Genomic DNA, 72,089 nt, shown 5'->3' with positions numbered 1-72,089 from the left:
TTTGACAATAGGATTTCTTTATTTTATTTAAAGGGATACGTTGGGGAAAGTAACATGGGAGAAGTAGATAAAGATAGACACAGAGAGACAGTGACACAAAGATTGAAATAGAAAGAGTGAAAAAGAGAAAGAGACAATCAGATGTAATGAGAAATGAAAGACTGTATCTATTTTGTCTCAGGATGTGTGTGTGTGTGTGTGTGTGTGAGAGAGAGAGAGAGAGAGAGAGCAAGCGAGCAAGAGAGAGATACTCATGTGAAACAAGGGATTTAACTTTTAATATACAGTGCCTCCCAAAATATACCTTTGCCTGAAAGGCTCCTGCAGGTTCATTTCAGCACTTGGAAAGCCTAGCCTGATTCACATGGTCTCTCAGAGGCTTCCTGTGGTCCTTATCCACGAGTCCCCTTGTAGATGACTGCCTCCAGCCAGAGAGCTGCTTCTGGGCACCAGGAGGGGACAGGAGGCATCCAACCATTGAGCTGATGATTCCAGAATAAGTCAGCAAACAGTAAAATAGAATTCAAAGTGAAGGAGCAAAAGTCACAGATAAAACATAGAAGAAAGTATTTACATTTTAGGGGTAACTAGGAAAGCCTTTGGGATCCTAGAAAACAATGACTAATTGCTAATGAGGAATTAGAATCTTTCCGACAACAAGGGAGACCAGAAGGCTTGAGAGTTGTTCTTTGGCAGAATGTCTTCCTAAGGTCCTTCATGGAAGAAGTCTTAACTGCCAGACTCTTCAGATTTCAAGACACATGCTACTAAAAAGCACCCCAAAGAAGAAAATGACTTCAGATGCTGCCTCTGAGCTCATGGGTTGCTTTCAGAAGAGCAGCTGAGCATCATACATTAGGAAGTGCTGATGGTCCATCCTCTCGGGAAACACTTGAAAAGTGTGGCAGTGGTTTTGGAGCAGAGAGAGAAAGCAAGCTCTTCTGTAATGCTGTCATCCGTTATTCACAGATGGATATATTTGTCTTGGTTCTATATAGGGTTAGGAGCTAAAGGTCCCCACATACAGTAGGAAGACAGGTGAGCTTGGAAATTGCCCTATATTATTCCCCCAACTTCCTGACTATTCTCATAGGGATAGATGATGCCAAGTAAATGATACAACTTTTGCTTGTTGCAGTTTAACGAAGTTAACGGAATTTGGCTGAAATGTAGTAGGCTCAGGGCTTCTAAAAATGAGGTCTCGCAAGACTATGTGCTTGTCATCACAGGTTTGATCCCAACTTTTTAATCACCTTTGAGATTTCCTGGCTTTAGGGTGTGCTTTCTGTTCCTTGTTCAGCAGGTGGAGCTCTACAACTATTCAGGGAATGACATGTCTAAGCCTGGAGAGTTTTCTTCTTTGATTCAATACAGATCAGACTTTTTGGAGAGGGTAGAACCCCATGGACTCTGGTGACTGATTTGCTCTTGTGGGGTTTCCTTAAAAAAAAGTGTGTCTTGACATGTTGCTTCTGAGAGTGTGCAACATAGAGAGAGTCCATGATAAGCATTTTCCCTGTTACTATGACTGGTATTCTTTGCAATTATTCCAGGTCAATTAAGTTTGGTTTGGGGGATTGGATTTATTAGTGTTATTAGCGTACTTGGCATTGATAATGATTACAATTTGCCAACTGAGCAATGGGAGGTTTACCGTCTAACTTTGAACCATATGATCATTTCTCTCCATTTGCTCATTAGGCCTTGAAGTCCTAGCTCTACTAAATTCTCAAGACTTTTACCTATTTATTAAGGTTTGCTTTCCCAAAGCAATGTAAAAAAAAATATTTTTCTTTCTTCAAAAAAACTTATCCCCAAATGTGGAATGTTCAGTCCTCAGTTGTGACTGACTCTTTGTGGCCCGTGGACTGCAGCACATCGGGCTCCTCTGTCCTCCCCTGTTTCCTGGAGTTTGCTCAGACTTATATCCATTGAGTTGGTGATGCTCATAAACACTGATAAAAGTGCTTATGATGAGATAAAAATACCCATAATAAACATGTTAAGGAGAAATTATACATCCATATTGTCTTTTTCTTTTATCCTACTTCTAATGCTGATGACTCTATAAGAAATACTACAAACATATGATATCACTCATGTGGAAGCTAATTTTAAAAAGATACAAATGAATTTATTTACAAAGTAGAAACAGACTTACAGATATGAAAAACAAACTTACAGTTGCCATAGGGCAAATCTGGGGGAAGGAGGAATAAATCTGGAGATGAATATACACACACTACTATATGTTAATATAAGATACATAACCAACAAGGACCTACTTACAGCACAGGGAATTCTACCCAATATACTGTGGTAACCTATTTGAGAAAAGAATCCAAAAAATAATGAATATGTGTTTATGTATAACTGAATCACTTTTCTGTACACATGAAACTAACACCATTGTAAACCAACTATACTCCAATAAAATTAAAATATTAAAAAAAGAAAGACTGAGATGCATTAAGACTTTAGTGACTTGACACCATTTTTTGATAGAGTTTAAGCTTAACTGACATTAATTGGTGAATGAATGGGTGGATAGATGGATGTATGGAAAGCGGGACAGACAGAAGACTTGAAGTTTGGATGATCCTTGCCGAAATTTGTCCACAATATTAATGCTTCAGAGAAATATACAATATTTATTTTTATGAAGCTTACTAAGAAAAGTTAGTCTAAATAAATGTTTCATTCCCATCCCATAACTTTTAACAGGCTGTCACATATTTTTGTCTAAAGTTTTCAGACTTCTGAAATTATCAGAAATAAAAAAGAGTACAGTTTAGCTCAGTTCAGCTGCTCAGTCGTGTCCGACTCTTTGGGACCCCATGAACCGCGGCACGCCAGGCCTCCCTGTCCATCACCAACTCCCGGAGTCCACCCACATCCATGTCCATTGAGTCAGTGATGCCATCCAACCATCTCATCCTCTGTTGTCCCCTTCTCTTCCTGCCCTCAATCTTTTGCAGCATCAGGGTCTTTTCAAATGAGTCAGCTCTGCACATCAGGTGGCCAAAGTATTGGAGTTTCAGCTTCAATTAGTCCTACCAATGAACACCCAGGACTGATCTCCTTTAGAATGGACTGGTTGGATCTCCTTGCAGGCCAAGGGACTCTCAACAGTCTTCTCCAGCACCACAGTTCAAAAGCATCAATTCTTCTGTGCTCAGCTTTCTTTATAGTCCAACTCTCACATCCATATATGACCACTGGAAAAACCATAGCCTTGACTAGACGGACCTTTGTTGACAAAGTAATGTCTCTGTTCTTTAATATGCTGTCTAGGTTGGTCATAACTTTCCTTCCAAGGAGTAAGCGTCTTTTAATTTCATGGCTGCAATCACCACCTGCAGTGATTTTGGAGCCCCAAAGAATAAAGTCAGCCACTGTTTCCACTGTTTCCTCATCTATTTGCCATGAAGTGATGGGACCGGATGCCATGATCTTCGTTTTCTGAATGTTGAGCTTTAAGCCAACTTTTTCACTCTCTCACTTTCCTCAAGAGGCTCTTTAGTTCTTTTTCACCTTCTGCCATAAGGGTGGTGTCATCTGCATATCTGAGGTTATTGATATTTTTCGAGGCAATCTTGATTCCAGCTTGTGCTTCCTCCAGCCCAGTATTTCTCATGATTTCTCATGAAAGAGTACAGTAGCACTTTTATTTTCTCTAGCATAGCAGAAACAAGGACAATTTTTAGAACTGGTACAAAGTGGTTTTTATGACTTCGAGACTCACTTGCATAGTATTTGCCAAGAGTTGTGTAAGACTAGAATGATTAAATGCAGTATATATTCCAACAAATATTACTTGAGAACCTCCTGTGTGCCAGTAAGTGTACCAGGCCCTGGGGGATCAAGAGTGAATATATCTGTTTATGTCTCTGTAGATCATACAACCTCATGGAGAAGGTGCCATAGGAACAGATGATATTGAGACATTACTATGAAATTACCACCATCTCGATATTCTTGAAAGCAAGCACTACTTGATTCAGTTTTATTTCTTAGTATCTAGAGAATGTCTCGGAGAAGGCAATGGCAACCCACTCCAGTACTCTTGCCTGGAAAATCCCATGGACGGAGGAACCTGGTAGGCTGCAGTCCATGGGGTCTCTAGGAGTCGGACACGACTGAGCGACTTCACTTTCACTTTTCACTTTCATGCATTGGAGAAGGAAATGGCAACCCACTCCAGTGTTCTTGCCTGGAGAATCCCAGGGACGGTGGAGCCTGGTGGGCTGCCGTCTATGAGGTCACACAGAGTCGGACACGACTGAAGTGACTTAGCAGCAGCAGCAGCAGCAGAGAATGTCTAGAAGATTTGTAGGGTTTAAAAACTGTATACTGAATGAATGAATGAAACATGAAGACTGAGCAGGAATTTCTGGAAGGAGATAATGTCTAGAACATCAGTAGCTATAAGGATACTAATAATGATGGCTAATATTCAGAGAGTTTATTATGTACATTGTTTAAAATCCTCATTTGTGTCACCTTCCCCCCAAACTCTCTGAGATTAATACTACGATTATCTTTATTGTACTGAGTATGAAGCTAACACACAAAAATAGATTAAAAATTTTCCAAAGATCACCTACCAATAAATGTTAGAACCAAGACTGAAACCCAGCACTACCCCCAGAAATATGGAGAGGCATTCCAGGCACAAGGAACAGTGAGAGCAAAGGTAGAGCAGTGAAAATCAATACGTGCAGAGATCCACTAAGAAGGTCGAATTTTCTGCTGCAGGAGATCAGAAATCACTGAATTGTTCAATCAAATAAATGACATGGTTAGATTTATGTTTTAGCTAAGGCATTCCAGTTGCTGGGTGGAGGTTAGTTGTAAACCTTGGGCTAAGACTGAAGGGGTATTGAAGGGTAAAGAAGAGTTCACCATGTGGAAGATGTGAGAAAACAGAAGAGTTTGGGGCATTGGGCCCAGCGTGTGGAAAGGCTGCATGGTCAAAGAGTACGGCATTTGCTGGGAACCTAAAGCACCGTCCTCTGGTTGTAGTGTAAATCGCAAGGGTAATAAGACACGAGGGCAATGAAAGTGGAGGTTAAAAATGGTAAACAGGGACAATACTGAGATTGAACTTGTTTCTTTAAAAATAAAGTTCAAGACCACTGAAGAGTTTTGCTCAAATGTATATTTCAGAAAGATCCCTCTGTTAGGTAGAAAATGGACTGGAAACTGTAAAACTGAGAGCAAGAGATAAAGGCAACAAAAACGGGGTCAGTGGAGTCTGAGAGATCTTTAGGAGATGGAACTGACAAGACTTGATGATTGATTGATGGGTCATCAAGTGGTGAGAGAAATAAGCAGGAGAGTCACCACGGATCCTGGTTGCGTCAGAGTAGTTACTTATTAGCGTCTCCTTTCACTCTCAAGAGCACAGCGCTTCACGTGATAAATGTTACAGTTACTCCTGTTAGAAGTGAAAGATGTCTCGTGGGGTCTTGGTTTGAGCCACAGAATGGATGCCATTCACCGAAACAGAGAATGAAGGAGAAAGAGCGGGGTAAGGATGAAGACGTACTGGACATTCCGGACACATTGAGTTTAGTGACTGAGGTTAGAGGACAATGGGAATCTTGAAGATCTCGGGACGTGTCGGGGCCAGAGATGTAGCTTTAAGGATCATTTGCATAAAAGAAATGGTATCAGATCCAATCAATACCTTAGAGCTGCTATCACATACGAGGCAAGGCTCTGAGACATTTTGTCTTCAGGACCAGTTGGTTGGGAAATTTTGGAGAAAAACAACGAATCGAATATTTTCTTTGTACCTTCAGTTGAGTGGATGGATGCTTCCAGTACAGGGCTGGTTAGTGGGATTTTCTGAGTAGGGCCATCAAGTAATCATTGTAACTGGGACTGCTACCGGTGCCCTGCAGTGCAGGGTCATGCTCCTGATCGAAGAACATGAGAGTTGGTTCTTGTCATGAAGGACCTTATGGTCAAGTTAGGTAGATAACAGCGGACTATACAACCAACTATTGTCTAGTTAGTGACACACAAGAAACAATTAAAATGATGAATTTATTTTTAAAATGAAGCATTTATATATTCTAAATTGGCAGTACAAACTAAGAGCGTTTTAGAATTTCTGAGCGGAGAAAGAACACCTTGAGCTGGAATAGTGACAGCCACTTGCTAACTTGGCGTTGCATTTTCCTGAGACGATTTTGGGAGCAGGAATAGAAGGACCCCCATGAACGGTTCTTTCATATGAGTTTATGCCAGTCCTTACACTGCTGAGCACTGTCTTGCCTGATCGCTGGAAATCTCAGATGTATCAGCATTCATGTCATTTCTCCCATGAACTAGAGTTGGAGAGATCATGTGGAAAGCTTCAGGGAGGTGCTGGGCCTTGGCATAAAGGAGCTGGCATCCAGAGTGTGGCACATACTACAGGTAACAACCTGAAAGACTGGGCCAAAAGTGAGTCTGGCATCGTTGAGAACCATTAAGGAAACTGTGAAGGTTCATGGTGAACAATAATGGAGGAAAGGTTTAGAGAAAACTTATTCTCTTAGCTGGAGCTCTCTTCTGCAGACCTAGCAAGCTCCTGCTTATGTTGAAGAAATTGAAAGTCACTCAATCATGTCCAGCTCTTTGTGACCCCATGGACTCCTTTGGCTGCCAAGCTCCTTTGTTCATGGAATTCTCCACACAAGAATACTGGAGTGGGTATTCATTCCCTTCTCCAGGGGATCTTTCCAACTCAGGGATCGAACCCAGGTCTCCCGCATTGCAGGCAGATTCTTTGTCGTCTGAGCCACCAGACCCCATCCAAATGTTATCACCTCCATGGAGGTTTCTGTGATCCTCCAGACAATCAGGCCATTCTCTCTGTGAGCTTCCACGGCACTTGTTGATACCTCTTACCACAGCATCCATCACAATCACTCTGAACTGGTTTACCAGGCTGATTCCTCCACTGGACTCTGAGTTATTTGAGGACAAACTGTCTTTTTTTCCTGACTCCCCAGGATTCTAGTATAGTACTCAACTTATAGAAGAACTCGATTAATTTTAGCAGATTAAAGATTTAAATGACAGATAAGATGGGACTTACTTCTCCTGCCAAATAGGTTTACTAACTGTCCTCAGACAAACTTCGCCCTGCTCTGTCTCTGCCTTCTGTCCCTCAGCATTCCCTCCAGTGCAGCACTCTCCTCCTCTCTAACATCTAATTCTCGTGTTTTCTTCTAGTAGTGTTAGTGTTAGTCACTCAGTCATGTCTGACTCTTTGCGATCCCATGGACTGTAGCCCACCAGGCTCTTCTGTCCATGGGATACTCCAGGCAAGAATACTGGAGTGAGTTGCCATTCCCTTCTCCAGAGGATCTTCCTGACCCAGAGACTGAATCTGGGTCTCCTGCATTGCAGGCAGATTCTTTACCATCTGAGCTACAGGAAAGTCCCCTAGTTTTCTCCTAGGTACTGCTCAAAAGTCTAGAGCTCCCACGCAGCCTCCCCTGGGATGTGCCTTATCCCTTTGTCAACAATCTTTGGTTCGTCTGATCACAAAGACTCTTACCCTCCTGGACTGGAATTCCCCTATTTTATAGAGAGGAGATGGAAAAGCACCAGTGTGGGATTGGCTTCATCCTAAAGTTGGGCAACAAACATTGTATAGAGTGGGAGCACAGTTCAGTGAAGCCCCTTCCGCTTGGCGAGGCAAAGAGGGACACAGACGAACAATCCAAGGAAACCAACAGGAGTCTTCTCTGTGTGATGGCAGCCCTCTTTCCCCCAGGCTCTGGTTGTGTTTCTCCATGTTTATGTGTCGGAAGTCTTCCAGCTCAGCCCTGAAAGCTGCCTTTGCTACTTTGTGATTACAGTTGGCAAACCTCTGTTTAAGGGAGATAGATACACATCTTTCTAGATCTTGCTGATCCCCTTGCTTAGATTTCTAAGCACAGCCAACCATTCATAATATTGCTTTTTCATTAGCAAGTTCTTAGCAGAGCACTCGAAGAAGGCAATGGCACCCTACTCCAGTACTCTTGCCTGGAAAATCCCATGTGGGGCTGCAGTCCATGGGATTGCTAAGAGTCGGACACGACTGAAGTGACTTAGCACTGTCTCGGGTAAACCCAAATGAAAGTGCCAGGACAAACCCTTCAGTGTCTCTGAGTGGCTGTCCTACCTGTATAGTGTATAGTGAAGTGGCTCAGTCGTGTCCGACTCTTTGCAACCCCATGGACTGTAGCCTACCAGGCTTCTCCATCCATGGGATTCTCCAGGCAAGAATACTGGAGTGAGTTACCATTTCCTTCTCCAGGGGATCTTCCTGACCCAGGGATTGAACCCCGGTCTCCCGCATTGGAGGCAGACGCTTTAACCTCTGAGCCACCAGGGAAGCCCTGTCCTACCTGTAGTTAAACTAAAAGAAGTGATTGTTGCTTTTGTCCCCTGGAGAGCTTTCTCCAGTTTCAAAGTGGGCCAATAACTCCCTGAACAGAAGAGGAAGCAAACTATATTTAAAGCAGTGCCTTCTTGTTTCTGTTTTAGCCATTTTGGCAAACCACTTGAAAAATGAAATCTTTTGGCCTAAACTCAGTTAAATCTCAGATGCAGTTAACTGTGCCAAGATAATTTCAATTTAGCAGCACCTTACATTATTTAAAGCTGTGGCTGAGGAAGCATCCACGGGGGCTATCAAACAGAACTGGCTTGAAGTTTTGGATCTTGTTTGTTTTTTGCTTTTGCTTTCAAAGAGGGGGTGAATATCAAAACGTATGGCAAACGGGGGTGGGAGTTGAAGGTAATTCACTGGTTTATCCACTCAACAAGTATCTTTTTAAGCAGTCTGTGACAGACACTACACTAGGTGCTAGAAATAAAGTGATAAATAAGACCCAGGCTCTGCTCTTGAGAGGTTCATGGGGATTCAAATATTTATAACCCAAACCAGAAGTCCAGAAATGTAAAGTGCTAAACGCTGTATGTGGGGGCATGGAGAATGCTGCACCTACATTTTTAGAGGATTCATTTGAGCTGGAACTTGAAAAACAAGTGAAGTTTGCTTGAGAAGAAGGGCATTCTAGGCAGAGGAAAGAGCTTGTGAGAAGTCAGGCGTGAAAAGGCAGGGAATGTTCTAGAAGCAAGAAGTAACTGTTGGAAATAGAGTGAAAGAGATGTAAAGGACCATACATTGAAGGCAGATTCAAAAGGGTCTGGTAAGCCATGGTAAAGACTTGAAATTTATTCTGTAAGCATAAGGAGTTATTAGTGATATTTAACAGGCAAGAGAGTCAATAACATCTGGGAAGGAAATGTCAGCAGACGCCCTCATAGATGGAGATTTGCTCACCATGATCCCATTTTTTCTTTTAGGAAGAGCACGCTGGCTGCAGTATGGAAGATGTTAATACTTGGCCTGTGGAGACCATGAGCAAGTTTAGGAGGCTGTTGTGACTGTCAGATGGGAGATGATGCGCTGAACTACAACAGTTAACAGTGGTAATGAGAGGCCAAATCAAAAGATATTTTGATGATAAAATGATCAGGATTGAGTCTGGTTAAATTTCTTCAAGGCCGTGTAGGCAGCATAAAGCAGGACTTAGAGAGCCATGAACTGCCAATGCTGGAAAAGGACGCAGGAGGAGCAGCCAGTTTGGTTAGGTGCAGGGAAAGGCAGGGTGAGTGAGGGGAGGATGTGGCATGGCTTTGAACACAAGTCTGATGTGACAGAGATCTTGGTCAATGGTTCACCACCTGCGATGCCCAGCCTGCCCCAGACCTGAGGATTTACAATGTCTGGCAAACAAGGGTGTCCTTAACTCCTGCGGTGATTTTGAGAAGATCCTCCCACCTCCTCCTGGTTGAAAACCACTTTGGGTGGCTTCCAGCCACCTTCAGAATGAAATCCACATGCCTCTCCATGGTCTAGAAAGCCCGTGGTTCCTGGCCCCTACCTCCCTCTCTAACCTCATCTTGATCCCCTCTTCACTGGTTCACACAAGCCCCACTGGCCTTGTTCCTGTTCCTGAAACTCCCAAGAGGTCTTAAGGGGCTTAAAACCTTTTCATATTCTGTCCCCGCTGACCTTCCAGATCTTTTCGTTTATGACTCTTTTGTGTCATCAAGGTCTCAGCTTAAAATTCTCCCTTCAACAACCACTTACTTGTCTGTCTCTCCAACTTCAGTAAACCACCTCCCTCCTTTTTGTTTTCATCACTGAACTTTCATTATCAAAAAGCATGTTGTTCTCACAGACAGAGAACACAAACTTATGGCTCCCAAAGCAGGAAAGAGGTGGGGAGGGAAAAATAAGGAGCTTGGGATGAACAGATACACATTATTATATATATAACAGATAAACAACAAGGATCTACTGTATAGCAGAGGGAACTATATTCAATATTTTGCAATAACCTATAATGGAAAAGAATCTGAAAAAAAAGTGTGTGTGTGTGTGTGTGTGTGTGTGTGTATATATATATATATATATATATATATATATATAAAACTGAATCACTTTGCTGGACACCTGACATGAACACAATATTTTTTTTTGAACACAATATTTTAAATAAAATAAAACAAAAACCAAAACCCCAAAGAATGATAAATTGGAGTGGTTTCTGGAAGCTGTATCCCCATGTACCCTCCATGAAAACAGGTGCTGCTTTTATAGTTCTGGTGCTTAAGAATAACAGAACACAGTAGGTGCTCAGTAAAGATTTGCTAAAGGATCTACTAAGGGAGGTAAGGAGGGAGGGAGGCAGGGAGGGAGAGGGCACTGCAGGAGCCCAGAGCACTGGATCTAACTCAGGACACAGGAACAAGGGATCTTCTGAAAAAAGTGAAATTGGGCTGAGTCTTGCGAAACGAAGAGGTTCCCACTAGGCTGAGAGAGTCCCACTAGGCCGAGCTGGAGTGGTCAGAGATGAGGCTGAGGGATGTCCTGGGATGTCCTAGCGCAGAGACTGGGCCCTCCTGTGGGAGACCACAGAGCATCCCTTAGCGGCTAAAATGTGAAGTTCTAGGACTTTATTCTGGCAAATCTGCTGACTGGTTCCTGGCTTCTGTGACCTTTGCAGAGTCGATCTGATATGTTGCTTTGTCACCTCTGACATTTCTTGGGCTTTTTTTTTCCCTATTAAATTCCTATAAACTGTAAGTATGCAATTAGAAGAGGTAGTTTGAAAATGGGGAGTGGGGGAAGGAACTTGAAAAATATCCTGTTTTTTGAGTCAACCCATCCAAGAGCCTTGTCTCTGCCATGAGAACCAGTTTCTGAGTGCTCTGTACTGTCTGTGAGGATAAGCCACTGCCTCGTGCTGTTTGTGCAAGATGTTGGCAAGAAGAATGGCCAGTGATTGCTGTTTCTCTGGGGCCCTCTGGAAATGAGATGCTTGTCTCCCCAGGACACTCGAGAGAGAGCCAGATTCTAAGTGAAATAGAGCTGCATCTTCATGAAGACTGTTTTGTGCACTGAATTCAAAGAATTTGTTTCTGCTGGTTTTCTTTATCTGATATTTAGAACTTGCATATAAGGCTTTTCCTGTGGTTGTTGTGCTCAATCATGTTGGATTTTTTGTGGCCCTGTGGACTGTAGCCTGCCAGGCTCCTCTGTCCATGGAATTTTCCAGGCAAGAATACTTGTGTGGGTTGCCATTTGCTACGCCAGGGGATCTTCCCGACCCAGGGATCAAACTCAGGTCTCCTGCGTCTCCTGCAGTGGCAGGTGGATTCTTTTTACCACTGTGCCACCTGGAAAGCCCAAGGCTTTCCCTACTTGCTTCCTTTTCCTCCGATCATCCCCCTTTTCTATCCTTTTTCCTTAAACTCCACATCAGAAATAAAAGCTTCACAAATTTGGAATCATTTAGTTTGGACATCAAGATTAAACAGGCACAGATTTGAGATAATAAGAGTCAGACTTGTTCTTACTCAGCATTTGCCAAGACTTCAGTTAGTCACCTCTCACCCTGGTGACTCTTTCCATAGGCACACAATGTCGGTATGATCTCTGTTTTTCTTTGAAGAGATTTCCTTTTGAATTTTTTACCCATCTTGAGCATTATAAAATCATGAGTAAGATGCTATATTTATAAATTTTCCAAGGGCATGTTAAAATAATCAACTATTAAAAGTAAAAATATCTGTCCTCAATAAAGCTAGAAAAAAAAACAATCTGTCCTTTTCCAGCTAAATTCATCTTACGGAGGTTCCGGAACTTGGGAGACACTGGCCCAAGACCAAGACCTGACCAGTTTACATCTGCACTGGCTGATCTCATTCCTCCTGAGGATTCTAACCCAACCAGGGGATTTTCTGTGACTTCCCTGGTGGCTCAGACGGTAAAGCGTCTGCCTACAATGTGGGAGACCCGGGTTCAATCCCTGGGTTGGGAAGATCCTCTGGAGAAGGAAATGGCAACCCACTCCAGTACTCTTGCCTGGAAAATCCTATGGATGGAGGAGCCTGGTAGGCTACCGTCCACAGGGTTGCAAAGAGTCAGACACAACTGAGCGACTTCACTTTCACTTTCTCCAGGCATGTCTGCTCTTCTTTAGTTGGGATCCAGTATTAATTAATTAATTGGGGTCCAGTATCACCAATGCAATGAACTTGGGCAAGGTCGAGGAGATGGTGAGGGACATAGAGGCCTGGTGTGCTGCAGTCCACGGGGTCACAAAGAGTTTGACACCACTGGGTGACTGAAAAACAACAACAAATTACTGAATTCTAAAGACTGTTTTGCAGGTTGATCAATTAGTTGATATTCACAATCATGCTTTGCAAATCAAGAGAGTCAAACGCATGCTAAATATCATGATTTTGAAAACACTTTATAAGCAGTAGTTACTCTTTACATCTGAAAGAAGAAAGATCTCTTTCAGGCATCTAGAACTCCGGCCCTCCCTGCCCTTCTCCTGCTAAATGTTTTATAGTCTCCTCAGCTTTGTGGCTTTTATCCATGTTTTTTCTAGCTTCTCCTTTGGGGTTTAATGGTGCAGATCACATCAGCAGAGTTTGTCATCTTGTGTTTGCTCTGAAGGTATTGCTGTATGTTTTGTAACCCTTGTATCTATCCATTTATATAGTTTTAGAAGGCAATGAAGTGTTCCATACCAATGAGTCTTTAGATAATTAAAGCTTATCCTCTGTAAGCTCCCAAATATTTAAAAAAATCTCAACCGTTTTGATAGAAATCTTTTCAAATATATTACACACTTGATTGCCTTCTTATATAAACGTAATATAATTTCACCCTGGGAGATAGCAATATGTGTACAGTAGAAGGAGAATCTCCAATCAGCTTGTATTTGTTTATATTTGTGGTTTTCTCTTTGACCCAAGAGTGACACCATCATAAGCTAATTAGATTGATTTTTTTGTTGTTGTTGTTCTGACTCCCAGGCTCTGTCTTCAAGGAGCTTGGAGCTCACAATTTTTGGGGGGAAGTAGGTATGTGAATATATCAAAGATATAATTAATGATAAATATTGTGACAGGCTAAGAAGATAGACAGTCTAGGACAAGTTAGGGTTGTGCTGGGACAGAAAGGGTGAATGAGATAAATAAAAATAAGATGCCTAAATTTTAAATGATAAAAAAGTCCATCTGGACCAGAAAGGTAAATGAATTCTAAGAGGGGGCATAGAAAACAAAACACAGAATCTTGACTAAATGATATGTCTGCTGATAAAATCTTCAGAGCCCAGAATGTAAAGATGGCTTTGTCTGCCAAGCTAGTTTTCAGTTTTACTTTGTGACGAGGAGCCCTGAAGATTTGTAAAAAGCAAAGTGGCATGATCATATCTAAGTTTTAGGAATCTCACTCTGGAGCATTTTTGCATTCAACAAAATTAAGCATCAACTTTGTACAGAAATAGATCTATTCATGCATGATAGTCAAGCAACCAAAGTGGGTGAATTCCTTGCACTCATGGAAGTAGAGTTGAAAGTGAAATAGGAGCTAAGCCCATTAGGAAATACATTGAATTCATCCAAGAGACAAGCTTTGAGAGATTTTTGCACATAGATCTGATAGGAATTTATAGAGATGTAGAAGATCACTCTAGGAAAACTCCCAGGAGTCAGGCTTGGGTGGAGAATGGTAGTGGTGAGGATTAAGGGAGACAGAGCTGTAGCTCATGTAAGAAAGAGACTATCTCATCTATCTTTGGGAGCATTCCTGGGCACGGCTGACCTAATCTTTCTCCTACTCTGATCCAGATAATCATCTTCTCTTCCACGCTACCTCTTAATCTTATACATCGTCTAGGTTTGCTTCTGCTGTTAAACTATAACATATGTTTACTTTTCTTTCTTTCCTACTGTTCTTGGAGATCTCATTTATCTCTGCAAGCTCAGGACCAGACACTTAGATACTTGGTACTTCAGTAAACCTTAGTTGAATTATCAGTAGTGAGTGAAAGAAGCTTAGTGGGAGAGCAAGGGTTTTTGATAGGGGGTTAGGGGTGGGTAAAGGAGTAATAGAGAAAAGATGATTAGCTGAACTTTGAACATATTGAATTGGGAGACCTTGTGGAATATGAACGTAATGAGAAATAACAGAGTTTTAGATACATATATATTTGGTTTTTCTGTTGTCTATTGTATTTTTTTTTAAGATATACATTTTGGATTCATCAGCATGTATTAAGATCTGGGTATAGATGACAGTCTTTGGGCAGAGGCTTCCCAAACATTTTCCTCTCAGAGTAAAAAGGAGAGGGCTCAGAATTTTAAAAGGGGGGGTTGGCTATTGGAAGACCATGGGATGATTCCCAAATAAAAGGAGAAATCAAGGGAAGAGAATTTAAAACAAGAAGAGCATAGTGTCCCTGAAGTCATAGAATAGAGTTTCAAGGAGAGCAGCTCATAAATACCACTGAGAGAGTCACCTATGATAAGAGTAGATGTGCCATCTTATTTGGCAGTCACCTTGGCTAGGAAGGTTTGAGTTTAATGTCAGGGCCAAGAGCCTGATTGGGACAAAAATGAAGTCTGTTCTTCCAAGAAGCCTCAAGAAGAGGAGGAGAATAAAAGGGTCATTATCAAGGCTGATGGGAGCTGCCCCAGAAGCCAGGGTGAGATTTCCTCAACTGAGAAGGATTGAATATATTTTATACAGAAGGGACATGAAGGAGGAGATAGCTGATGGAGCACGGTCCCTGAGAAGACGAGGAGTTACAGAGATCAGGAGGGAGAGCTGACTTTGAACACGAGGAAGACTTCCATTCTTTCAGGTGAGGAGAGACAGACAATGGGTCCTTGTAGGAAAGGGGGCAGGAGCTCGAATGAATGTGTAGTGGATGGCCTAAACTTTCTCAGAGCAATGCAGTACAAAGATGCACCAAACCAAGAAAGAAGAAAACTGAAGGAGGAGGCCTGGGGCTTCAGGGAAAGTCTCAAAGGCTTAGAACCACACGTTGTGAAATGGAAGAAAGAATTGGCCTTGGGCATGTAGGCTAATACTCGAGAAGCAATTGCCCCACACGTCTGCCCAGCCTGACTTCCATGGTTTATTCTAAGTCCCTGCATCTCCTACTCTATTGATTTCAGCAAACCCTCTGATCTCTCCTTGCAACCTGCTAAGAGGAGCGATTTATCTTTCCCCTGAGCTTCTGAGTGGGAAGGAATAGCTTCCAGCAGAGTGCAGCTAAAAACACTGCCCCTTGGAAACAAAAGACGCTTTCTTTTCTGCCCCTGCCCACTGTTCCCTTTGCAGCATCTGGCCAATGAGGATTTAAGTGTTACTTTCATGCACATCAAAATTGTCCTGAGACTTGATTTTTAAAATGTCCTCTCCCTTTCCCCTCCATCACCAGCTGTGTGTGTGGGCTCCATCGGGTTATTTACTCTGTGGTAAAAGGTCCTGAGAAGCTGTGCTTTTATTGTCCTCGGGTCTTTCTTTGTAGTTATTCTGTTTCTCACTCCTTTTGTCACTTATCGGCAGACTCTCTGCCTACGACCCGTTGGAGGCTACATATTCATTTCCTAGGGCTGTCATAACAAAGCACCACAAATTGCATGATTTAAAACAAAGATTTATTCTCTTACATCATATTCTGGAGGCTAGAAATGCAAAATCTAGGTGTCAGCAGGGCTGCACTCTCTCTAAAGGCTGGGGAAGAATTCTTTCTAGCCTCTTTCTAGCTTCTGGTGGTTGCTGGCAAGTTTCAGCATTCCTTGGCTTGTAGCTGCATCACTTGACTCTCTGCTTCTGTTTATCTTCATATGGTCATCTTTCCTCTGTGTGTGTGTGTGTGTGTGTGTGTGTGTGTGTGTTTGTCTGTCTGTATTTGTGTCTTATACGGACACTAGTCATTGGACTTAGGGCCTATCCTAATCGAGTATGATCTCAGCTTAACTAGTCACATTTGTAACAACCTTATTTCCAAGTAAAGTCACACTCTGAGATTTCAGAATGATGGATAATGCATTTGGGGGGCTCTCTATGTAACCTTGTACAGCCCTGTTCTAATTTCCTGTTGTTCATACATTCGATTTGCCAAAAAGTTCGCTCTGGTTTTTCTGTAAGATATTATGGAAAAACCTGAAGGAGAATTTTGACTAGCTCAATACTACAAGCTGGGACATTAATACTCTAGCCAAGCATAGCCTCTTCTTCCCCAGAAGTCAGCCTGGAGTTAGCCCACAACCCTCAGTCATCAAGCTGGCTCTAGCCCCCAGATTTCTGAGTGAGGAAATGTTACCACCTCTACTGTAAAAGTGTAAGAGGAAAGTCTAGCCATTTATCTCTCTTCTCAGTGTCACTCACACAAAGATGGAACAGGCTGGGGATTCCCAACCCATAGCCAGCTCCCAACAGGGTCTCTAGAATGAGCATACAGGGGCCTACCTGTAAGTAGAAATTCCTAGTGCCTGGAATTTTTTCTGGACTCTTGTACCAAATGAAAGCTATCCAACAAACTGAGACTCTCAAAATCTGTTAAAATGAAATATTAAAACTCATGCTATTTCAGATTTCAGAGTGTGTGTGCTTGCTGATAAATGTATTTGATTTCCACAGATCAGATGATTCTTTTTCTTATTTTTTTCCCTTTTCACCATGCTAAGCTGGAGTTATTTGCTGATAATGTAGCCACGAGGTACAATTTTTGCCCCTTTCTGATTTTTCACTTTTAATTTGCAGACTTCCACTTGACCTACTTATTAGAGAGTTAAGGCTTAAAAGCCGTAGGCCTCCAGTGTCTTTCTCACCCTATGCAAAGCCACACAGAGAGATGTATGCCTTCTTCCCATTGAATTCAGGGACTGTCCTAAGGGGACAGCAGGGCAGAGATGCCCAGTGACTGTGTTCCCCATCGCATCGTGTTGATCTAAACATCCATTGCCGACACCTTCACTTATTTGGTGTGTACCTCAGAAGTTTTTCACTCGCCTCTTGTTTTGATGTTGAGGGAAGCATTCTTAACAGGCAGGGTAGCCATTGCCTAAATCTTTAGTATTTTCCCCGAGGTGGGTCCCCCTCATCACCCTATCTTCAGATAAAACACCTCCTTAACTTTAATAAAGAACATATGGGAGTAAACACAACCTGAATCACGATGGATGTGGACGGAAGTGGATGCCAGACAGAAAAGTGCAAATAGGAGTATTTATAGGATGACAGAGCTTCTCTGGTAGCTCAGCTGGTAAAGAATCCACCTGCAATGCAGGAGACCTTGGTTTGATTCCTGAGTTGGGAAGATCCCCTGGCAAAGGGATAGGCTACCCACTCCAGTACTCTTGGGCTTCCCTGGTGGCTAAGATGGTAAAGAAACCACCTGCAGTGCGGGAGACCTGGGTTCAATCCCTCGGTTGGGAAGATCCCCTGGAAGAAGGCATGGCAACCCACTCTAGCATTCTTGACTGGAGAATCCCCATGGACAGAGGAGCCTGGCAGGCTACAGTCCATGGGGTCGCAAAGAGTTGAACACGACTGAGCGACTCAGCACAGCACATAGGATGACAGAAAGGGAGCTGGGAAGAAAATGCATATGGGCTTAAACAGAGGTGTTTGTTCAGCCAAAGAAAGAACTCTCCACAATTTACTTTCATTCAATCATCACCTTTTAGCAAACCCTTGATGTCTTACCCTTCTACAGATTCTTCTTATACAAGCATTTCTATTTCTCTTGCCATTGATTTCAATCCACCTTGGCTTTCTTTTTCCCCTCACCCTGTTGGAATATTTATGGCTGGGCAGCTTGTAGCGATTTCGGCCGTGCATTCATTTCCCTCTGCACACTATTTCCTTCGTGGCTTTCTCTTCAACAGCTTTATCCTGTTTCATTTCCCTCAGCACTTTCCCCCTTCTTCCAAAATTAGCTCTACTAAAATTTAATGTCTTTAGTTTCCCCTTCTGCTGTGGCTTCAATTCTCTCTGGTATAAACACAACTATTATTAGCCAATCTCTTTGCTGGTGGGCAAGTCTGTTGCTGCAGTATCCACTCTCTTGCTGTGCCCTTGGTCTTGAATCCACACAAACACGGCTGCGCTTGCTTCACCCCTTGCCTGTGCTTGGCATGAAGCTCTGGCCTGTGCAAATGACGTGCCTCTTCTGTAAGTTTTCTCTGCTCTCAGGGCGCCCTAGTATGTCACAGAGTATAGGGTATCTGGCTAACTGCTCCCCCTCTGATGCTGTCAACACCGCCTAAACTGCTATGACAGTCCATCCTATGGTTAAAGACGTGAATTCCCCTTGGACTGACTGTTAAAAGGGAACACGCTGAAGAGAACCACAGCCTGATTTTTTTTTTTTTCTAACGTGCTTCATTCTCTGACACTGCCGAAGCCATTCACGTGGAATATGCATGCTTTCTCTCTCAGCTTACCAGTTTCAAGATGTTCAGTCTGGGCTTGCTCTGTGCTGTGTTTAGGGTATTTTATTCAGCATTCAACTTGAAAGCTTCATTTGATGGACACGACTGAAAGATTGAGGCAAAAAAAAAAAAAGAAAAATTGTTGCTGTTTATGCTCCCAGCCTTCTGGAAGAGTGGAAAAATACTCACCTCTCCTGAACATTTGCTCCACTGCAGTTGCCAAATTATCTCACAGCCAGTCACTCTCCAACTTGACAGCATGGTATTTATTTTTAAAAAATTATGCATTGTGGTGTCTGTTTCTGTCTATGACACGTTCCTTATAATAATAATGGTAGTACTTTGGCCTTTCCATCTTGCCTTTTAATTCAAGAATCTTCCAGGGCTTTGGACCCCTCATCACCTCTGTGGCATTTCATAGACAAAGAGGCAAAGGCGGGGATTAAGTTACAAGAAGGGCAGAGCTGTAGGGTGGGTTCTCAGCAAGCCTGGTCTCAGCCAACTGGAATGTCTTCTATCTCCATCTTAGTGACCTTCCTTCTCTCTTCCCACTCCCTCCTGCTTTTTTTTTTTTCATTTAATTTTTATTTTATATTAGAGTACAGTTGACTTACAATGTTGTGTTAGTTTTCAGGTGTATAGCAAAGTGGTTCAGTTATCCTGAACCACTTTGCTGGTTCATAAACATATACCTGTTCTTTTTCAGATTCTTTTCCCATTTAGGTTATCACAGAATATTGAGTAGAGTTCCTTGTGCTATACAGGAGGTCCTTGTTGACTATCTATTATATATATATAGTAGTGCTGCTGCTGCTGCTAAGTCGCTTCAGTCGTGTCCGACTCTGTGAGACCTCACAGACGGCAGCCCACCAGGTAGTGAGTACATGTTAACTCCCAACTCCTAATTTACCCCCACCTTCCCCCTTTAGCTATGGTTTTTCCTGTGGTCATGTATGGATGTGAGAGTTGGGCTGTGAAGAAGGCTGAGCGCCGAAGAATTGATGCTTTTGAACTGTGGTGTTGGAGAAGACTCTTGAGAGTCCCTTGGACTGCAAGGAGATCCAACCAGTCCATTCTGAAGGAGATCAGCCCTGGGTGTTCTTTGGAAGGAATGATGTTAAAGCTGAAACTCCAGTACTTTGGCCACCTCATGTGAAGAGTTGACTTCTTGGAAAAGACTCTGATGCTGGGAGGGATTGGGGGCAGGAGGAGAAGGGGACGACAGAGGATGAGATGGCTGGATGGCATCACTGACTTGATGGACGTGAGCCCGAGTGAACTCCGGGAGTTGGTGAGGAACAGGGAGGCCTGGCCTGCTGCGATTCATGGGGTCGCAAAGAGTCGGACACGACTGAGTGACTGATCTGATCCCCCTTTAGCAACCATAAGTTTGTTTTAAAAAACTGTGAGTCTGTTTGTTTTGTAAATAAGTTCATTGTATTAAGTTTTTAGAGTCCACATGTAAGTGAGACCATATTTGTTTTTCTCTTTCTGATTTACTTCACTTAGTTATGCTTATCCCTAGGTTTTTTCAGATTGCTACAAATGACATTATTTCATTCTTTTTTTATCCTGCTTTCTTATTAGTGGTAAACTGCTTCCCAAATCCCTCTCTTTCTCTTTGCATTTTCCCACTATTCACAGACTCTTTATTTATTTTCATTGGAGTATAATTTCTTTACAACGTTGTGTTAGTTTCTGCTATACAACAAAGCGAATCTGCTATATGTATATTTATATATATATACATGTATGTATATATATATATATGTATGTATATATATATATATATATATATATATCCCCTCCCTCTTGGACCTCCCTCCAAGGTTTTAGACCTTAATAGTATGCCTCACTATTTCAGAAAAGAGAATTATTTGGAGTATACTAGAACCTGAACAATAGTTTTGAATCCCTTGGCATGATAGGGGTATGTTAAATACCTTAACAGCATATTCATCCATTGGATTTTTAATGGCTGAACTGAGTTTTGAAGAACAAATAAGAGTTAACCAGGCAAGAGGGGAGAAAGATCATTCAACGTAGAGGAAGCAGCATATGCAAAGTCCCTGTGGTTGGCAGGTGCACAATAGCTTGTATAAAAAGAAAAAGGGTTGGTGGGGCTGGAGCAGGCTCAGGGGTCAGAGAGAATATAGAACCTGAAGGGGTGGGGACAGGGCTGGAGCAGTCCATTTGGAGCTCCATTGACCTCATCAAGAATCTTTGTCAAAGCAATGGTGAGCCTTCAAATACTTTGGGGGATAGAGTGATTAAAAAAAAATCTGAGTTTTTAAAAGATCACTCAGACCATGAATTGGAACAAAAACTGAATCGAGTGGCATGGCTCTACAATTGACATGGTGGGGGTGGGGAGAAAGCCAATAACCCCAGGGGATGGCAGACATGTTTTAGAACTTCCTTGGGAGCTCTAGGTGTTTTCAGCTATCTGGTTGCCTGGAAGAAAATGGGTCAAGATGAGGAGGTCATAGAGGGTAGGGGCCTAAGCTCCAGAGGCAATGAATTTGGAGCTAACCTGGTGCCCAAAGGAACATCAGGTTGTAGGTGAGGCAAAACCACTGCAGATTCTGGAAAGACTCAGAATAGCTCCATCAACCAAGCAGGAGGAGAAATCCCCAAAGACTGGATAATTACCTCGAGAAGATGTCTTTAAGCTAGAAGAGATGACAAGCTCACGTGTTGTGTGCCACCAGCAAAAATGGAGGCTAAAGAGCAAGATGAAGTTAGTAATGGAAAGTAAAGTGTATGGTATGTAAATCCAAAACCGTTAGAAACTGATTGAGTCAACAGTGCAAAATGACTCATGTACGGTGCCTTCAAAATTGACTAATCTTATACAATTTGATATCCTTGTCGATGTCAGCTTCCCTTGATTTGGGGAGCAGCATATTTGGAAACAAGTGCTGATCTTGATAATGACTATTACCTATGGCTCTGAAGGAAGTGAGCTTAGGTGTGTGTGTGCACCTGTGCATGCTCAGTCATGACTGACTCTTGCGACCCCATGGACTATAGCCCACCAGGCTCCTCTGTCCATGGAGTTTTCCAGGCAGTAACATTGGAGTGGGTTGCCATTTCCCTCTCCAGGGGAATCTTCCCAACCTAGGGATCAAACCCACATCTCCTGCATTGGCAGGCGGATTCTTTACCACTGCCCCATTAGGGAATCCCCCCAGTGAGCTTATAAGATGTAATTTTTGACTCAGCTTGATAAACAGAGAATTGCACCTAAAATATTCGAATAGATCCATAACATGCAAATGTATTGATGGATGATAGAAAATGTAACTCTGGCTAGGTCAGAAATTGCACTGGCCTGAGCAATGTCTTCTCCCTTAAAGCAAGCTCTCTAGAAAGTGAAATCACCACAGGGGGCTTGGTGAGTATGGCATCAGAATTGGATTGGAATGTTTAATGGCATAGAGTCTGATAGTCCCCTCGCTAAGATGGGAACATAACTTTCACCCTCTCCCCTCAGAAGTGCTTGGACAGGCATGGCCAAGCTTCTCTCTCCCACTTTTCTTTCTCTTTGCACCATAGTCTTTTCATTTTCAGCCATTGATTTCTCAGATATTTGCCCACACAGATGAAGACCCACTGGTCAGAATTTGCTCTTTTTTTTTTAATATCAAGAGCTTCCTACTGAGCTTGAAAGAAGTGCAAATTCTGATGCCTTTTATAGTATGAAAACCAAACTCAAGTACCCTTCAGCCTTCATTACAGCAAGTCTTGTTATTTAGAAGTTAACCAATTGGAAATTCATTGCATTGCAGCCTCTGATGAATGAACATAGTCATTCCATTTAGCCCATCACAAATGTGTCCTTCTCCAAAGGTGAGTAATTCCAATTTTCATGCCTCGGCTGCTGAATCTGCAGGACTGGCTTCTCATCATCACAAACTCTGCAGAGTAAACATAGAGGAAATGTCCAGAAAGTGGGGAAATCAAGAGGGTTGCTGGCCATCCTTTAGTTCTCACCTTTCTTTCTTTCTTCTTGTATTTTCCTTCTACCCCTCCAAACCCAGCTTCTGTTCTTCTCTTACCCCAGTACATAGGCATAAAGTCCCATGGAGGGAGAAAAGCAAAACCTGGGGAACAGGGTCAGACTATAGATGGGGTTGATGAAAAAGCTTTGATGTGATTTCACCTCCCAAGACATTCATGCTTCACGCACAACTGGTACCTCTCATGGCCATTGTTCCAAAGCATCTCCTTGTTGCCTCATCTGTATCCTTGGCTATCCTTAGTTCACTCATCATCTAACTTAAGACTTCCACTGTCACTTTGGTTATCCTTCCCTGTTGTCTTCCCCATGTGGAAATGAAGGGGTGTGTGTGTGTGCGTGTGTGCACATATGCACGCACGTGCTGATAAATTAAATTGGATTAGAATGGATTAGAATGAATTGAAAGCCAGGGAGAAAGCTATCCACCCACTACTGCACAAACAGCTCCCTAGAAGGGAGATAGGATTGATGAGAACCCCACACTCCAATCCTCTGGACCTTATTTACTTTTTCCAACTGCACTTTTCATTCTCTGTGATTTTACCTGGTAAAAAAGGAAGTAAGGATGAGATGCCATCAGTGTTTGCCCAAGCACTCTGCTTCGACTTCCTCTAGTACCAAAGAGACAGAGGCTCTGCTCTGGGCCACGGCAGGTGCTAAAGTATTACATTAAATCAGCTAATCCCAGGCTCTTCCTTCTGCTTGTTTGTTGAAACAGCTGATGGCATCAGGACGTAGGCCCTCCCCAGACAATGAGGACCCTTTGAATGAATTACATTGGTTTCAGATAATGTTAATGACCCATCATTTCCATTTGAACAAGTCAATAGGTGGCCACTTAATAAACAAAGGTAGCCAATGATGATAAGCTAGACACTAGACTAGATGATAAGCTAGACACTAGCTAGATACCAACTCTGGGAGTTGGTGATGGATAGGGAGGCCTGGTGTGCTGCAGTCCATGGGGTCACAAAGAGTTGGACATGACTGAGCAACTGAACAGAACTGAGACACTAGACGTGTGATAAATAAAGATGGTCCATCATGATAAAGCAGTTCCCATATGGCACTAGTAGTAAAGAACCCGCCTGCCAATGCAGGATATATGAAATGGGGTTCAATCCCTGGGTCGGGAAGATTCCCTGGAGGAGGGCAAGACAACTCACTCCAGGATTCTTGCCTGGAGAATCCCATGGACTGAGGAGCCTGGCAGGCTACAGTCCTTAGGGTCACAAAGAGTTGGACACAGCTGAAGTGACTTATGCATGCACAAATCACGGTAAAGTTGCTTTGAGGTAATTTTTTTAAATTTAATTATTTTTTCTTCCAGTTTTATTAAGATATAATTGCCGCACTATACCCTGTGAGTTTCAGGGGTGCAGCAGGATGATTTGACTAAGGCAGTTTTCTGCCATGCCTCTCGTTATGCTGAAGATCCTCAAGTATTCTTTGTGGTCGTCGACTGGCTTCCCTCCCAGGATGTCTCACAGAAATGTGATGGTGGCACCTTAGTGCTCAGATATAATTGCCAACTAAAAATAGGAAAGAAGAAAAAGAATCTAGCTTTAGAAAAATGACAGATTGGCAGGCTGAAGGTGGGTTAACAGGAACAGGAATTATCTGCTTGAATGATACTCATTCCACGGTCCTGGTCCCATTAACACTGCAGGCAGGACTGAGATGCTGGTTCCATTAACACACCCATCCGAGTTCTCTCTGTTTCCCCTGTTCTCCAGTACTGATCAGTTCCTTTAAAAAGTGTCCTCAGGCTGAAATTTTCCCTGTTTGACATCAATCCAAAGGTAAATTGCCTGCAAAGTTTGAGACAAATTGTAATTGTGTTCATGTCTGCTTCACAACGTGTACAAGCCTTCTTTTCCAGTCAATTTTCATTTTTGAGGGTTTTTCTCTACAGCTCGCTTTGCGTCACTGACAATGATTTGATAACAGACTTTTGCCTGCTGCATTGTCTAAGGAGGAGCTATTTTTACTTTTGCGCATTTAAAAAGAAGAGAGAGTAAACATCATGGCATTATTGTGCCAGGGTGGTGCGATGGTAATGAGCCTGCCTGCCAATGCAGGAGACGCAAAAGATGTGAGTTTGATCCCTGGGTCGGGAAGATTCCCCCAGAGTTGGAAACAGCAACCCACTACAGTATTCTAGCCTGGAAAATTCCATGGACAGAGGAGCCTGGTGGGCTACAGTTCATGGGGCCACAAAGAGTCAGACACGACTGAGCAACTGAGCACATATATACAAGTCGCATAAATAAAATACAGTAAGTGTTAACAAGATATATTACCTGGAATTATATTCATATCATGACAGCTAAACAAAAAGAGATAGAGATAGTTAGGCAGATAGATAGATATACATATGGACATAGTTGTGTTGGTAACACATAAACATAGTTTATGTTTATACATATCTAGACAGATCCATTCATCTCTTTATCAGTGATGAATCTAATTTTGACATAGAGATCAAGATTTTGCTGATGGACCTTTATATGTTCTTTCTTGTCCCTGTAGATTAAATGGCTTGTATTCTTTGGAGGAACATGGACTCTACCTTAAGACTATAGGAAATGCCTGCTGGTTTATGCCCAGCCTTCCTGGTTGAAGAATGTTTCAAGCCACGTTGCTTGGGCTGTAACCAAGGATGTCTGTAACTCAGCAGTCCTGTTACCTGAAATATGTTTTTGAAGGTCATCTCAACATCAATTCCATCATGTCTCAGGGTGGCAGGATCCCAGTGGGTTAGAAAAGTGAAAGTGAGAGTATTAGTTGCTCAGTCATGCCTGACTCTTTGTGACTCCATGGACTGTAGCCCACCAGGCTCCTCTGTCCATGGGATTTTCAGGAAAGCAATACTGGAGTGGGCAGCCATTCCTTTCTCCAGGGGATCTTCCCAGTGCAGGGATTAAGTCCAGGTCTCCTGCACCACAAGCAGATTCTTTACCATCTGAGCCACCAGGGAAGACGTGGACTAGAGAGCCAGTGTGTAAAGCCAGACCGAGGATGGTAGCAAAGCTGACCAGAATGTTGGAGCTAGTGAACAGGTTCAGGGTGTCTGAGTTTTTATGTGGGGTTTCACCAAAGCTTCCCAATTGCCAGAGATGTTCCTTTGAATGATTCCAGACCTTAACTGCACTAACCATTCATGGGGCCACTTTGCCAGGATGGAAATGTTATATTGTTATGACTTCTTCATTTTCCTTTTGTAAAGAACAGAAGGCACTTTTGACTAGATCTTGTAGGTAGAGGGCCCTTTTCCTTCTTTACAAGTCAACATGTAACTGAAATTTGTAAGAAAGAAATAAACAAGCCACTTAGTCTCCATGACTTGCCCTATTCTAATTTCTGCATTTTCTTCTTCATTTTATTGGTTATAGAAAGAGAAGGAATGAGATTAGACTGGATTTTTGAAAGGTATGTCTGTTTTCATCGAATCTGATAAATGTAATTGTACCCAGTTTTAGAAATGCGTTAAGAGGAAATATTTGTTTACACCTTAAACTGCATAAAAAGCAATATTGCTTCAGTCTTGTTAAATCAATTACTCTCTGGGCTTTCAGAAGTTGGCAAGCAATTCTGCATGCCCTCAAAAAGAGCTGAGGTTGCAGAATTATTATTTAAAATCTATATGATTCACCTCCTCCAAAAAATCAAACATAATCCCTTCTGAAATTCAGATTGGACAATTTCAATCACAAAAACATACATTTATTATTTCTGGCACTCCCTAGGTGTGAGGGACTTCTTGGGCCATTCAATCTGGCCCAGCTCTCATAATGAAATCTATCCCTTAGATAAAAGAAAATAAACAGACTTGGTAGCTTAAGCTAACATGATTTTCTGAGTTTTGGAGGGCAGCAGATTGTTTATTTTTTTTTTCAACCTGATAAGTTTCCAAGGCAAAATGATTTATCTCTGTCCGGTTCTTCTTGGGATATTCACTGGGCAGAAAGTGGATTAAGGAAGAAGTATAGAATGGGCTGAAATAGAAAGGCAAGGAACTCTACGGGCAATGCTGAATGGGCAACGGCCTAACCCGATTACTGTGTATCCTCCAAAGAGAGCAAAAATCAAATTAAATTGGAGAAAAAGAAAGTAGAAAGAGAAGGAAATTGCAATATTTTGGTCTAAGGGAGATTGCATTGTAGGGTTAATAGAATTTAGATGGCAACATCATTTTTAAAACTAGATTGGCTTATGCCTATAATTCCTCAATGTACTGTTCACAGGCAAGGTTTGTGTGTGTCTTTCTCTGACATGACACGAGAAAAAAAAATGTTCACAAATGATAATTGCCTAGTGCCAGCAGTCACATAGTTCCCTTTCAAAAGAGAACAGGGAAAAGAGCTGTTGCCAAGGCGAGCTCAAGGCTGTAAGACCCAAGAGTTCTCCAGTATCTGAGTCCCACCCACAGCTGTCATTTCTCTCCAAGGCATCTGCTTGGCACCTGGAGAAGCTCCGTTCCCCAGGCTGACTTAGAGGAACTGCCCAGCTGGGATCTGCTTAATCCAACAAGAACTCTCCAGTAACAGTAACCCCATGGGCTTGGGAGGCTCAGCGCTCTCTGAAGGGGGTGCCCTGCAGTGTCACAAATAGATCTTATGCTCTAGAGACAAGACACACATAGACTTGTGAGCAACCCAGTATGAGTCCAAGTTGAATGTGAAGATATGCCTTATTGGTGTACAGACCAGCTGTTCTCAAGGTTGTCATGATCATGGGGAGAGAAAAAAGTGGAGTTAGGGCCACCATTGCTGTAGGGGGGCTTGCTAGGTGGTGCTAGTGGTAAAGAACCTGCCTGCCAATATAGGAGACATAAAAGATGCCAGTTCAATCCCTGCATTGGAAAGATCTGCTGGAGAAGGGCATGGCGACCCACTCCAGTTATTCTCGCTTGGAGAATCCCAGGTTCCTTTAGGAACCTGGCGGGCTACAGTCCATGGGGTCGCCAAGAGTCAGACATGGCTGAAACGACTTAGCACGCACGTACCCATTGCTACAGCACCAGATTCCACGACCTGTCTTACCACAATCACAGGCAGCATTCAGACAGCGCCAGGTGTGCTGGGGGCAGGGGTGGGGAGTGAAGCGCTTTAGGGCCTCAATGCAATGCTGTGTGTGGTCAAGAGCAGAAAATGAAGAATAGCTACCTCTCAGGAGAGGTTGTCCATACGATGCCTTCAGTTAACTCCTGGTGTTAACGTGAGCTTTGAATTGCATTGTCTTCCCCAAATGAAGGATTAGGAAACTAAAGCTGAGTGTGGTAAGTAGTAGGTAGTTGTTGGGAAAACCTGAATTCAAACAGTGGTCTGAGTTCCAAGGCCATTCCCTTAACTTTGAGGTCTTACTGCTCTCTGCTGAGTGGGCATGGGGGTAGAGCCCATGATCTCTGTCAGTAACTGTGAAACACACCTCCAATACATGCCTCAGTGACAGCTGTAGGAGGAAGTTTTAAGAGAAGGTTCTGGGGAGGAAGAAAGGTTTTCAAAAATTGTTAGGGTTGAGTAGGCAAAGGGAAAGGATGTTTAGATGGTGGAGACAGACTGGGAGACGTGGGCAGGGCAGTCCCAGTTAACCATCTGGGAAAAAGGACATTAAGAAAATTAAACTTACACCTCAGTCTTGCTCTCCACGTGCTGCCAGGCATGTACCACAAACCTTCTCCTCAGACACACAATTCCCAATGACGTTTTCTTCCTGTCTTTTCATAAAGCTATCATGTTCAGTCATTCACAAAACCCCAGGGTATCACAGGACCTTGATCCAGATCAGACAAACACTTCCAGGGACGGGGAGCTCACTACCCCTCAAGGGAGCACAGTTCTTTGATGGACAGCTTTCGTTCCTAGAAAGCACTTCCTTTTGTTACCTCTGCTTCTTAAAGCCCCTCCGATATTTAAAGACCACTATCCACTATTCACTATACTGAATTTCTTCCTCTCCAGGCCAAACAAATACAGTTTCCCCATTTTTAAAACTGCCCCCATGCCTTTGCTTTGATGCAACTACTTCCAGTTTCTAACTTCCTGAACACAGCACAGCTTTGGGAAGCAGGGAGTGAGTTCACATTAGCAGATCTACGTACAAAGAGTACCACTTAAGAGAGGCATAAAGGCTCCGAGAGGAGATGAAAATCATATCACCTGTACATATGTGCTAGTAGCTAAAGTGCAACAACATTGCCTGCCATATGAGGGATCCCTCAAGTCTTACTGCAGCTTTAAGAACTTCAGAAGTATATCTGCTAAAATCTTACACTATCACACCACTGGGAAGTTAAATCGTGTACATTTCTATTGTATTTATTACGTCTTATAAACTTTTAATAAAACATTTTTATGAGAATATTTGTTTCTGGCAACCTTGGTCATCTTCAGAACGCCAGGGCTCCCCTTAGAGATGTGTGACTCCCCTTCCTGACCTGCACATAATGGGAATTTTCCATGGTTAGGTGGCCGAATGTAGACCCTCCATATCAGGAGTTGGTGACTATTAGGAACCCGAAGGCCACATTTCAGACACACAAATCTATGCTCAACGTCTCTCTTTCTTAGCATCCTCAAAGTGTCTTTGGGCTCCAAGATGGCTACTTGAGTGCCTGCCATCACATCTCTGTTCCATTAAAACAGTGGGAAGAAGCAAAACAGCAGAAATGGACACTTCTCCATTCTTTTAAGGAAGCTTCCCAGAGTTCCTACACAGTACTTTCACTTATATCTTATTGACTAAAATTAAATCATAGCTAGACTTTGGCAACATAGCTGTGAGGAAGGCTTAAAAATCTTGTCTTTATTCCAAGCAACAGCACAGTCAGTTTAAAAAGTAATGGATTCTATGACTAAGCAAAATGGGACGAATGCATGTTGGAAGATGATTAGAGTTTCTGTTCTCTTCAACCAGCATTGTATGAGAGCACATACTCCCCCATATTCTCACCACCACTGAGTATTACTGTTTCTTAACATCTTTGCCAATTGACATGCTCTAAATGGCATCATGTTATTTTATTTATGTTTCTCTCATTACTGAAAAGAGTGAGCATGCATACATATTTATTAACTACTGGTAGTCTTTTCTGATAAGTTGCTCTTTATACCCATAGCCTACTTTTCTTTTTCATCTTTTTCTTACTGATTATTAACAGCCTTTTATTTATTAGAAATATAAACCATATACCAGGCAAACTTTTCCCCTGTTTTTAAAATTTTACCATTAAAAAAATATTTTATGTCCCTTAGCCATCAGTATGGATACTATCCAAAAAAAGCCAGAAGGTATGACAATTGTTGGCAAGGATATGGAGAATTTGGGATCCTTGTGCACAGTTGATGGGAATGTAAAATGATGAAGTGCTATGGAAAACATTATAGCAATTCTTCAAGATATTAAAAATAGAATGACCAGGGGATTCAGTCATTCCACTTGATATAGACCCCAAAGAACTGACAGCAAGGTCTTAAAGAGATATTTGTACATTCACATTCATGGCAGCCTTATTCACAATAGCCAAAATGTGGGACTAACCCAAATGCCCATCAGCAGATGAACAGATAAAATACAGCATGTAGTACAATGGAATATTAATCAGCCTTAAGAAGGAAGGAAAACCTAACATTTGCCACAGCATGGATAAACCTTGAGGATACTATGCTAAAGGGAATCAGCCAGTCACAAAAGGACAAATATTATATGATTCTACTTATACGGGGATACCTAGAGGGGTCAAGTTCATAGAGGTAGAATGCAGAATGGTAGTTGCCAGGGGAGGAGAGAAGGGAGCAACAGGGAGTTTTTTAATGGGTTACAGAGTTTTAGTTTTGTCAGATGAAAAGAGCTCTGGAGATTGGTTGTGAAGCAATGAGAAAGTACTTAACACTACCCAACTGCACACTTAAAAATAGTTAAGATAATAAATTTTATGTTGTGTATATTTACCATAATTCAAATATATTTTCTTTCACTAGATTGAAAATCCTTCTCTTTTATAGTTTTTGCCTTTTGTATCATGCTTAGGAAGTCTTTTTTTACCTCCACGTGAAAAATGTTTTTACCTGTGTTTTTTTTTTTTTTCTGTGGTTGAGTGTGGGATACTCAGGTCCTATTGATTCATTTCCTAAGATATTATCAGTGGTTGATAATAATCAGTCCTTAGGCATCTCTCTTATTTACTTTTTTCCTGTAATCCCCACTTCCTATTCCATTCCTCTGCTTCATAAAACCATTCTAAGGTACTGAATATGTATCTTTTTCATTTGCATATGTTTTTGCTAAATATGTATTGTATGAGATTCACACATTTTAACTGACATAAACGATATTGTGTTATATTCCTCATTATGCTTCTTACTTGTTTCACTCAGCATTGCATTTTTAAGATGTTCTGTGTGCACTTGGTCCATCGCTTCTAATTTCTGCTCAGCCTTCCTTGGTGTGCCTCTTAACATTTTACCAATCTGCTGTCCCAGCACTGAACATTCCAACTGCCTCCAGCTTCCCATCACAAACAACACTGCATCCACTTATGGATTGTGTGAGATGGATTTCATTTTATCGGAATGAAGGACTTCTGTTCACCAAAGACTAACATTTATAAAACTGGTATTTTTAAAATGACAAAGAGAAAAATGGTATTCACAATGTGCAAATTAACAAGGGATTAATATCTACAACACACAAAGAACCTTCTCAAATCAAGAAGAAAAATACAGAAAGCCCAGTAGAGAATGGGCAAAGGAGGTAAACAGGTATTATAAAAATGAAAGTACAAAAAGCTAAAAAGTATTTGAAGAAATGTTTAAATTAATAATCTGAGATGTGCATTTTTAAACAAACTTGTGCTATTAGAATGACAAAACCCAGAAACTAGATAATATCACATATTTGTGTGGGGGGACACAAAATATTCTGCTCACACGGAACCCTTGCACTGCCAGTGGGAGTGTAAACTGCGGTCAAATTAAGTGCATACACACTCCTGACCCCAAATTCCACTCTTCCACCAGCACTTTTATAGTTTTGGGGGTTTATTTTTAGCACATAAATATTTACTCCTTCTGGGATTTATTTTGTTGTAGAGTATAAGTATTGAGCAATATTTATTTTCCCCAAATGTTTGGCCATTTGACTTAACACTTTTGGATAACACTACCTTTTCCTCCACTGTCACTCTATCATTTACTGACTTCCTATAGATTCCTGGGTCTGTTTCCAGGTTTTAGGTTTCTAAACAGTGTATCTTGGGGCTGCCAAGCAGTGACCCACTTGGAGAATGTTTAATCCCTCCTGTGCTTTGTGCTTTGATGTCAAGAGCCATGTACTAACTACAGATCCAAAGGAAAAACAGTCACAGAAACCAAGGGCTGTTTTTTCCTGATACTTATAAATTCCTGTTGGATGGAACTTTGGTTTCTGGCTTTTATTCTTAAATGAGCGAGCCGCTTCCACATTCCTCCTTCCTGGTCTCCCAAACGTCTTGTAGCATCTTCTTCCATTTCTTTGATTCAAGAAGTTAGATTTTTATTATTATTCTAAATATTTATTTATTTATTTGGCTGGGCTGGGTCTTAGCTGCGGCACTCAGGATCTGCGATCTTCGCTGGGGAATACCGGATCTTAAGCTACAGCATGGAGAAGGCAATGGCACCCCACTCCAGTACTCTTACCTGGAAAATCTCATGGACGAAGGAGCGTGGTAGGCTGCAGTCCATGGGGTCGCGAAGAGTCGGACACGACTGAGCGACTTCACTTTCACTTTTCACTTTTATGCATTGGAGAAGGAAATTGCAACCCACTCCAGTGTTCTTGCCTGGAGAATCCCAGGGATGGGGGAGCCTGGTGGGCTGCTGTCTCTGGGGTCGCATACAGTCGGATATGACTGAAGCGACTTAGCAGCAGCAGCAAGCTACAGCATGTGGCTGGAACCCAGGCCGCCTGCAATGGGAGCTCGGAGTTTTAGCCACTGGAACATCAGGAAGTCCCGAGAAGTCAGATTTTAAATCTCTCTTGTCTCCCCGTCTCATTCAGTGCCCAATTAATCCTGTTTCAAAAACAAAGTTTGAAGTCTTGAACAGAGCTTGGAAACCAGAAAACCTCTCTGGAGATTGGCAATTTAGCAACTTGAAGATTTCACACAGCCCAAAAAAAAAAAAACAAACCCCCCAAAACTCCACCTTCAGAACTGTAGCGCCTCTCGGTTCTTAACAGTGAGCCTGGGGGCACTCCCGCGAGATCACGCGTTCTTCCCGCGCATGCTCAGTCCAAGAAGCAAGATGTCTGACCACAGAGGGTTAACACCGTGAGAAGCTCAGACACCTGAAAACTATCTTCACATCAGGAGAATCAAGTCACATTGCCAGACTGCAGGAAAGTGTGTTCTTCTTGAAGAGTGTCAGTCCCTTTCGTCTTAAAAGATGCAGACAAGCACTTAAAGGCTGTCAATCATTTCCCTTGAGGGGAGACAAGAAACTTTTAACATGAATTGCCAATATTTTTCCACAGTAAGGTAAGTAGAAAATTGCTTTTAATGTTAAAAAAAAAAAAATTGCCATACCAAAAGACCAGGTTTTTTCCATGAGAATATTTCCATGAGAATATTCACTGCCTGTCAGATTAAATAATATTGGGTTGGTCAAAAAGTTTGTTAGAGTTTTTCTGGAAGATGTAAGGGAGAAACTTGAAAAAACTTTTTTTTTTTTAACTTTTCCAACCCAATAATGATAATAATAGATTTATTAAAGCATAAAGAAAAAGATCTCGTCTGACTTCCCTTGAAGGTGATGTTCCATAAGCAGCCTGGAGACAGATAATATGCCAGAATAGCATGTTTTCTGCCGAAGAAAGTTGACAACCAAATTGTGTTGTCGAACATAGCAGCCACCAGACACATGGAGCTATTTAAATTTAGTTAAAATTTGATAAAACTAGTTTTAGTCATACTAGCCACATTCCAAGTGCTTAACAGCCCCATGTGGCTAAATGGCTGCTATATTGAATAGCACAGGAATAGAACATTTGTATTATCACAGGAAGTTCTACTGGACACCACTGATTAGATCTTTTCTACTTAAAGTATAATCACTGGCCTCTCCTGGGAGCAGGGGTGGCTTCATGGGCATGTGGCCTGTAGAAAGGCAGAAGACCTCAAGGACTCTGCTCGTGGTTTAATACTTTGTTGTCACTATTTTGAAATTGTTAATTTTTTAATAAGAAATCCTGAAATTTCCTTCCCTCCTGAGCCCCACAAATGATGCAACCACTTCTGCCTGGGTGCTTCTTACAAATGCAGAACCTCAGTTACACTTGCTGAATCAGAACCTGAATTTTAACAAGACTCCCAGATGACTTAGGGCTTCCCCCGTGGCTCAGCAGTAAAGAACCCGCCTGCAATGCAGGAGACACAGGATTGATCTCTGGGTCAGGAAGATCCTCGGGAGAGGACATGGCAACTCACTCCAGTATTCTTGCCAGGAAAATTCCATGGACAGAGGAGTTCATGGGGTTGCAAAGTGCTGGACTTGACTGAGCACAGATGACTTATGGACATTAAGCTTTGAGAACCAGGATTTTGAAGAGTAATTCTCAAACATTTTAAATCTACAGACTCTTTCTTTAAACTGATTAAAATTTGCACAGATCCAAAGATATAAAATAGATGAAAATAATTATGCCCATTAGGCAATTATATAATAATTGATCAGCTTAAATAATATCAGGTTATTTGTAGATCCCTAGGATTTTATGGAAGAGCTTGAACACCTTTAGTCTAGAATTCTTTGGTTGGAGACAGTTTGCAATGTCAAGATAATTCCAATCCTATACCCTAGAACCAACAGACCCCAGGGAAGACAAGTTTCTTGGAATACACATATGAGAACCATGGTAACCATGGTGTTGTGCAATCTTTGTGTGTGATATTAGCCAACCCACATTAGGGCATATAGGGTCTTCCCATTTTGCACTGGGCACTTCACCACATCACCTCATTTACACTTCACAGGGCTGTATAGGAGAGCTGGCATGAATGGCATCTTACACACAAGTCAGTCAGTCAGTCAGTTCAGTTGCTCAGCTGACTCTTTGCGACCCCATTGACTGCAGCACTCAAGGCTTCTCTGTCCATCACCAGCTCCCGGAGCTTGCTCAAACTCATGTCCATCAAGTTGCTGATGCCATCCAACCATCTCATCCTCTGTTGTCCCCTTCTCCTCCTGCCTTCAATCTTTCCCAGCATCAGGGTCTTCTCTAATGAGTCAGTTCTTTGCATCAGGTGGCCAAAGTATTGGAGTTTCAGCTTCAGCATCAGTCTTTCCAATGAATATTTAGGACTGATTTCCTTTAGAATGGACTGGTTGGATCTCCTTGTAGTCCAAGGAACTCTCAAGAGTCTTCTCCAACACTACAGTTGTTACACACAAGTAAGTGAGGTTAGATTGGTTAAGTAACCTACCCAAACAGAAGCAGAATTTAAACTCAGGTTCAGAATTCAGATTAGGATGGAATGAATGAAATGCTCTCCAGTGCAAGCTGTAAGAGGGAGGGGGCACAAAAAACTCAGTAATCAAGGTAAATAATATTTAAACTCAATAATTTTAAAGATTCTGAATACAAAAGTATCCATGATGAACAAATTACCATAATTTGAAATAAAGACAGACTGTTGGTTGCGACCCTACACTATTGTGCAACAGGGACAATTGCTTTCAGGCAGCTCATTGCTCCCAGCACTGTAGGCCCTTCAGTCTCCACTGCCTTGATGCCCAGTGTTGACCATAGTTCATGAACAGATTGGACAACACAGACGTTATATGCAGTCTTGCTTTCTGATTGTAGAGATTTTATAAACGTTTCTCATTTTGTCTGAACTAGAGGAGGATGTTTTGATAAGCGTATAGTAGAGGTCGGGGCTTCCCTCTACAGAGGGAAGAATCTCTCTGCATTGTGGGAAGCCTGGATTCAATCCCTGGGTTGGGAAGATCCCCTGGAGGAGGGAAAGGCTACCCACTCCAGTATTCTGGCCTGGAGAATTCCACGAACTGTATAGTCCATGGGGTCGCAAACAGTGGGAGATGACTGAGCAACTTTCATTTACTCACTTAGAGGTCAGACTTTTTTTCTTTTGCCTCAGGCTGCAAATGTGGCTTGCCACTGCCCAGGTTTGTTCAATTCTAGATCCTGGGTTAGAAAGTCTACTTCTGCCTACGTCTGTGGCTCTGAATCCTGACTGCACATTCAAATAACCTGAGGAACCATCAAAACATCCCCATGCCCAGGACCCATCCTCAGAGTCCTTTTAGTTTACCCAGGTGGTTCTGAATGCGGCTTGGCTTTGGGTTTGTTGCAAAACTCACCAGTTCATTCTAATGTGTGCCCAAGGTTAATGATTTTGCACTCTGCACTGCCTCCCTTCAAGGACGACAGAAATCCAACACACAAAATGAACTTTCTGTAATGTGAAGTTGGCTGGAAAGCATATCCTTTTTCAGACTGGAACAAGAATCATAGAATTTTAGATCTAGATGGTGCCTTAGGAATCATAGATTGTAGAGCTAAAAGGACCACTAATTAGATTGCCAATCTTACTAATGAGAAACAGAGGCTCAAATATCATATGATCTCATTTATATGTAGAATCTAAAAGATAAAACCAAAGTCCCCAGATACAGAAAACAGACTAGAAGTGGGGGTGGGCAAAATGGATGAAAGTGGTCAAAATGTACAAACTTCCAGTTACAAAATAAATCAGCCATGGCAATGTACAGCATGGTAATTATAGTTAATGATACACCACTGTATATATGAAAGTTGCTAGGAGAGTAAATCTTAAAAGTTCTCATCATAAGAAAAAAATTGTAACTATGTGTGGTAAGGAATGTTAACTGGACCAATTGTGGTGATTTTGCAATATAAACAAATACCAAATCATTATGCTGTACACCTGAAACTAATATGTATAATATTATATGTCAGTTATACCTATGTCAGTTATGTTCTGCATACTTTCTCTGCATAACAAACCAACCCTAAAGTTAATAGTGTGAAAGGAAAACATTTTACTATGTCCACGATTCTGTGGGTCAAGGTTTTTGACAGGGCACTATATATGAGTGTGTGCATGCTAAGTCACTTCAGTTGTGTCCGACTCTTTGTGATCTTATGAATTGTAGCCTGTCAGGCTCTTCTGTCCATGGGATTCTCCAGGCAAGAATACTGGAGTGGCTTGTCATGCCTTCCTCCAGGGGATCTTCCTGACCCAGGGATTAAACCCAAGTCTATGTCTTCTGTAATGGCAGGCTGGTTCTTTAACAGTAGCACCACCTGGGAAGCCCCATGTCAATTATACACCTATTAAAACAAAGAAAACAGTGGGTTAGAAAGGTAACCAGACTTGCAAATGAGGGGCAGAGAGAGAGGAGCAAAGGGCTTCAGGAACTCAGCCCAAGCTCTTTTCAAGGCCCTCATGAGAGAATAATCAGTCCCCTCTCTCACCAAAGAGAAATTTAAGCAGCTCCCAAAGTCGGTAATTTCCCCTAAATCATAAGAATTATAGTAAAACTTGTCTGTTAATTCAGCATCTTACAACATTTTTTTAGAACAAATGTGATCAATCTGAATCCCAATTCATAAAGGATCAGCCTGCAAGCCAAACTGTTTATTTGGTCTGTACAATGCTTTCTACTCAATACTTTGTGATAACTTACATGGGAAAAGAATCTGAAAAAGAATGGAGATATATATATATATATATATATACACACACACATATATGAAACTGAATATTCACACCTGACATGCTATACACCTGACACTAACACAACATTGTAAATCAATTATACTCCAATATAAAATAAAAATTAAATTAATAAAATAAAAAGTTGACCCAAAGTTTAAACATGGAGAGACCTCACCTACAGTTTTAATATAATGTACTTCCTGTGCAGGCTTGGAATACTTGGCACTGGGTCCTGCATTCCTGAGCATAACAACTAGCCAGGCCTGAGTCACCACTGCCCATTGGAGGAAGCCTCCACCCCTTCCTGCTGCAATTCAGGACTCTAGGCTGGCTAAAAACGAAATCGGACATCTCCCAAGTGCCAGAACCCTCCACCCATCTGTTTCAGGCATTTGCATTGACTCTTTGGCCCGGGTTGTATTTGAGTTTGCAGCCCCTGGTCATGTTGTCACATGCCCATTGTTCCCCAGGCATTGGGGGCAGAAAGAGCAATTCCTGGGCTCCCTTCTGACTGGAAGAGCAGGAAAGGCTGGGTGGTGAGGTGGGTCCTCTATGGAGAACCCTCAGGGGGCTGGATCTTCTATTCTTGGGTTTTGCTGTCAATCATCCTAACACTGTGGACTAACAGATCCTGTCATTGGAAATCTCTGCCCCGCATCGTCAAGGTTCCTCTTCCTGCTGGCTTGCTTTCCGCCCCTTCCAGGATGCCCTCCCTCTTTTCATGTAAAGTCCACTCGTCCTTCCAGGTTCAGCTTCCTGGATTACTCTGATCCGTGGTGTCCTCTCCCTTCTCAGAAACTCCTCCCATGACATCATGTCAATACAGAAACCATATGCTCTTTTGATTTCCCCAGGCCGGAGGATAAGCTCCTTAAGTTTGCCTAGTTGTAATTCCTTTGAATCCTCCCTAACACCCTGGACGGTGCTGGACAAACAGAATCTTTACAATAGACCCTGTGCTTTTTAAACTCAGGATTCCCCTCAAACTCCCTCTGCCTTGGGAGCAGGCGATGCAGCTCCCAGTGTCAGGCACTAGAGGTCGCTCGGCCACACACATCTCGCCCTGCCCAGGTTTCCATGCCGCACACGGAGTACTAGCGCCTCTGGAAGTAGGGCAGGCTCATTTATTTCCTCTCCAACACAGCCTCGGGCCATCAGAGCGTCTGATGTCAGGGTCCCTGCCGCGCAAGCTGCAGAATGAAAACACTGCAAATAAGAAAGGTCACTGCCTCCGCTCTGCACATTTACTTCTCACCTGAAATCTCTGCTTCACTAGCAACATCCCGGCTCAAGCTCTGAATGTTTTTCCTGACTCAGTGTTCCAGCAGGAGGGAGAAGAAATCTGTGACTAGTGCGCACACGTGTGTGTCCTTACAGATTATTGCATCAGGTCCATGGGCCAGTGTTGTGTCAAGATAGGCTTCCATCTGCTCTCCTCTCCACCAACTCCCAGGAAGGTTCTGACCAGGGCACTGATGCCCCAAATCTGTTTTGCTTTGGCTACTGTTGTTTTCAATGAATAACAAGAATGACCTTTTAAAACAAGCCTTATCAAGTTGTTCAGCCTTGAAGTAAAGGCAGCAGTCAGGTTTTATTTGAGAGACTTGCTGAGCCCAACGCAACAATATGAGGGGAGCACAATAGGTCTGAAAATGGGACAGGTGCCATGGCAGATGGGAGGGGCAGAAGAGGGAAGACCTAAGGGAAAGCTGATCACGCACACCCAAGGGCCCAGCATGGTGTCATGTTGGCATTGCATGACCCTGACACTGGTTGAATCAGAGTGATTATAGAGCTTAGCAAGTAATGTGTCCATCACGGTGATTCAAATGAATGTCCAGACACTGGGAAGAAAGCTTGGAGTAGAGAAGACCTGGACCCTAAAGCTCGAAGAACAAACTTTCTGGGCTGGAATAACATATTTCAAGGCCATCTCATTGGTAACTTCTAAATAGCACTCTGCTGCTGCTGCTGCTAAGTCGCGTCAGTCATGTCTGACTCTGTGCGACCCCAGAGATGGCAGCCCACCAGGCTCCCCTGTCCCTGGGATTCTCCAGGCAAGAACACTGGAGTGGGTTGCCATTTCCTTCTCCAATGCATGAAAGTGAAAAGTGAAAGTGAAGTCGCTCAGTCGTGTCCGACTCTTCGCGACCCCATGGACTGCAGCCCACCAGGCTCCTTCATCCGTGGGATTTCCCAGGCAAGAGTACTGGAGTGGGGTGCCATCGCACTCAGACCTCTTTAAAAGAAAGGCCAATTTGTGTGTATGTCATCCATCAAAAGGATGCACTTAGTAGTAGTATAGCAACTCTGAAGCTGGCCTCCCTAAGTGGAAATCACAATTCTGACATTTACTAGGCATGACCTAAACGCTCTCTCTCAGTCTATTCATCTGGAAAATGGGACTAATAATAACACTTATTTCATTAGGTTAAACAAGTTCATATATGTGAAGTGCTTAGAATAGCATGTGGTACATAGTAAGTGCATATGTAAATATAAGCTAAAAAATTATCTGCTTTGCACAAAGATCACAATAAAGCCCCTCTTTTCCATGCTTGGCTGTGTCTGGAATAAAGAATGAAAAAAAACCTTTCCAATTTTATACCTAAGTGGTGACAATACCATTTTCAGTTCAACAATTCTTTCCTTTCTTACACAGTCAAGTTTATAATTATCTTTAAAGTGTTTATTTTCTTTTCATCCCACCTCTCTTTAAATAAAAATTCTGAAAAAGTGGGTAAGGGAACAAAATCAAGAATTGGTTCTTTGAAAAGATAAGTAAAATTGGCAAATCTTTCCCTGTATTAAGAAAAAAAGAGTGAGTGAGAGTGCTTAAATAACTAAAATCAGAAATGAAAGAGAAGTCATGACTACCAATTTTACAGAAGCAAAAAGGATTGTCAGAGAGCACTGTGACCAATCGTAGGCCGAGAAATTGAATAACCTGGATGAAAGGGACAAATTCCTAGAAACCCAACCTATCAAGACTCAACTGTGAAGAAATAGAACATCTGAACAGAACTATAACTAGTAAGGAAATTTAATCAGTAATAAAAAGCTTCCCAATAGAGAAAAGCCCAAGACCAGATGGCTTCTTTGGCAAACTCTACCAAACATTTAAAGAAGAATGACATCAAGCCTCCTCAAATTCTTCCAAAACTTGAAGAGGAGGGAACACTCCCAAGCTCATTTTAGGAGGGCAACATCTCCCTAATACTAGAGCCAGACAAAGACACTACAAGAAAAGACAACTACAGACCCTGATGAATATTGATGAAAAATTCTTAACAAGATTGTAGGAAACAGAATTTAACAGCAGACTTAATACTATTAAAAAATCAGTACCACCCAAAATGGTCTACAGCTTCAGTGCAATGCCTATCAAAATCCTGATCTTTTTTTTTGCAGAAATAGAAAAATCCATTCTAAAATACACATGAAATCTCAAGGAACCCTGAATAACCAAAGCAGTCTTGAAGCAGGGCAGTGTTGGAGATCTCACACTTCGTGATTCCAAAATTACTACAAAGTCACAGTAATCAAAACAGTGTAGTACTTGCATAAATACAGATATATAGACCAATGAAGAGTCCCTTGGACAGCAAAGAAATCAAAGCAGTCAATTCTAAAGGAATCAACCCTGAATATTCATTGGAAGGACTGATGCTGAATCTGAAGCTCCAATACTTTGGCAACCCGATTGAAGAACTGACTCCTTGGAAAAGACCCTGTTGCTGGGAGAGATTGAAGGCAAAAGGAGAAGGGGGCGGCAAAGGATGAAGTGGTTAGATAGCATAACCGACTCGATGGACTTGAATTTGAGCAAATTCCAGGAGATAGTGAAGGACAGAGGAGCTTGACATGCTGCAGACCACAGGGTCACAAAGAGTCGGACATGACTGAACAAACAACAACAAGACCAATGAACTAGAATGGAAAACCCAGAATAAATCTCATATACATGGACAAATATTTTTTGTAATGTCAAGATCATTCATTGGGCAAAGGACAGTCTTTTCCAAAAAATGGTTTTGGGAAAACTGGATATCCATAAGCTAAAGAATGAAGTTGGACCCTTATCTTACATTATATGGCAAAATTAATTTAAAATTGATCAAAGATCTGAGCATAAGAGGTAAAACTATAAAGTTCTTAGAAGATAATGTAGGAGGAAAGCTTCATGACATTGGATTTAGCAATGATTTCTTGGATATGACACTGAAAGCTCAGGCAAAGAAAGAAAAAAAAAATAGATAAACTGGACTACACCAAAATTTAAATCTCTGTTCATCAAAGGATACAATCCCTTGAATGAAAAGGAAATCCACAGGAGAGAAAATATTTGCAAATTGTATATCGTGTAACAGTTTAGCATCCAGAATATATAAAGAACCCCCACAACTCAGTAACAACAACAAACTTGATTTTAAAATATGCAAAATATCTTCTAAAGAAGATATACAAGTGGCCAAAAAGTACTTGAGAAGGCATTCAACATAGCTAATCATTAGGGAAATGTAAATCAGAGCTGTAATGAGATTACCTCACATCCATTCGGGTGGCTACTATAAGAAAATAAAACAAAACAAAATAACAAACATTGACAAGAATGTAGAGAAACTGAAAACTTTGTGCACTGTTAGTGGGAATGTAAAAAGATGCAGCTGCTATGGAAAACAGTATGGCAGTTCCTCAAAATATTAACAGTAGAATTATCGGAAATTCTGTTTCTGGATATGTATATACCCAAAAGAATTGAAAGCCAGACTTCAAAGAGGTATCTGCACACACATGTTCATAGCATTATTCATTATAGCCAAAAGGTGGAAGCATCCCAAGTATACATAGAAGGATGAATTGGTAAACAAAATGCGGTCTATACATGCATTGGACTATTATTCAACCTTTAAAAAGGAGGAAATTCTGACACATGTTACAACATGGATGAATTTTGTTAACACTGTGCTAAATGAACTAAACCAGTCACCAAAGGGCGAATACTGTAGGATTCTAGTTGTATAAGGTTCCGAGAGTAGTCAAATTCATAGCGAAAGAAAGTAGAATGGCGGTCCCCAAGGTCTGGAGGGAGGGAAGAACAGGAAGTTATTGTTTCTGGGGTGCGGAATTTTCATTTTGCAAAATGAAAAGAGATCTGGAGATGGATGGTGGTGATGCCTGCACAACCATGTGACTGTACTGAATGCCACCAAAGAGAGCGCTGGAAATGGTTCAGGTGGTAAATTTCATGTATTATGTATGTTGCCAGAATGAAATAACCTGGATAAGAACATATTCAACCACTCATTCCTTCAATAACTGTCAATATTTCCTGAGGGCCTGTAATGTGCCAAGCTCCTTTTCAGGTGCTGAGACGCAGTGGTGAGACAAATACATGGTCCTGCACTAATGAGAGCTCTGGTCTAATTGGTTGGGGGGAGGGTTGGGCAGGGCGCAGGGAATACACAAGAAAACAGAAGTAGGCAAGGCAGTTTAGATACTGATGAATGCAAGGGAAATGAACAGGGTGATAGGATAGGAATGACTTAGAGGCTGGGGTTTACTTATGATGGGCTGATGAAGCAAAACATATCTGAACGATGACATGTGAGCCAAGATCTGAAAGCGGAAATGAATTAGACATCCAAAGAGCCTGAATAGGGATAAGATGTTGTTCAACTGCTCAGTCATGTCCAACTCTTTGTGACCCCATGGACTTCAGCACACTAGGCTTCCCCATCTGTCACCAACTCCCAGGGCTTACTCAAACTCATGTCCATTGAGTTGGTGATGCCATCTCCAACCATCTCATCCTCTGTCATCCCCTTCTCTTGCCTTCAGTCTTCCCCAGCATCAGGGTCTTTTCCAATGAGTCAGTTCTTTGCATCAGGTGGCCAAAGTATTGGAATTTCAGCTTCAGCATTAGCCCTTCCAGTGAATATTCAGGGTTGATTTCCTTTGGGATTCACTGGTTTGATCTCCTTGTTTGGTCCAAGGGACTCTCAAGAGTCTTCTCCAGCACCACAGCTAGAAGGCATCAGTGCTCAGCCTTTTTTATTGTCCTGCTCTCACATCTGTACACAACTACTGGAAAAAACCATTGCTTTGACTGTACAGACCTTTGTATACAATATGATAAGATAAGCAAGTGCAAAGACATCGTAAAAGGCTTGAGAAATCAGGGAGCACAAGAAAGACCTGGGGCTGGAGCAGAAAGTGAGAACGGGACAGAGTGAGTTTGGAGAGCTGGGCAGTGGCTACATCATGTAAAGCTTTGTTCCCTGGATAAAAGGGTGTTGATTTTATTCTGATGAGAAGCTACAGGACATACCTAAACAGAATAGAGACATGATCTAATTTTTGTTTCAAAGTATGGCAGTAAGAGAGAAAGCATTGAGCCCAGTAAGGAAATGAGAGGCGGTGGTGGCTTAAACCAAGGGGACAGCAGCAGCAGCATTTGTTTTTCAGTCGCTAAGTTGTGTCTGACTCTGTGGCCCCATGAACTGCAGCCCGCCAGGTGTCTCTGTCCTTCAGTATCTCCCGGAGTTTGCTCAAACTCATGTCCATTGAGTCAGTGAGCAGCAGAGATGGAGTGAAGTGGATGGATTTTAGATAGATTTTTGAGTTAAAACACAGAATGGCTGATAGTCTGACAGTGGAAGTTGAGGGAAAGGGAGAAATTAGTCTTTATTTCTAGTTGCTTTTGACATGCGTGGATGCGTGGATGTTGGCATTTACAAGAGAAGAAGCAGAAGACAGTGAAAGAGGCAGCCTGGGCTAGGAGAAGAAGGTTTGGTTTTGCACATGTTGCATTTAATGTGAACATCAGATATCCAAATGGAGATGTCAAATCGGCGTTTATGTACACAAGTTTGGGGTCCAGGAAAATGGCCAGGCCTGGGGAAGTAAACCTGGGAGTCATCAGCGAATAGATGTTTAGAGCCAAATGCCTGGTTGATATTATTCTAGGGAGAGTGTGTGTTCTGAATATTTTACATGGCCGTTTGCCTGGAATGGAGTGTATGATTGAGCCCATTAGAAAGAAAGTCTCACAACCGTTTCCCACTAGAAGCAATTTTTCTCTCCTGGATCAGATGTGCACGTCTGGGTTCTATAACACACTGAGGAAGAGGGAGAACTCGGTTGAGGGGTGTGTGTCTCTTTTTTCCATCCCTTCTTCCAAGATTATATTCATTGAGCAAGTTTTCAGTGAGCTCCAGACGCAAATGAATCGAATTGCTTTCCTCTTCCCACTCTGAACAAAGCCCTGGATGACGATTATGGGAGGCAGATGAGAAAAAGAAGTGTAATTCTTCCCTGTGAAAAGCTTAACTACTCAGAAAGAAAGGAAGTTAGTGAAAGAGTAAAGTAATCATAGGTAAGGCATTATATGGGTTCAGTGCAGGAAAGAGAAACTAGCTACTTTATTCAGAAAAAAACGATGGATGAAGTGAACTAGGTGCGTAAAAAATTGTGGAAGATTTCAGGAGTTCACTTTCAACGGGCCCCGGGGCTGACTCCTTTAACATTAAAGAACTGACCACCAGGGAGCTAGGCACCAGTGCATCTGTTGAGTTCAAAACCTCGCCTTAACAACTGCTATTCGGGACTCGGGAAGTTGGAATCTGGAAGTGGCCAGCACTGGGCAATTATGGAAATTGTCTCTTAATACTGAGAAAAACTGGATACTAGGATGTGGAACACTGAGCCCAGCCACGCCTCATCCCACCCCACGCCCCCTACACACACACACACACACACACACACACACACACACACACACACAGCTTCCTTTCAACACCCAGGAGAATGGATGTGGAATATTGCTGAAGAAATATTTTGCATCCTCACAACCCTTTCTGTCATTTGAAACCAGCCAAAGGTAGAGGAATATCGTCCCCACCTCACTGTAGCCTTTCAAATCTAGCACAAGTTCACCTGCTTGTCAAAACCTATTTCCTGCCCTGAATTCTAGATGAAATAGTCTGAGAAATGTGGTTTTCAGCCTTCTTGCCTCTGAGGTTCAGAGAGGTACCTTAGGAGTGGTTCTCCCCTGGGAGTGAGTTTCTTCCCCTCTCCACTGCCCTGGAGACATTTGGTAATGTTGGAGACTTTTTTGGTTGTCATAGCTGGAGGGTGAATGCTACTGGCAACTGGTGGGTAGAAGCTAGGGAGGTCAATAAACTCAGTACACATGACAGCCCCTCATGACAAAGAATTATCTGGCTCCAAATATCAGTGGTGCTGAGGTTACAGAAAGAGGGTGAAATAGAAATTGACTAAGTCTAACCGTTGTGTCAAACAATGGTGAAGGACCCAGATTAGTTATACAAATAATTAGTCTCAATGGGATTTTTATTTATTTATTTTTAATAAGTATCAATTATGCAGGAGTTGGAGAGGGTCCAGAATTTTTCATGAATGACATGGGGACCAAATTGCATTCTGAAGATGGTGAAGGATTGAATCACTATATGCTGAGACAGGAAAGTGGGTGATAAAAGTCAGGAAGGGGGAAATAACCTAAGGCTTGAAGTTAGGAAAGAAAAGCCATGTTTGCAAGCTGAAAGGAAAATCAGCCTGACTATGGCAGGAAACTGAAATTATGAAGTTTTGAAATAGGTGTTTAAATAGGTGGTATCAGATCGTGAAGAGCTTTGAACATCTGGCTGAGAAGTTTGGACTATAGTGTGGTGGAGTGGAAAGTCTTAGGAACCGGGCAAAAGAATATTGCAGCCTGTCTCCACCTCCTATAGTGAGATCCTGGAAATACTTCTTACCTTTTCCCTATCTAGAGATACTGTGACAGCCATCTGTGGTTTATGTAAGATCAGGATAGTACATGATCCTATTCCTCTTTTGACAATAAGGACTGTAGGAGACTTGTCTCTTCCCCAATTCAAGAAGAAACCAGACAGTTCTACAGCCTACAAGCCAATCTCTCCATGCAACCACGTGCCATGACATCTAGCCTCTTAGTCGACAGCCAGGCAAAATAGTAAATGGAATCACCTTGTTTTTCCCATTTTAGAAATATTTCAGTTTATTTAAATTGTTAAGTAGAATATGAAACCAAGCTATTACCAGAGAATGGACTTAACTGGGGTTTAAGGAGAAGTTTCTACAAAGGATCACAAGAGACTTACAGAAAAAGGAGTAAAGCCCTAATTTTAAACAAATAGAATTCATGTTTCAAACAGATTAGACAAAAATTGATATATACCCCATTTCCCCTTTTTTTTATATTTAGAAAGTACAGATTAAACAAAACGTAGCTGTATCCTTTGTGTATACAATGCAGATTATAATTGTGCAAACAACAAAGCTGTCAGTCTATTACCCCAAAATTCCCGTGTTTGGGGCCAAGGGGTTAGGGTATGTCTATTACTTTACTAAACACACTGAGGTCATCTATATTTGTTTTTATCTCTCTTTCTCTCTCTCTCTCTCTCTTTTTCTTTTTTTTTTTTTTTTGGTTATAGCCATCTTAGACTAAAGTGGTATTTTTTTGTGACTTTGTTTTGCATTTCATTGCATAATAACTAATGTCTGTGAACATCTTTTCATGTGTTTGTTGGCCTTTTGTAAATCTTATTTTGGGGAAATTCTATTCAGTTACTTTGCTCATTTTTTGAGTTATTTGTTGCCTTGTAAGAATTCTTTCTATATATTCTGAACATTAAACCCTTAACAGATACATGATTTGCAAATATTTTCTCCCGTTCTGTGGTTATCTTTTCAGTCTTTCAGTGGTGTCCTTTTGTGCACAAAAGGTTTTCATTTTAACAAAGTCCAGTATATCTATTTATTTCTTTTGTTGCTTTTGCTTTTGGTGTCCATCTAAGAAAACATCGCCAAATCCAAGGTCATGGAAATTTATCCCTCTCTTTCCTTTTAAGAGTTTCATAGTTTTAGCTCCTATATTTAGATCTTTGATGCATTTTGAGTCATACTGTCTTTTGAATTATCTTGCCTTCTGTAGAACTCTGTTCACAAGTTGCCCTACCAACCTCCATGTCCCAACCTCCTCTGACAAGTGTTGCCTGCTCACTACCGTCCCACAATGGTCTATTTAGACCTTCTTTCTCTGGATAGTGCCCCATTCTCCAGATCTTTGTAAAAGTGCCAGCCACCAAAATCTTCTTTCATAGTGCTCCCTTCAAATATCCTGTTCTTTGCTGTTGGCGGTGGAAAAGAACTGAAGTAACTGATGGTTTCTTAGAATTCAGAAGAGCTGATCAGTGGAAGGCTTTGCCCTTTCCAAGATAGATCACATTTTACTAGTGGACATTTTTAATAGACTATTTTTAGAACAGTTTTTGGTCCACAGTAAAATTGAGAGGAAGGTACAGAGATTTCTTACATCCTCCCTGCTCCCACACATGCATCGCCTCCACCATTAGTAACATCCCACACCAGAATGGCACAGGTATTACAATGATGAACCTACATTAGCACATAAAAACCACCCTAAGTCCATAGTTGATGTTAGGGTTCATGCTTGGTGTTATATGGGTTTTGACAAATATGTAATGACATGTATCCACAATTATGGGCTTCTCTGGTGGCCTGCCAATGCAGAAGACATGGGTTCTATCCCTGTGGGCTACGGTCCATGGGGTCACAAAAGAGTTGGACACTAACTTAGTGACTAAACAACGACAACAAATGCACCATTATTGTATCACGTGGAGTAGTTTGCTGCCTTAAAAATTCTCCGTGGTCCACCTATTCCTCTCTGCCTCCCCACCGGCCCCTGTAACCTACTTATCTTTTTATTATCGCCATTGTTTTGCCTTTTCCAGGAGGTCATGTACATGGAATCATGTAGCCTCCTAATGGACCTTCAAAATCCGGTTATTGCCTTATTTCAAGCACAAATCCACAAACTCTTTGAGAAAAGGGATTGTGATTTGTCTTCTCATATGTCCAGGAGGCATTTATTATCTATAGAATGTGTGAATGAATTCCTAGTGATGACATTTCAGTATCTCAGCAATCACAAAATAGGCAATACCTTTGGAAAGAAGATCCCTCTCAGAAGCACTGGTTTATAATGATCATCTAATGGGAAGTTAGCAATGAGAAGAGTCTGGAATCACTTTTGAAAACCTAGGTGATATTTTTCTAACCAAGTCTTGGACTATCCATCAGTCTAAGACACAATGAAACTTTGAGGGACAAGGGCACAAATAGCAACTGCCACTGCAAATGAGATGGTCATTGTGGCTTGTAAACTTTCTACATGATTTCCTGTGATATTGCTCATTCGCCCTTAGGCTATCAGGGTGGGTTCAGAACACAGGACTAAAGAACCACTTTTACCTTCATAGGAAAATGAATAATTCTGTCCAAGCACTTCAGAATGTCCTATTCCATGATGATAAGATACATATCTCATTCTTTTCCCTCAGAGAATCCCCTGCTTTCTGTAACATTTCTTCAAAAAATTGTTTTGCGGTTTTTGTGAATACTCAGTATTAGGGTCAATTTAGGAGTTGTTTATTATTGGAATCTTGAAAGAACTAAACATGTCTTTGGTTAGTCAAAGACATTTTGCTTTGGTGATTTAAACACAACAAATTAGAAAAAGCCTTTAATGTTGAAATTATGGGAGATCAAATATTTAATGTTCAGCAGTCAAACAGCAGAGCAATTAATTTACCAGGAATTTTTACATAAGATAACTAACCTCCAAGAGCCATCATTCACGACTAAAAAAAATACCTATTATTTCAAATGTTGGTCAACTCAACCAACAAGCTAATTATTGGAGTGTGTGTGTGTGTGTGTGTGTGTGTGTGTGTGTATGTGAGAGAGAGAGAGAGAGAGAATGTGTGTGTGTGAGAGTTTGTGTGTGTGTGTGTGTGAGAGAGAGTGTGTGTGTGTGTGTAAAATTGCCAACCATTTCCCCCTGAAGAACTGAACATTGCAGAAAAGCATTTGCAATATTGAAAAAAAAGAAATTTTTTTTGCTTATACTTGAGAAAGCAAGTTGTTCTATCTTCTCCTTAGATGGCTTCTGTGTGTGTGTTCTGTTTATTTACTTTGGAGACTGTAAATGGTAGGAGGACAGGACTCATGTCATCCTAGTTTTCCTAGTTTTCCCTAAAGGGAAAGAGGATTGTTGGTGGCTTGGGAGGGAGGGTGGGACAGAGAGGGACTGCTTAGCAAATAATTAAGTAAGAAATAAAGCCTCCTGCTTTCTACAGGCAATAAAAGACTAAAAAATATTGGAAAAGTAAAAAGGATTATTCTCATTTGACATTTCATAAGTCCCACCATAAAATTTGCATGGACAAATATTCTCTAGAGGCTTTGCCTGCCAGGGAAGTGAGACTTGGAGGAACAGGGCTAGGGGATGAAAGTTGCAGAGAATCATTTAACTGCAGAAGAGGTTGGCCTTCATCTGTCCCTCTGACTTGCTCTTCCTTTTGTGTGCATGCATGCACACATACACACACACACTCTCTCTCTCTGTCTTTGCATTTTCCTTCTTTTTCCTCTTTCTCTCAGCTTTTTTTTTAAGTAATTAATTTATTTTAAACTTCTTTTTTTTAATTTTAAATTTTATTTTATTTTTAAACTTTACATAACTGTATTAGTTTTGCCAAATATCAAAATGAATCCGCCACAGGTATACATGTGTTCCCCATCCTGAACCCTCCTCCCTCCTCCCTCCCCATTCCATCCCTCTGGGTCGTCCCAGTGCACCAGCCCCAAGCATCCAGTATCATGCATCAAACCTGGACTGGCGACTCGTTTCATACATGATATTTTACATGTTTCAATGCCATTCTCCCAAATCTTCCCACCCTCTCCCTCTCTCACAGAGTCCATAAGACAGTTCTATACATCAGTGTCTCTTTTGCTGTCTCGTACACAGGGTTATTGTTACCATCTTTCTAAATTCCATATATATGCGTTAGTATACTGTATTGGTGTTTTTCTTTCTGGCTTACTTCACTCTGTATAATAGGCTCCAGTTTCATCCACCTCATTATTCAGCCATTAAAAAGAATACATTTGAATTAGTTCTAATGAGGTGGATGAAGTAATTAATTTATTTTAATTGGAGGATAATTACTTTACAATATTGCGGTGGTTTTTGCCATGCTATGCTATGCTATGCTAAGTCACTTCAGTCGTGTCCAACTCTGTGTGACCCCATAGATGGCAGCCCACCAGGCTCCCCCGTCCCTGGGATTCTCCAGGCAAGAACACTGGAGTGGGTTGCCATTGCCATACATCAACATGAATCAGCCATGGGTGTACATGTATCCCACCATCCTGAACCCCCCCTCCTACCTCCCTCTCCACCCCATCTCTCTGGGTTGTCCCAGAGTACTAGCTTCGAGTGCCCTGATTCATGCATCGGACTTGCACTGGTCATCTATTTTACATATGGTAATATACAGGTTTCAATGCTATTCTCTCAAATCATCCCACCCTTGCCTTCTCCCACATAGTCCAAAAGTCTGTTCTTTATATCTGTGTCTCTTTTGCTGTCTTGCATATAGGATCGTTGTTACTATCTTTCTAAATTCCAGATATATGTGTTAATATACTATATTGGTGTTTCTCTTTCTGACTTACTTCACTCTGTATAATAGCTCCAGTTTCATCCACCTAATTAGAACTGACTCAAATGCATTCTTTTCTATGGCTGAGTAATATTCCATTGTGCATGTGTACCACACTTCCTTATCCATTCGTCTGCTGATGGACATCTAGGTTGCTTCCATGTCCTGGCTACTGTAAACAATGCTGCAGTGAACGTTGGGGTACATGTGTCTCTTTCAATTCTGGTTTCCTCAGTGTGTATGCCCAACAGTGGGGATTGCTGGGTTGTATGGCAGTTCTATTTCCAGTTTTTTTAAGGAATCTCCACACTGTTCTCCATAGTGGCTGTACTAATTTGCTTTCCCACCAAGAGTGTAAGAGGGCTCCTTTTTCTACACACCTTCTCCAGCATTTATTGTTTGTAGACTTTTCGATGGTGGCCATTCTGACTGGTGTGAGATGGTACCTCATTGTGGTTTTGATTTGCATTTCTCTGATAATGAGTGATGCTGAGCATCTTTTCATGTGTCTATTAGCCATCTGTATGTCTTCTTTGGAGAAATGCCTGTTTCGTTCTTTGGCTTTTCTTGATGGGGTTGTTTGTTTTTCTGGTTTTGAGCTGCATGAGCTGCTTGTATATTTTGGAGATTAATTCTTTGTCAGTTGCTTCATTTGCTGTTATTTTCTCCCATTCTGAAAGCTGCCCTCAGCCTGTTTCTTATGCATTGTCTCATTTCTTTGGAAAATATGTACTTGAAGCATGTGAATATTTTTGCATTTAAGAATCAAAGTTGTATTTTTCCCTCAAAAATGTAAAGCAGATCAAATATTTTCTATATCTTTCACTCTGGTCTCTCCCCAAACCCTCTTCACCCCCTGTAGGTTGGTTGTTGGCTGCTGCTTTTACTTATAGCTTCCTTACACACTAGGTAAGTGATACTTAACAGAAAACTCTAACCCTATCCAAGAAATACTAGTGGAGAAAATGTGTGAGAAAAATGTTACTTTGGAATACCTCTCTTTGCTGTTTAATTTGTTTATTCCCTGCCTTATGCCAGAAATTAAGGATCACCCACAAAAATAGGAATAATTTGGAAAGATATAGTAAATTAAAAGCAGATCAGAAGTTGGATAAAAGGAAAAATAAAGATAGAAACCAGGAACAGATCATGTTTTAAACTTGCTCAGATCGGCTCCTCTTTTCCTTTTAGCTGACCAGATGTATTCAAAGAGATTGTAGCAAAGCCCCCTTTGTCAGAGGTAGCGGAGGAGATTATCTTCCTTGGAGAAAAGATTGTCTGGATTTCTGTTTTTTATTTAGTTGTTGTATCAGTAAAGTGAATGAAGCAGTTACCTTTGCTGGGAGAAGGTTCATCAGACACAAAATGAAGAATTAGGGGGCATGAAAGAATGATGTGAGGCCAGAATCAGAAAAAAAAAATAATAAAGAGCTTGCAATCTTTTGACGTCTAGATAGAGTTTGCATGACACGTTATGTCCGAGGAGACTGTTCAGCACGTGCATTCATTTAGTGATTTTTTTTTCCATTTATCTAAATCAGGATTTCTCTACCTCAGCACTACAGGCATTTTGGCTGGATAATTCTTTGTTGTTAGGGAACGTCTTGTGCATTGTAGGATGTTTAGCAGCATCTGTGGCCTCTAAGGACTAAATGCCAAATTGCTCCTCAGGTGTGATGAATAACAGTGTCTCTGAACATTGCTCAAAGTCCCTGACATGGCAAAATTGCCCCTTACTGACCTAAATGTATTCAAACATTCATACCAGGCATCCTGTGAATTGGAGAGATATGTATTTTCTTCCTTCATGGAGCTTGAACTCTTTATTTGCAAAATGAAATACATGAATGTGGACATTAAGTGAATGAGGGAAAGAAAGATTAAATTCAGTTGCTGTGAAGATAAATTAAAAAGACCCACAAAAAGTGTTTAGGGCAAACCTTGGCACATTGTACATGGTCAATCAGTGTTTACCATTAAAAATGTTCATTAATATTACCATGGTTACTGTCAGTATTGATTTAAAGCATGATGGTTTTCAGTGTTTTTTTAATTGCTTTCTCTCTCTTAATCATCACAACTTAGTGGGTCATTGTTGGTGTTGCTCCTATTGTATAGATGAGGAAACAGAGGCTTAGAGAAGAGATGTGTCCCATTGATAGCTGGTAAACAGTAGGCTCAAGACTCAGGTGGCTCTAGTGGTAAAGAAACTGCCTGCCAATGCAGGAGACATAAGAGATGCAGGTTCAATCCCTGGATTGGGAATATCCCCTAGAGAAGGGCATAGCAACCCACTCCAGTATTCTAGCCTGGAGAATCCTATGGATTCTGGGGGGCTATAGTCCATAGGGTTGCAAAGAGTCAACACAACTGTATTTCTGAGTTACTAAAAATTGAGTTACTAAACAGTAGGTTCAAGACTCAGTCTAGTCAAATCCAACGTTTTTCATCTCCTCCACATTGTCTGCTACAAAGAGAACTGGCAGGACTAATGCCATAGAGTAAGGCATCCACGCTGCGTATAACTGTGATCAGCTATGGGCATCTGTCTTTTCTTTCCAAATACAATTCCTCCTAGACCTCCATGTTATACCGTTAGCAAATGAAAATCAAAAGCCAACTTGACACCCTTGTATTTTTTTCTAAAACAATCTAATATTCATCTAAGCCTGTGTTCAGTTCAGTTCAGCCACTCAGTCGTGTCCGACTCTTTGTGACCCCATGGACTGCAGCACGCCAGGCCTCCCTGTCTATCACCAATTCCCAGAGCCTGCTCAAACTCATGTTCATCGAGTCAGTGATGCCATCCAACCATCTCATCCTCTGTCATCTCCTTCTCCTCCTGCTTTCAATCTTTCCCAGAATCAGGGTCTTTTCCAATGACTCAGTTCTTCACATCAGGTGACCAAAGTATTGGAGCTTCAGCTTCAGCTTCAGTCCTTCCAATGAAGATTCAGGACTGATTTCCTTTAGGATTGACTGGTTTGATTTCCTTGCAGTCCAAGGGAAAGAGGAGAGTGAAAAAACTGGCTTAAACCTCAACTTTCAAAGCCTATGTATCCAGTCCTAATCTCTGTTCAGAGTAGCTGCATTAGCAGAGGTATTACGTCTTAAGAGCCATCTGCCCTTTGTGTACACATAGTAGGGGCAGTACAGAACCAAGGTTTCCTATCCTGTGTCAGAAGCACACAGCCTTTCCCAAGAAAACCTTTGGCATACTACAACTATGTCATGGATCTTTCTAAGATCCCCCATTCAAGGTATTGCCATCTGTGCTGATGGTAGTTTCTACATGAGAGATAGAGTTACTGGGCCTTACTGTTCACATGCCCATGTACCAATTTGTTCCCATGGAATACAGCTTCTGCAAAAACCAGTTGGTCATGTGAGACCCTTGACTGCCAATGCTGAGTACTCAACATTGTGAGTTACCAGGGCTGGCTGACAAAGAAGCAAAAGATTGAAGGTTGAGGAATAGAAATCATGAAGTAAAGAACTCGTCATTGTTCCATGAAGATGTGACAAAAATTAGATTTGTTCTGAATGTCAGATTTGGATTTGGGAAAACCTTGACCTTTACCATCAGAGAATCAACAGAGTCACTTCCCCTGTACAGTTAGTGGCTCCCCCCAACCCTCCCACTTTATTACCACCACTCCGCCTCCCTCCACCTACACATACAGACCAGGAAAACATTTACAGCTGGTGAGTATTTTAGCAGTGTGGTTTTAAAAGGTATTTTAAAAATTTTCTAGAGATCATCTTTCTGACATGGATAATGTTACGTGATGGAATGAAGACCTCCAAAGAGCTATTGCTATTAATAAATTGGCTGATAAAATGTCAGAGTGAGCCACTGTTCTAATTCTCAAATAGCGAAGCATTTTGTAAGGATAAAACTTCTCCTACTAATGCACCAGGACCTCCTCTGCCTTGAAGAAAAATATATATTTTTCTGTTTAAAAATTATAATAAAGGAAGGACTAGAAAGAAAAATTAAAATTAAAGAGAAGCAGAAATGAAAATAACACTAGACACCTTTAGTTTAGAAAATTTGGGAGATCTTCCTGGTTATTTAAAATTTTGGGGGTAACAGAACAGTCCCTCCAATGAACAGCCAGGACTGATCTCCTTTAGGATGGACTGGTTGGATCTCCTTGCAGTCCAAGGGACTCTGAACAGTCTTCTCCAACACCACAGTTCAAAAGCATCGGTTCTTCAGTGTTCAGCTTTCTTTATAGTCCAACTCTCACATCCATACATGATCACTGGAAAAACCATAGCCTTGAATAGACAGACCTTTGTTGGCAAAGTAATGTCTCTGTTTTTTAATATGCTGTCTAGGCTGGTCATACTTTCCTTCCAAGGAGTAAGCGTCTTTTAATTTCATGGCTGCAGTCACCATCCACAGTGATTTTGGAGCCCAGAAAAATAGTCAGCTACTGTTTCCACTGTTTCCCCATCTATTTGCCATGAAGTGATGGGACCGGATGCCATGATCTTTGTTTTCTGAATGTTGAGCTTTCAGCCAACTTTTTCACTCTCCTCTTTCACTTTCATCAAGAGGCTCTTTAGTTCTTCTTCACTTTCTGCCATAAGGGTGGTGTCATCTGCATATCTGAGGTTATTGATATTTCTCCCGGCAATAGTATATATCATATATACAGATGGATTATGTCCATCAATCATTTACTTGATGCTTCTAAACACAATCTTAAATTTATATGCATCCCATTCAAGAACTTTCCAAAAAATCATTGTTCCTGGGCTTGAACTGGTAGAAGAGGGAATGACAGGTCTGGGATTTACTTACTCTCTGTCACTGTGGAAAAGCTTGAGCATTTGCAACTGTATGTCAATAAAATTTTTTAAAAAATCTGATGAATATGCTAGTATTTCCCTTTAAGGTAAATATTAGTTTCCTTTCAATTAAAAAAAAAAGACACGAGAAAAACAGTTTCAGTAAGTTATTTATCTGGCTGAGTTTCAAATTTCTTGCCTATAATATGTGAGTGGTGTTAATAGTTAACATTCATTGAATATTGGCCACATTCCAGACCCTCTGCACTGTGCTTTACATTCATTATCTCAGTTAATACTTTCAACAATCCTTTAATGTAGGATTTAATATTATCCCCATTTTCCAGATACAAAACTGAGACTTGGAGGTCAAATGAATTGTTAAAAATCCCTCAACTAATGAATGTCCTAGTAGGGATTCAAGACCAGGTACAACATAATCCAGAGTATAAACTCAACTATGTTCCATAAAGTTAAATAACCCTTCACATATCCAGCAGAGTAGAGTGTCTGTCAAAAATGGTAATAAACCGTGGTTGTGGATTTTAAAATAAAATCTGCCTGTAGGTATCTTTGCTTATGAAAGAGGTTCTCAACTTTGTTGTATGTTCAGATCACAAGGGCTATCTCAAAACAAATCAAAACCAAACCTTTGCTCACATTTCCTCCCATACAAATGAAATCAATATCTTTGGGACCTAGGTATATGTTTTATTTTTATTTTCAGAATCTTTGAGACCTAGGTAGGTGTTTTATTTTGTATTTTTAAAGCTTCTGGAGTTCTGATTCCCAGTAAGATGGAGAAGCACATGCCACCCAATCTCTCCCACTGACTGCAATTATAAAACTTGAACAGATTGCATGAAGCAGCTATTTGAGGGTTCTGAAAAGTAAAAAGTAATAAGAAAAAAAGCAGGTGGATTGGGGAAGAATACCAGAATTCTCAGTCCCACTGAACCATCAAAAGATAAGCCATAAGTTTATCTTTTATTTCTTTCTTTTTTTCACTTAAACTCAAGGTGTCCTGAAACCCAGTGGCACAGACAGAAATATTTCCACAAGAAGCCCTTTATTTCCAGCACAAGAAGAAAAATGGTCTCCCAATATATAGACAGAGTAGGAGAAATCTTGTTTTTATAATATTCTCTTTTCTTTTCTTTTTTTCTATTCTCTTGATCCTCAGGTCCCAGTGACCAGTAGGCACTTTGAATTTAAAGGAGGGGGTCCTTCCTCTCAGGTGAGAAGAACTGTGGTCCCAAGAAGGTAAGGGGAACTCCCCTACTTATTTTTCTCTCTCTGTCCTCTCACTCCTTGGCCCTGGATATGGGTACATAGTAAGAAGTATGTGACAGAGTAGACAAATAAAGCCTCAAAAGACCATAAAGGGTGCCTCAGGAAACTAGCATGTATGGTGGAGATGGCAGAAAGGGAGAAGATCCAGGAAGCAACCCCATAAAAAAGTGTTTTTGTGCCTCTAGTCCCATGAACTCTTCACATAAATTTGATCCTGACCAGCATCTCACAGGTTGTGAGAGCTGACCTATGGGGTGGATTCTTACCCAGGTCCTAGAATGGCCACTGAATGGTGCCCATGTAAGACTGATCTCAGTAGCAGCACAAGGCTTTGAATATGGAAGAGACAAAACTCCTGAAGGCTCTCTGGAGCCAACCAGCTTGTTTGGTAAAATGAATACTTCAAAAATCTCCATAGATTTAAATAATACCCAGAGTCTCATAACCCTCAGAGATGTCCAGGATGAAACCCTGAAGTACTCAGCATGTGAAGAACCAGTAAAATCTCCACTTGCATGGAAAAAGGCAACCAACAAATGTCAACATTGAGGCAATACAGTTGTCAGAATCATTTGATAAAGACTCTAAAGCAAATATGGACAAATAGGACAAATATGCTCCAAGAAGTAAGAGTAAATCCTGTTGAAGTGGCTGGAGGGATAGAATGATAGATTTTTCATTAAGAGTAAAAATTGTAAGGAGAGCTGGTTTCTCAGTCATGTCTGACTCTTTGCAACCCCATGGACTATAGCCTACCAGGCTCCTCTGTCCATGGGATTTTCCAGGCAAGAGTACTGGAGTGGGTTGCCATTTCCTTCTCCAGGGGATCTTCCCAACCCAGGGATCGAACCCAGGTCTCCCACATTACAGGCAGATGCTTTACCATCTGAGCCACCAGGGAAGCCCCCCCCCCAAAAAAAATTGTAAAGAAGAACCAAATATGAATTTGAGATCTAAAAAACAGAATAGTGAAAACAAAAAACCTCATTAGATGAGCTCACTAGTAGAATGAAATGACAAAGGAAAGAGCAGTAAAATGAAGATATAGCAATAGAATTTAACAATTGAGTAAAAAAAAAAATTTACACTAAAATCACTGCAGATGGTGATTGCAGCCATGAAATTAAAAGATGCTTACTCCTTGGAAGGAAAGTTATAACCAACCTAGACAGCATATTAAAAAGCAGAGACATTACTTTGCCAACAAAGGTCCATCTAGTCAAGGCTATGGTTTTACCAGTGGTCATGTATGGATATGAAAGTTGGACTGTGAAAAAAGCTGAGCACTGAAGAATTGATGCTTTTGAACTGTGGTGTTGGAGAAAACTCTTGAGAGTCCCTTGGACTTCAAGGAGATCCAACCAGTCCATCCTAAAGGAGATCAGTCCTGGGTGTTCATTGGAGGGACTGATGTTGAAGCTGAAACTTTGGCTACCTGATGCAGAGAGCTGACTCATTTGAAAAGACCCTGATGCTGGGAAAGATTGAGGGCAGGAGGAGAAGGGACGACAGATGAGAGGGTTGGATGGCATCACTGACTTGATGAACATGGGTTTGAGTGGACTCCAGGAGCTGGTGATGGACAGGGAGGCCTGGCATGCTGCAGTTCATGGGGTTGCAGAGTCGGACACGACTGAGCAACTGAACTGAACTGAAGATGAAGATAATCCCCACCCTCTTCCCCAAAAGAGAAGGTGCAAAATCCTATCCACTGCCACATCCATGTCTTGGAGATATTTATTCCACTTCTAGTTCAGCTGCAATCCCACCTGGATATGTTATAATCTAAAGATTAAATTGCAAAGTTAACAATTGCCAACAAAACTGACAGATGTGTAACTAGTTTGGCCAATAAAGAGAGAGGGAGAGGGAAAAGACCCAAACAACCACCAGCATGCCTTATATAAAATAGCAGAAGGAGAAAGGAGGAAAAGAATTGGTTTCATATGCTAACAAGTGTTGTGAGTTGAAGTGTCCCCTCTAAGAGACAGAACCAAACTGAAAACAACGCCCAGTTGTGGATATGACTGGTGATAGAAGTAAAGTCCAATGCTGTAAAGAACAATACTGCCTAGGAACCTGGAGTGTTAGGTCCATGAATTAAGGTAAATTGGAAGTGGTCAGGGAGAAGGCAATGGCACCCCACTTCAGTACTGTTGCCCGGAAAACCCCATGGATGGAGGAGCCTGGTAGGCTGCAATCCATGGGGTCGCTAAGAGTTGGACACGACTGAGTGACTTCACTTTCACTTTCCACTTTCATGCATTGGAGAAGGAAATGGCAACCCACTCCAGTGTTCTTGCCTGGAGAATCCCATGGACAGAGAAGCCTGGTAGGCTGCAGTCCATGGGGTTGCACAGAGTCGGACACGACTGAAGCGACTTAGTAGTAGTAGGAGGAGGAAGTGGTCAAACAGGAGGCGGCAAGAGTGAACATCGACATTTTAGGAATCAGTGAACTAAAATGGACTGGAAAGACTGAATTTAATACAGATGACCATTATATATACTACTGTGGGCAAGAATCCCTTAGAAGAAATGGAGTAGCCCTCATAGTCAACAAAAGAGTCTGAAATGAGTACTTGGGTGCAATCTCAAAAATGACAGAATGATCTCTGTTGGTTTCCAGGGCAAACCGTTCAATATCACAGTAATCCAAGTCTATGCCTCAACCACTAATTCTGAAGAAGCTGAAGTTGAATGGTTCTATGATGACCTGCAAGACCTTCTAGAACTAACACCAAAAAAAGATGTCCTTTTCATCATAGGGGACTGGAATGCAAAAGTAGGAAGTCAAGAGATACCTAGAGTAACAGGCAAGTTTGGCCTTGGAGTACAAAATGAAGCAGGTCAAAAGCTAATAGAGTTTTGCCAAGAGAATGCACTGGTCATAGCAAACACCTTCTTCCAACAACACAAGAGACGACTCTACACATGGACATCACTAGATGGTCAACAGTGAAATCAGATTGATAATATATTCTTTGTAGCCAAAGATGGAGAAGCTCTATACTGTCAGGAAAAACAAGATCTGGAGCTGACTGTGGCTCAGATCATGAACTCATTATTGCCAAATTCAGACTTAAATTGAAGAAAGTAGGGAAAACCCCTAGACCATTCAGGTATGACCTAAATCAAATCCCTTATGATTATACAGTGGAAGTAAGAAATAGATTTAAGGGACTAGATCTGATAGACAGAGTGCCTGATGAACTATGGATGGAGGTTCATGACATTGTATAGGAGACAGGGATCAAGACCATCCCCATGGAAAAGAAATGCAAAAAGGCAAAATGGTTGTCTGAGGAGGTCTTACAAATAACTGAGAAAAGAAGAGAAGCTAAAGACAAAGGAGAAAAGGAAAAATATGCCCATATGAATGCAAAGTTCCAAAGAATAGCAAGGAGAAATAAGGAAGCCTTCCTCAGTGATCAATGCAAAGAAATAGAGGAAAACAATAGCATGGGAAAGACTAGGGATCTATTCAAGAAAATTAGAGACACCAAGGGAACTTTTCATGCAAAGATGAGCACAATAAAGGACAGAAATGGTATGGACCTAACGGAAGCAGAAGATATTAAGAAGAGGTGGCAAGAATACACAGAACTATACAAAAAAGATCTTCATGACCCAGATAATCATGATGGTGTGATCACTCACCTAGAGCCAGACATCCTAGAATGCGAAGTCAAGGGAACCTTAGGAAGCATCACTACGAACAAAGCTAGTGGAGGTGATGGAATTCCAGCTGAGATATTTCAAATCCCAAAAGATGATGCTATTAAAGTGCTGCACTCAATATGCCAACAAATTTGGAAAACTCATCAGTGGCCACAAGACTGGAAAAGGTCAGTTTTCATTCTAACCTAAAGGAAAAGCAATGCCAAAGAATGTTCAAACTACCACACATTTGCACTCATCTCACACAGTAGCAAAGTAATGCTCAAAATTCTCCGAGCCAGGCTTCAACAGTATGTGAACCGTGAACTTCCAGATGTTCAAGCTGGATTTAGAAAAGGCAGAGGAATCAGAGATAAAATTGCCAATGTCTGTTGGATCATCAAAAAAGCAAGAGAGTTCCAGAAAAACATCTACTTCTGCTTTATTGATTATGCCAAAGCCTTTGACTGTGTGGATCACAACAAACTGGGGAAAATTCTTCAATAGAGGGGAATATCAGACCATCTGATCTGCCTCTTGAGAAATCTGTATGCAGGCCAAGAATTAACAGTTAGAACTGGACATGGAACTGTTCCAAATAGGGAAAGGAGTACGTCAAGGCTGTATATTGTCAACCTGCTGATTTAACTTATATGTGGAGTACATCATGAGAAATGCTGGGCTGGATGAAGCACAAGCTGGAATCAGGATTGCTGGGAGAAATATCAATAACCTCGGATATGCAGATGACACCACCCTTATGGCAGAAAGTGAAGAGGAACTGAAGAGCCTCTTGATGAAAGTGAAAGAGGAGAGTGAAGAAGTTGGCTTAAAGCTCAACATTCAGAAAACTAAGATCATGGCATCTGGTCCCATCACTTCATGAGAAATAGATGGGGAAACAGTGGAAACAGTGACAGACTTTATTTTTTAGGGCTCCAAAATCATTGCAGATGGTGACTGCAGCCATGAAATTAAAAGTCACTTGCTCCTTGGAAGGAAAGTTATGACCAACCTAGACAGCATTTTGAAAAGCAGAGACATTACTTTACCAACAAAGGTCCGTCTGGTTCAAGCATGGTTTTTCCAGTAGTCATGTATGGATATGAGAGTGGGACTAAAAAGAAAGCTGAGCACCAAAGAATTGATGCTTTTGAACTGTGGTGTTAGAGAAGACTCTTGAGAGTCCCTTGGAGAGCAAGAAGATCCAACCAGTCCATCCTAAAGGAAATCCATCCTGAATATTCATTGGAAGGACTGACGTTGAAGCTGAAACTCCAATACTTTGGCCGCCTGATGCGAAGAGCTGACTCCTTGGAAAAGACTTTGATGCTGGGAAAGATCGAAGGCAGGAGGCAAAGGGGATAACAGAGGTTGAGATGGTTGGATTGCATCACTGACTGGATGGACGAGTCTGAGCAAGTTCTGGGAGTTGGTAATGGACAGGGAAGCCTTGGGTGCTGCAGTCAATGGGGTTGCAAAGAGTCAGACATGACTGAACAACTGAACTGACTGAAGAAAAAATTCAAAAAAAACAACAATAGAGAATTAGGAAATTATGTGGCCATACCAAAATACCTAATATTCATGTTATTGGAGTTCCAGAAAGAGGAGAAAGTAAAACACAAAAAAAATATTTGAAGAGAATTTCTGAAAATCCCCTGAATTTTATGAAAGACATCAGCCTACAGATTAAAGAAACTCAGAGAACTCCAAATGGGGGGAAAAAAAACCCCATAGAGACATCCATGCCATGACACATCCATAATCAAACTGCTAAAAACTAAAGACAAAGTATTAAAAGCAGGCAAGGCAACGTTTCAATTGACCATGGACGTCTCATAAGAAACCATGGAAGCAGAAGACAGTGGCATGACATTTTAAAAATGTCATTGATTTTTTCATCAAAAACCATGGCTATCAGAAGAAAGCATGTCATGATATATTTTAAATGCCAAAAGAAAAGGACTATTGATTCAGAATTTTATATTCAGCAAAGATAATCTTGAGGAATGAAGGAAAACAAAAGGTAGTCTCTGAGGGAAAACTATGAAAATTCTTAACCAGCAGCTCTATCCCCTCAAACCACAAATGAAAACCCCACAAAAGACAAAAACCAAACAAACCCAAGACTCCTAAAAGAAAGCTCAGACAGATATTTGTAAAATTTCGGATGGAAGTTTGTAAAAATGAAGGAAGAGCCATAGAAATGTTAGGTATATAGGGAAATGTAGTAGACTACACTTACTTCATTCTTTAAAATATGTGGGATGACTGAGAGCAAAAATTATAATTACATCTGATTGGGTTTCAAAATATGTATATATACTATATAAGACAACTACAATATGAATAGCAGAAGGTGAAGGAATCTATTAATATATATTGATAAAATTTCTATATTCCACTTGAAGTGATAAAATATTGACCCTAAGTAGACTGTAAACTTAAGTATGCTTATTATAATCTCTAGAGAAACCACTGGAAAATAAAAACAAGAACAAAATAACAAGCAACAAAACTATGCAAAGAGATTTATCCAAAAACACAATAGAAGAGTTTAAATGGAATACTTAAAAACATTCAAATAACCCCAAAGAACTCAGGGATGGGGAAGGAAAAGGATGAAAAAAGAATAATATTACAGAAAACAAATAATAAACTGTAGACTTAAATCTAAACACGGCAATAGTTATATTAAATGGAAATACTCTTAGTGCGCCAATTAAAAGACTGAGATTTTAGATTAAAGGGAAGTCCATGACCCATCTATATATACTGTCTACAAGAGATTCACTTTGAATACAATGATAAAAGTGAATTAAAAGTAAAGGATGGCGAAGTTATGCAAACTCTCATCAAAAGAAAACTGTGTAGCTGTATTAATAATCAGAGTAGAGTCGGAGAAAAGAAAACTGTTGAGGATAAAATGGAACTTTACATAATGATAGAACAATTGATTCGCCAAGAAGGCATAAGAGTCCTAAATGTGAATGCATCTTACAGCAGTTTTCAAAACACATGAAGCATAACCTGGAAGAACTGAAAGGAGAAATAGACACATCCACAGTCATAGTTGGAGACTTCGACATATCTCTAAGTAATTGATGAAACAAGTAGACAAACCAAAAAAATCAGCAAGGGAAGCTGGAGAAAACTGAACAGAATAACGTAAAAGTGAGTAATGAAAGAAGAAAAGGCCTTTGGACTATTGCAAACAAATATCACCTACTTCCCAGTTTGTTTTGTACACATACGTCCCTTGTAAAAGTCAAAATCCATGTAGTGCTTTCACTAGAGAACCTTCTACATGAACCCTATCTAAAAGAATTTCCATTCATTCCCCTAAAATATGATTGACCTTAGGCAGGACCCTTCTCCCTTCTGGGCCCTTTTTTACTTCTCTGCAAAGTGAGGGGGTGGGGGCTGCCCCCACTCACCCTAAACTCTTCCCACAGGATCAGACTTTATCCAGGTTTTCTTCCAGCTCTGTGATTTTCCCTATGCTTTTATTTCCAGTGACTTTTTTTCCCCTAGGCAGGTGTTTTCAAATTGTTCTGTACTGATAGAGCCAAAATATCTTTCCATCTTTCTATTGTTTAATTTGCAAAGAAAGTATTAAAGATAAGACAGGGTAGGGAACTGAGTCATTGTCACTCAGCCCAAAGGCTGCGGTCTGGAAATCTCCCCTCAGACAGAAACATTTTGAAACAAAGGTGGAAACCAATATGGAAAAAACAAAAGTAGAACAAGTTCCAACCAAACATATTGCTTTATTTTCTGCTGAAATCTTTTTTCCCCTGTCGTGGAGAAACAGCTTAGGTAGTATTTAACCAAATATTACTTATGTGTGATGAGAAACATGGTTCTATTACATTTAGGAAGTTACATGTTACAAACAAAACCTGACAAACTGTTCCAAGTTTGATAATAGGAGGAGAAATGGAATAAATTAAAAGGTAAACCACATTTTTCTCAGCTTCCTGAAGAGTTTTGTCCAAACAGCTTGAAAAATTGCAAAATATTATTCAGGTTATTTTCAGGCATTCTGCTATTTGCATTGGAGCAAAGCTTATTGAATACTGTATTGTTCTAGTTCTAGGCCCTTTGGAAGGCAAAGAGATGTAAAAGACTTGGTCTCTGTTTTCTAGTTATTGTGAGAGCTTCTTACTGGACTGCCAATTCCAGGAGGGCAGAAAGTACATCTGCTTTGTTTATCACTGTGTAACCGGTTCCTAGCGCAGTCCTGCAAATGGGGTGCTCCAGACTACTTACTTGGTGATCCAAGAACTTGATTATTGAGTTAATCTTGTTTACCTCCTTACTGAGAGAATGCCTCCCTATACAAAAATGGCTGGTGGTTCAGACGGTAAAGAATTTGCCTGCAATGCAAGAGACCTGGTTTCAGTCCCCGGGTTGGGAAGATCCCCTGCAGAAGGGAATGGCAACCCACTCCAGTATTCTTGCCTGGAGAATCACATGGACAGAGGAGCCTGGCGGGCTACAGTCCATGGGGTTGCAAAGAGTCAGACATAACTGACATAACACTTTTATCATATGTATCATTTCAGTTCAGTTCAGTGGCTCAGTCGTGTCCGACTCTTTGCGACCCCATGAATTGCAGCACGCCAGGCCTCCCTGTCCATCACCAACTCCCGGCGTTCACTCAGACTCACGTCCATCAAGTCAGTGATGCCATCCAGCCATCTCATCCTCTGTCATCCCCTTCTCCTCCTGCCCCCAATCCCTCCTAGCATCAGAGTCTTTTCCAATGAGTCAACTCTTCGCATGAGGTGGCCAAAGTACTGGAGTTTCAGCTTTAGCATTATTCCTTCCAAAATACCCAAATATGTGAAGTGTAGCAAACAGATTCATGCACAAAGTTTATCTGCTATATGTATATATGTAACAAACAACAAACAGACTTTTTAGTTTGTTTTTACTCATGTGCAAGTAAAAGTGTTAGTCACTCAGTCATATCTGACTCTTTGTGACCTCTTGAACTGTAGCCCACTAGGCTTCTCTGTCCATGGAATTCTCCAGGCAAGAATACTAGAGTGGGTGGCCATGGACAGAGGAGCCTGGCGGGCTACAGTCCATGGGGTTGCAAAGAGTCAGACATAACTGACATAACACTTTTATCATATGTATCAGTTCAGTTCAGTTCAGTCGCTCAGTCGTGTCTGACTCTTTGCGAGGGCATCTCCAGGGCATCTTTGCAACCCAGGTATTGAACCCAGGTCTCCTGTATTGTAGGTGGATTCTTTACCATCTGAGCTGCCAGGGAAGCCCCGTTTTTACCCATAGAGAGCCCACCTCCCCGAACAACAAGATAGATGAAATTTGTCAGTCTCGTGGCTGTTTTTCTGAGACTCTAATAGTACAATGCTTCTAAAAACCAATCACACAGAGATTTTGTTTAACTGCAAATTCTGATTCAGTAAGTCTGGGGGCAAGGTCTGAGATGTGCATTTGTTACAAACTTCCACTGACTGTTTGTGGAGACAAAGCATGCACTGCCAAACAGAAGTGGTATTCAGGTCCAGGCAGAGAAGTTATAAGGACTGCATCATGTGACCAGGGCAGGGCTATAAACACAGAATTTTTTTATTTGGAAATAGCTATAGAGATTATTGTGATCCACACAGTCAAAGGCTTTGGCATTGTATGCAGGTCAGGAAGCAACAGTTAGAACTGGACATGGAACAACAGACTGGTTCCAAATAGGAAAAGGAGTTAGTCAAGGCTGTATATTGTCACCCTGTTTATTTAACTTATATGCAGAGTACATCATGAGAAACGCTGGACTGGAAGAAACACAAGCTGGAATCAAGATTGCCGGGAGAAATCTCAATAACCTCAGATATGCAGATGACACCACCCTTAAGGCAGAAAGTGAAGAGGAACTCAAAAACCTCTTGATGAAAGTGAAAGAGGAGAGTGACAAAGTTGGCTTAAAGCTCAACATTCAGAAAATGAAGATCATGGCATCCGGTCCCACCACTTCATGGGAAATAGATGGGGAAACAGTGGAAACAGTGTCAGACTTTATTTTTCTGGGCTCCAAACTCACTACAGATGGTGACTGCAGCCATGAAATTAAAAGACACTTACTCCTTGGAAGAAAAGTTATGACCAACCTAGATAGCATATTCAAAAGCAGAGACATTACCTTGCCAACAAAGGTTCGTCTAGTCAAGGCTATGGTTTTTCCTGTGGTCATGTATGGATGTGAGAGTTGGGCTGTGAAGAAGGCTGAGCGCCGAAGAATTGATGCTTTTGAAGTGTGGTGTTGGAGAAGACTCTTGAGAGTCCCTTGGACTGCAAGGAGATCCAACCTGTCCATTCTGAAGGAGATCAGCCCTGGGATTTCTTTGGAAGGAATGCTGCTAAAGCTAAAACTCCAGTACTTTGGCCACCTCATGCGAAGAGTTGACTCATTGGAAAAGACTCTGATGCTGGGAGGGATTGGGGGCAGGAGGAGAAGGGGACGACAGAGGATGAGATGGCTGGATGGCATCACTGACTCCATGGACGTGAGTCTGAGTGAACTCCGGGAGTTGGTGATGGACAGGGAGGCCTGGCATGCTGCGATTCATGGGGTCACAAAGAGTCGGACACGACTGAGCCACTGATCTGATCTGATCTGATAGAGATTATGTTGGAGGTGTGGTATGGAACCTTAGATATAAAGAGGTTGAAAATGACCTTCCTGAAGCCCTCTAGCCAGTTGTGGTTTGTTCCCACTGGGTCTGGGTCTTGGAACTTCTGATTTTAAGCCTTCTGTTCTCTCCACAAGTTAAGGTGTCTACTTTGATTAACAAATTTAAGAGCAGTCACTTTATCTATGTGAGGAAGAGCATGTCCTGCAGAGACCAGGGATGTGGTCTAAGCTTACAGCCTTAGTGTAAATGAATCTTGGGTCTCTGGTAACATAGCTGAGCTACCTTCTTTCTCTGAATCACTGCCCAGGTGGCCTGTGTCTGGTTCCTGCAGCAGGGAGAAAGAAGTGGAATACAGCGCTCAGAGCATCCCACAAAATAACCTTTGCAGCCTGAATCAGGATATATGCCTCACCCCAGCAGCCTGCCTATGAGTGTTTTTGGGACAGGCTAGCTCACGTCCAGGTGGCTAGGTCCTGAGACTGAATTTCTAGGGTCATCTGGACAGTCTGGCTTCCCTATCTCTAACTTGGGAAATGATTGATTGCCTGCTCTGATTTCACAACAGTGACGATGGCTACTTCCTAAATAACACCTTAAAAACTGTTCTTACCTGGTTTTATCTTCATCAGACTGGCCCACGTGGATGAGAATGAATGTCGGAGAGAGCATGGTTATTGAAAATGTAAATAAAATCCACAGTTTCTAAGTTGCTTGGAAGTCACCAGCATTTTTCTTGAAGCATTCCTCTGGAGACTGTTTTCGAGGGAAGAGTCTCATGCTAACTGAATCTCAGGACACCCCCAAAATCTTAATTCTGTTCGCAACATACCCATTATAATTAGATGATGAGCTATGCGTGTCAGCTTGTGAGGGGGGTGGGCGTGTGGAGAAGATAAAACAGGCAGAAAGCATCGGTAGCAGTTAGTGCTTTGAGCTCAAGGAAGCTGCTGGTCTTCTGGCATCACTGCTAAATTTTGGAGGGTCTTAGAAGTCTCTAAGTCCATAGCATCCTCTTATAGTGAGAATCACAGGCTTTCTCCTCAGTGAATGAAAATCTAATAATAAATCTGTATCAACATATTGAAGCCACCTCTTTCTGAGAAACCGAGTCCTTTTCTGGGGACTTTATTTCCGCAAACTCTCCCCTTCCTCCCACACTCCACTACCTTTAACTTTTTGATGGAAAGAGACAAAGCAAAGCCAGCAAGACAAGCACGACTCTTCAGGGTACAACGGAAAGCACATAGGGAGTAAATACACATGTGTCTGAGTTTTGACTCTATCGGTAATTAGCTCTGTGACCTTTAGCAAGTTGCTTAATTTCTCTTATGTTTCCATTTCTGGTTATGAAATAAGTTGAACTAGATTTCAAAATATTTGTTTAGCCCTTAATATCTAGGCTTCTACAGCTTAGTTTCTTTCTAGGAGACATAAGAGATTCAGGTTTGATCCCTGGGTCAGGAAGATCCCCTGGAGGAGGGCATGGAAATCCCCTCCTGTATTCTTGCCTGGAGAATCCCATGGACAGAGGAGCCTGGATGGCTACAGTCCATAGGGTTGCAAAGAGTCTGATACGACTGAAGTGACTTAGTAGCATTAGCAGAGCTCATAAACCCATCCCCTGGATTCTAACTTATTGAGACAAAAACTCGTTCATGAGACTTGTGTCCTATTGAGTTTGACGTTGGAATTCACTTAAGAAATAAAGATTATCTTGATTAAAACACATATTAAATCCCTACCAAAGTCAAGGGGAGATCATCACTCTCAGTACATTATTAATTTTAAACTAATCAGCTTGGCAGTTGGTGGTTGATAGCCCATTTCCTTGTCATTTGCCATTCTCCAAAGCATTCTTCTTTCTTTGTCCTTAGGTTCATCTGACACCACTCTGACACTCTCAGGCGAATCTAGTCAGTACCCACCCCGCCCATCCCTACCCCAGCAGGGGGAACTCAAACACAGAAACACAAAGCCCTATCAGTTGACAACAAAACATTGAGTCTCACAGGAAGTAGATCTTGCTTTGTTTTAATAAAAACAATCTTAGAGCACATACACACGCACCCACCACACATGGAAAAAATGTGTCATTTGTACCTCTGCCTGGAGGAAAATGTTGATATTGTACCGTGATTAATAGACATGAAATCAACGTTAAATCTCTAAATGACTTTTCTCTGCGCATGGGAGGGGTCCACAGTTTCACATACAGAGAAGAAAGGCAGAAAGAAACCTGAGCTAAAGTGACTTGGCATTTTGGTTCACCCAGAACCGGAGTGCGGAGAGTCAGGTCTTGGGGAATAGGAGGGAGGGGCATCTGAACTGCCTGAAAGCGATTACAAGAGAGATAATGGACAATTACATCAGAACTAACTCAAACCTGCCATGAGGCTCAGTCGCTCTTCATTAATAATGGGGATGCTGGCAGAAAATGAAATAGATGATCGAGAGGCCTTGACTAAGCACACACACTTCAGCACATGCTCTGCCAAACAAGTTTGCATGTGGCATGTTGTAACTTTACTACTCAGAATCATAAAAGAGCTGGGCAGGATTCCCAGAACATTGCTAACTTTTCTTTCTTCTGCGGTCCACATATTATAATTGTATGATTTTTTTTCCAAAGCCATTTTCAACTCTAGAAATGGAGAGAATATGCAATGCACATGCTACCCAAGCTTAGACCGAGTTGTGCCCTGACACGTTCTGCCCAGCATTTAGCTCCTGTGGGAACTGTGGTGGTTTACAGTCAGAGAGGAAATGGAGCTAGCACAGCAACTAAGTTCAAGTCCCTTCACGAGGGTTTGATTAGCCAAAGGCTTCGTCAGCCCAGCCCCCCAACTTCCTGGCAGGTGATCTCAGCAGCAGGTAAGGTATCAGCCAACTTGGCTTCCTTTCTCTTCACCCCAAAGTTCTGGGGATCCTCATTTATTCTCAACTCCTTTTATCCATCTCAGAGACAAAAAGCATCCTTGCGACTTCCCCGGTGGTCCAGTGGTTAAGAATCTGTCTTGCAATATGGGGGTGCAGGTTCCATCCCTGGTGAGGGATGCAGAGCAACTGAGCCCATGAGCTGCAGCTGCTGAGCCTGTGCTCTGGAGTCCCTTCACCACAACTAAAGAACCCTTGCATTGCAATGAAGAATCCTGCATGACACAGTGGAGACTCTGTGTGCCATGACTAAGATGCCAGGCAGCCAAATAAGTAAATAAAATTTTTTTTAAAAAAAGCATCCTTCGTCTACTCAAAGCCACACCCACCATTTTTGCCCTGAATCTCATCTCCTCCTTCTTGATTCCCCAATCTGACCATACATATCATGTGTGGGTTCATAAACAGAATTATGGATTTCCTTCCATGACTTTCTCCTCTTCATATTCTGGCCCACAAGTACCCCTTTACTCAGTTTTTCAGATCAGGAAAAATGGGTTATTATCTGAGTTTTAGCAGCTAGCACCTCAGAACTCCCCTTCCATCTCTGTACTTGAGATAGTTCAGAGATCAGAGTCATGGAAAAGGAAAAAAACAGAAAGAAAAAAAAAATGAAACTTGGGAAATTCATTCCCTTGCAGATGATTTCTTCAGCTTTCAGCCTTATCCCATGATCTGCTTGTATGGACCTAATTTTCAGAGTCCTTTTAGCAAAGTTTCATCTTTGAGGCAGGTCATTTTTCTTATTTTCTCTCTCCTTTGGGTCTCTGTCTCTGCTCGTGAATTTTAAGCAAGTCCTCCTCTCTAAAACTTCCCTCTCTCCACCCTGCCTCCATACCAAAATTCCATCCTGCTCTCTTCTTTTTCTTTTCTCCAAGCTTCCTGAAACTGTTCTTTCCCACATGAACTTAGACTCCTTTTCTGGCAGAGCAGGGCAAGCCCACCACAGCCTACCTCTCTGGCAGATTGCAACTAAAACCTCTAGACAGAGCACAAAAAGTAATTATCTGAGAACTCTGGAAACCAAACCTAAGCAGGCAGGGGTTGGAGAAAGGAGTTGAAACTTGAAGTGACCTGCAAGTGAATTAATTTCTCAGGTCTTTTTTACCCTGGCTTTTCCCTGAGGATGACCCCAAGTACAGAACTGGAAAGGAGTCAGCGTTACAGGTGCCTAAAACTAAACTGCTGTTCCAGCTTTTTGGACTGAGACCTGGAAAAGGGGGTTTTATGGGCCAGAGAGTGTGGAGAAGAGAGAACTACACAAGGGGATCCATAATTCTGTTTTAGAACCTATACAAGTGCATGTGTGGATCAGACCCAAACCAACATAGCCAAGGCTTTGTGAACTGAACTGATATGTAAACACAGCCCAACTCTCATTGATCCCTAAGTGGCACACACAAGGGACATACTCAAAGCAGCATACTAAAGGCTTTAAAAGCTGAACTGAGATTAGAACCACCGCCCACAAAAAGCAAAACAGAACTTTCAGTCTGAATCGAATGAGGTTGATTACCTGCGGAATCAAATGAATTTTAAAAATCAACACTTTCCAGAGAATGAGAACAAGAA

The 72,089-nt window shown here is 41.6% G+C and overlaps 2 long non-coding RNA genes across 2 annotated transcripts; one reads left to right on the top strand and one right to left on the bottom strand.

Annotated features, from left to right (window-relative positions):
- Positions 1-24,122: 24,122 nt before the first annotated feature.
- On the bottom strand, positions 24,123-32,582 carry LOC123328238. Its single transcript, XR_006543052.2, has 2 exons — positions 32,518-32,582; positions 24,123-24,369 (listed from the first exon to the last, which is right to left on the bottom strand). It is a non-coding gene; the product is annotated as an uncharacterized LOC123328238 (long non-coding RNA).
- A 640-nt stretch (positions 32,583-33,222) lies between these two features.
- On the top strand, positions 33,223-68,727 carry LOC123329076. The gene is made up of 3 exons (XR_006544224.2): positions 33,223-33,356; positions 57,150-57,229; positions 67,891-68,727. It is a non-coding gene; the product is annotated as an uncharacterized LOC123329076 (long non-coding RNA).
- Positions 68,728-72,089: the final 3,362 nt, after the last annotated feature.

Source organism: Bubalus bubalis, chromosome 2 (assembly GCF_019923935.1).
Source record: "Bubalus bubalis isolate 160015118507 breed Murrah chromosome 2, NDDB_SH_1, whole genome shotgun sequence".
Taxonomy (NCBI): Eukaryota; Metazoa; Chordata; class Mammalia; order Artiodactyla; family Bovidae; genus Bubalus; species Bubalus bubalis.
This window is presented reverse-complemented; position numbering and strand designations above follow the sequence as displayed.